We start from the raw sequence: 72,089 nt of genomic DNA, 5'->3' as shown, positions 1-72,089 counted from the left end.
CAGCAAGCGAAAAGCAATCCATCACATACAATGGAAGCTTGATAAGACAATGTGTGGATTTCTCAATAGAAACCATGGAAGCAAGAAGGAAGTGGGCTGATATATTTAAGATACTGAAAGAGAACAACCACCAACCAAGAATCCTATGTCTGGCAAAACTGTCCTTCAAAGATGAGAGCTTAAAATATTCTCTGACAAACAATGACAGAGTTTGTGAACAAGATACCTGCTCTACAGGACACTAAAGGAAGCACTGCAGACAGAAAGGAAAAGACAGGAGTGAGAGGTTTGGAAAAGAATTTTGGGAGATAGTAGCAAAGCAATGCAAGTAAACTGAACAAAGATGACTGTGAGTGTGGTTGAAAGAGGAAGGCTGGGACCATGTGGGACACCAGAACAAAAGACGAACGATAAAGACTGGGACTGTGTAACTCAGGGAAACCTAGCGTGCTCAATGATTGTGATAAAAGGAACAAATATGTTTTTACATGAGGTAGAACAAATGAATGTCAACATTGCAAGGTGTTAAAAAAGGGTGGTATTGGAGGGAAAATACAACCAATGCAAACTAGAGACTATAATTTACGGAAACATTGTATTATGCTTCCTTTAATATAACAAAGGCAATATACCAAAGCTAAAGGCATATGGGGAGTGGGGTGGGGAAAAGGGGAAGGGTATGGGACTCCTGGCATTGATGATGTTGTCTGACTCTTTATTCTGCTTTAGGTTAATGCTAGCTTTCCTTTTGTTGCTTTCTAGCTGTCAAGTTTTGTTTTTTTTTCTCTCTCTCTCTTTTTCTTTTGTCTCTCTGCCTTCTTTGACTCTTCCTCCTTCTTTGTGGAAGAAATAGAGATATCCTAATATAGAAAGTGGCAGTGGTGGTGAATACATAAATACGTGACTATACAGGGAACCAATGGTTGTTTACTTAGAACAGAATGTGTGGTGTGTGAACAAAACCATCTTAAAAGAAATGGGTTGATGAAGAAACATTGAGGGCACTATACTGAGTGAAATAAGACAGACACATAAAGGCAAATATTGTAGGGTCTCATTGATATGAACTAATTATAATATGTAAACTCATAGACATGAAATATAAGTTACCAGGATGTAGAATGAGGCTGAAGAATGGAGAGTGGTTGCTTATTATGAGCAGAATGTTCAACTAGGGTGAACTTAAATGTTTGGAAATGGACAGGGGTGATGGTAGCACATTGTGAGAATAACTAACAGTGCTGAAAGGTATGTGAAGGTGGTGGAAAGGGTAAGCTCAGAGTCACGCATGTCACCAGAAGGAAAGTTGGAGGTTAAAAGATGGGAATGTATGAAATAGTGAATCTTGTGGTGGACAATGTCCGTGATTAACTATACAAATATTAGAAATCTCTCTCACAAACTAGAACAAATGTATGACAATATAACTAGAATTTAATAATAGAGAGGCATATAGGAAAAAAATATATACCTATTGCAAACTATATACTACTACAGTTAGTAGTATTTTAACATTCTTTCATCAACAGTAACAAATGTACTATACCAAACCATGAATTAATAATAGAGGGGGGTGTGGTTAGGGGTATAGAAGGATTTGAGTTTCCTTTTTTTGTCTTTCTTTTCTGGAGTAACGGAAATGTTCTAAAAATGGAAAAAAAATTGTGCTGATGGATGCACAGCTGTATGATGGTACCTTGGGCAATTGATTGTACACTTTGGATCTTTGGATAGTTGTATGGTATGTGAACAACCTCAATAAAATATATTTATAAAAGCAGATAACCAGTTGTTCTTTAGAATATACCTTCTAGTCAAGTCTAACTTTATTTAGACACTGTAGATGGACAAGCTTGATAGTTTGAACCAAAATGGGAACATTAAATAAACATCACAGCCTCACTAAGAACATTGTGACTTAGTTGTGAAGTGTAGAATCCTCCCTTCAAAAAGAAGCTTGTGACCATTCTGTATGGCTTGTCTGGAAACTTCTGTAAATCTTATGTTTTAGTAAAATATTTTTTGTTATTCTAAAAAAAAAAAAAAAAAAAAACAGCAGGTTTGAATGCGACAAAGATGATGGGGAGGTGGAGGGACATTGAGAAAAAGGCACTCTTTCCAGAGCCAGAGATGGGTTTTAATACTTAGCCTTGGGAAGCAAATTGAAAAGCCATGTTGCTGGGGCATTAAAATTAGCAAATGTTCCCTAAAGTGGTCATGATTCCAAGTACTTAGTGGTAACTAACGGAGAAAGGAATGGAGAGTGGAGATGTGAAATCAAGATACCTTCTCCCGAGATTTCAGGCCAAGCAGGGCAACCTAACCGTAGAGAAAATGCTAAATTTCATATGTGAGATGTTTTCTATCTGAACAGTATTTAGAAAATTCCCTAAAAGTAACATCCTTACAATGAAATAGGATGTAGACATTTAAATAATGTTTACAAAAAAGTTTTTTTTTCCAAAAATAAAAATAAAAAAACAAAACTTTTTTAATCTTAAAAAAAAAAAATCAACACTTTGATGATCTAGCAAAAACAAAACAAAACAAAACAAAAGCCTTCAGGTAGCAGATGCAGGATTTGATTTCAACTCTTAATACTTGTTTTCTGTGATGTGTCAATGTGGCCAGGTGATGGTACCCAGGTGTCTGGTCAAGCAAGCACTGGCCTAACAGTTACTATAAGGACATTTCATGGCTGTTTAATAAACCAGAAGGCTGGGTTATTAAATCATCAGTCAATTGATTTAATCTGTGGCTGATTACATCTAAAATCAACTAAGGGAGTATCTTGCAATGAGAGAATCCAATCAGTTGGCTTTAATCCAATCAGTTAAAAACTTTCAAGGGAGAAGAGATAACGTTCATCTCTCCTGCAGCCAGCCAGCCTCTCCTGGGGAGTTCTTCAAAGACCTTCATCGGAATTGCCAGCTCACAGCCTGCCTACAGAATCTGGACTTGTGCATCCTGCCCTACAGAATTTGCACTTGTGCATCCCCACAGTTGCCTGAGCCACTTTCATAAAATCTCCTATTTACAGATATCTCCTTTTGGTTCTGTTTCCCTAGAGAATGCATCTTCAGGCCAGGATGTCATCTCCTCCCAAATCACCATAAATTAATTTTCTAATTTACATAACAATTACCACCAACAGCTTAAAACAGCAACCATGTATTATCTCGCAGCTGCTGTGGGTGAGGAGTCTGGGCACAGTTAGCTGGACCCTCTGCTCCGGGTCTTATCAGGTGGCAATGGAGGTGTCAGCAGCGGTCGGGGTCTCACCTGAGGCTTGGGGTCTTCTTCCAGGCTCGTGGGGTTGTTGGCAGGACTCATTTCCTGCAGCTGTAGAACTCAGAGTGGCTTCCTTCTCTGAGGCCAGCAGGAGAGAGAGTATATATATGTATAGTCTAGACTCCCCTTTAAGGGACTCACCTGAACAGGTCAGGCCCACCCAGGGTGATCCCCTTGGATTAACCCAAATTCAGCAGCTGCAAACTCCCTTCACCTTGCCTTGTAATGGAACCTAATGGCAGGAGTGAGGTCCCGCCCTATTCACAGCCCTGCCCACCCAGAGGGGGCAGAGTCTTGGGTCCTTTTAGCTTCTGCCTAACAAGTATGAGTCCAGCTGCTGACACTACAGGGAGAAGATGGGAAAAGTTCCCTGGCCTCCCAGCACTTCTGTTCTCATTGGGGAGATGGACAGTACAGAAGTAATCATGTAAGTCAATAAGACGCTTCAGAGCTGCTTCCAAGGGAAGAAAAAGCAGCAGGGAGTCACAATAGGCTGGGCCCTTTCATTTTCGTCTTGGTTCAGAGTTTTAATGAGGTGTTGCAGAGTTAAAAATAAAACAGCCACCTTCACTGGGAGTTGCTAGGTGTGGCCCCCTTTCTGAGACATGGCAGGGATTTATTTATAAAGATAAAAAAAAGCTGACTGTTCCAGTTTGCTAATGCTGCCATTATGCAAAATACCAGAAATGGGTTGACATTTATAAAGGGTGGTTATTTGGTTACAAAGTTACAGTCTTAAGGCCATAAAGTGTCCAAGGTAAGGCATCAACAATAGGGTACTTTCGCTGAAGGATGGACAATGGAGTCCGGAAAACCTCTGTTAGCTGGGAACACATGTGGCTGGCATCTGCTGATCCTCGGTTGTGTTCCAGCTCCTATCTCAGCTCCTGTGCATTCTTCCAAATGTTGTTCTTGGGACATTTTGTCCTCTCTTAGCTCCCCTGGAGGAAACTCTGGGCTAGCATAAGTCTGCTTTCAATGGCTGCCTCCAAAATGTCTCTCTCAGCTGCTCTCCAAGATGTCACAGTTGCTCTGAGTTCCTACTGTTTGTCAGCTCTTTTATATGGCTCCAGTGATTTAATTCAGACCCACCCTGAAGGGTGGGGTAATACTTCCAAGGAAATTATCCAATCAAAGCTCTTGTCCACAGTTGATTGAATCACATCCCCATGGAAACACTCAAAGAATTCCAAACTAATCAACACTAATATGTCTGCCCCCACAAGATTGCATCAAAGAACATGGCATTTGGGGGACATAATTCATCCAAACTGGCACACTGACCAAGAACGGGACTTTCTAAGAGGGCAGAGCAGTCTCCCCAAAGTTGCAATTTTTGCAACATTTCATGCTTAGCTGGCCTTGGTCCTATAGGGGAAGCCTTTTAAATTGACAAGTATGCTATCCTAACCAATGTACATCTGCTCCCCACTTTTCAAGATTCCCTCTACCCTGGTGTGCCAGTTTGAATGTATTGTGTCCCCCAAATGCCATTATCTTTGTAGTTTTGTGGGGCAGACCTTTTGGTGATGGTTGGATTTGCTTGGAATGTGCCCCACCCAGCTGTGGGTAATGATTCAGATGAGATGTTCCCATGGAGGCATGGCCCCACCCATTCAGGGTGGGCCTTGATCAGTGGAGCTATATAAATGAGCTGACTCAAAGAGAGGGAACGGAATGCATCTGTGAGTGATGTTTTGAAGAGGAGCAAGCTTGCTGGAGAGGAAAGTCCTGGGAGAAAGCCGTTTTGAGGCCAGAGCTTTGGAGCAGACGCCAGCTGCCTTCCCAGCTAGCAGAGGTTTTCTGGACGCCATTGCCATCCTCCGGTGAAGGTACCTGATTGCTGAGGTGTTACCTTGGACGCTTTGTGGCCTTAAGACTGTAACCGTGTAGTGAAATAAACCCCCGTTTTATAAAAGCCTATCCATCTCTGGTGTTTTGCATTCTGCAGCATTAGCAAACTAGGACACCTGGTAAATTGGAAACTTAAAATCAGCCAATCAGAACATTTCCTCACTTGCTTCTGCATTGGCCCTATATGAGCTTCCCCTTACCACCTCCTTGGTGAAGCTCCTGTCCACGTTCTGGGTGGGATGCTCCCTGATTCATGAATTGCTCAATAAAGCTGTGAGAACCTAATTTTCATGTTAATAAAATTTTTTCTTTTATCAGTATTAAAGAGCAATCCCTCATTTTGGGGACCCCACACCCCTTGGGTGGCTTGGAGTAGGCCCACTGAGACAATGGGGGATGATGAGATCTAGGATGCAAAGCTGAACCAGCACTGGAGAACGGGGTCCAATTTCTGGGGAACAATTGCATAGAACTGTCAAATTTTGAGGAGCCAGCGATATGGCTGGAGTTTGCAGGTTAGCAGCCCTGAGTCTGAAGCCAGGGAAATATGATCAAGGAACTCAGTCCGGGATCAAACAGGTGCTGAGTAAGGGGCAGGCAGGAGAGGTAAAATGGTCTCAATAAAAAGTATTAGGACCTCCTTTTTTAAAAATTGTGGTGAACTTCACATAACATGAAACAAACCATTTTAAAATGTGCATTTCAGAGGGATTTAGTACATTCGCAATGTCGTGTCACCATCATCTCTGTCTAGTTCCAAAACATTCTCGTCACACCCAGAGGAGACCCAGAGGGGCTGATTCCCAGGCTGCCTTAGGGGCTGGGAGGGGTCGTGGTAGCCTGAAATCAGCCCCACGTAAGAGTGAGGATGGGAGGCTCTGGGATGTGAACCCCACCTTGAGCCATGGGTAGAGAGAGCTCCACCATCAGGCCTTTGAAGTAGGATGTTACGTCAGAGATTGGAAATGGCAGTTTCAACCACCTTTTTGGTTTGTTTTGTTTTTAATATCATTAATAAACTTTACTTTTTAGTGAAGTTTTAGGTTTACAGACAAATCGTGCAGAAAGTACAGAGTTCTCATAAGCTCCTTCCAACTCCACCCCCTGCTCACACAGAGTTTCCTCTATTACTAACATCCCGGGTTAGTGTGGTGCATTTGCAACATTGGGGAGACTATGAAAAATAGGGTGGGACGGGGGGGATAGAATGATTTGGGTGTTCTTTTTTACTTTTAATTTTTATTTTTATTTTTATTCTTTTTGGTGTAGGGAAAATGTTCAACAGTTGATTGGGGTGATGAATGCACAACTATATGATGGCGCTGTGAACAGCTGATTGTACACGATGGATGATTTATGGTATGTGAATATATCTCAATAAAACTGAATTTAAAAAAATAAAAAATGAATAAAATAAAACACTACTAATTATCCATTAAAAAAAAAAAACACAACGACATTTGCTGGCCAAGGCCCATGACTTGTATATGGCCCGCCTGTGGGGACCGGGATTGTACTTGACCATATTTATTTGGCCTTAGAAATACAGGTTACGAGGAAAGAAAGCGGGGATGAAAGGAGTAGGGAGCAGGGCTTGTGATGACTCAGTTTATATTCTTTGTCCAGCTTCCTAAATAGTCTTTCACCCCAAAATGGTTTGAAAAAACATCCCTGCCACTCATGAGGATTCAGAAGAGTTGAGCACATGCCTTGGGAAAGCAGAACTTTCCTTCTGGGGGAGGTCTAGTCTGGAGAGCCAGGTGTGCCTGACTGTTTTTGGTTAATCTGAGAAAATCCTCCCCTTACATGAAAGAAAATCCCATTCTCCATTCGCCAGAGGGCTTGGAAGGTGCAGGTGGGCAAATCTGCCAACAGCCAAACAGACCCAGGAGAAGAACTCCCACCAGCTCTGGTGCCTGAAACCAGCTACCCTGCTCCCCTAGCCCCACCTGCCAGAGCACCCTGCTCCCAGTCTCTGACTTTACAATTGAAAGTAACATCCAGGGAATTCCTAGATGAATTCTGTTTAATCCATGGGCAGCCCATTATCCGAGAGCGGAATCTCTTTTCCATCCAATTAGCCGCCCGATATATTGTCCAGCAGTTTGCTGTAAACAGCACTAGAAGGTCTGGGGGTTCTCCCTCCCTGCTTTGTAGACTGTCACTGTCATGTCACCATGCCCTTGCCCTACAACTTTCAGTGGCTCCCTTCTACGTGACATTCTGACCCCAAACACTTTGGTCAGGCTTCCAAGGACCTGGTTGGTTGTATAGTGACTACCTGCTGTCTTCTGGGAGTTACAGGGTCCTCCTGGAGTTGGGGTTGTACCCACTCTCCCACTTTGAAGGACCCTTTGGACCCAGCCACTCAGCTAAGACCTGATGGAGCCGTACCCTGTACCCTGAAGCTGCTCTACCCCTGATTCGATTTGGCAGTGGGGCCCTCACCCAGGGGCTGCAGCTTGCCTCCCACTGCCCATGTTCTGCTTAGCTCTTGTTTGTTCCCCCCACCAGAGGTCACTCCTGGGCTCTGAAAATCCCTAGATGTTGCAGCAGCTTCTGTTTACAGCAGTGATGGAAGACTAAATAGAGGGACAGTGGCTGAGAGGGGCATTGTCATGAAGGGAGGGGGAGATGAAGCAAAATTGCTATGTACCAGAGATAGAATTAGAACGAGCTCTTTCCCCCCACTTAAAATAATAGTAATAACTGTGTTTTAAAACTTCAACTTCCATGTGAGACCAAGGGAAGAGATGTCTATTTGGTGCAGGATCTATATGTTCTAAACAGTATAACTACAGTCGGTTTGTTCAAACACCACAATTACATGGAATTTTGAATAGGAATTGAGATACGGTAGGTTAGTATAGGTTAGAGTGAAATAGTGACACATCCCAAAGTAATTTGGGCAGAGAATAAAAATATATTTACAGCCTCCCCCTCCCCAGCCCCGAGGATCTGGGGGAAGGTGCAGAAGTGTTGGACATCCTCACCTGGACTGGTGTTGATGTTGTCACAAACATTAGGACTGGCGGTTTGATGTGCTGAGCCCTCTATCACGGGACTTGCCCTTATGAAGCTCATTACTGCAAAGGAGAGGCTAAACTTGCATATAATTGTGCCTAAGAGTCTCCCCCTGAGTACCTCTTTGTTGCTCAGATGTGGCCCTCTCCCTCTCTAACTGAGCCACCTCGGCAGGTGAACTCACTGCCCCCCCCCACATGAGACCCGACTCCCGGGGTGTAAATCTCCCTGGCAACGCAGGATATGACTCCTGGGAATGAATCTGGACCCAGAATCATGGGATTGAGAATATCTTCTTGACCAAAAGGGGGATGCAAAATGAGACAAAATAGTTTCAGTGGCTGAGAGATTCCAAATAGAGTCGAGAGGTCACTCTAGTGGACATTCTTATGCACTATATAGATAACACCTCTTAGGTTTTAATGTATTGGAATAGCTAAAAGTAGATACCTGAAACTATCAAACTCCAACCCAGTAGACTGGACTCCTGAAGATGATTGCATAACAATGTAGATTACAAGGGGTAACAGTATGACTGTGAAAACCTTGTGGATCACACTCCCTTTATCTAGTGTATGGATTGGTGAGTAGAAAAATGGGGACAAAAACTAAATGAAAAATAGGGTGGGATGGGGGGGATGATTTGGGTGTTCTTTTTTACTTTTATTTTTTATTCTTATTTTGATTCTTTCTGATGTAAGGAAAATGTTCAGAAATAGATTGTGGTGATGAATGCATAATTATATGATTGTACTATGAACAGTTGATTGTACACCATGGATGACTGTATGGTATGTGAATATATTCCAATAAAACTAAATTTAATTAAAAAAATAGTAATAACAATACATTTAAGAAAAATAAGGAAATAATTAAATAAAAGTAAGAAAAAATGAAATAAAAATAAAAATAAGAGGAAGTATATTTTATAACTGAGAAATAGAATGTAAATACATTTTTTTTTTTACGTTTAAAGGAGTGTGGGGGGGTATCTAATCCATGATAGGTCTTCTTACCATCGTTTGATGTGGGGTCAGGTGGGGTGGCCATGAACTTTCAAGGTTGATAGCCATAGACCTAGAACTGTGTTTCGTGAATAGGGGTGGGGGTCTTTTGCCTCCAGGGAACATTTAGAAACATCTGGAGACATTTTTGTATGTCTGGGGCAGGGGGTTCCTACTGGGCATCTAGTGGGTGGAGACCAGTGATGCCGCTACACACACCCCCAAAGCACAGGGCAGCCCCCCACAACACGGAGTTATCCGGTCCCAAGTGTCAACAGTGCTGAGGGCGAGTCCCCGACCCGGAACCAGGGTTTCCACACATTCCTTATCGATGGATTCACCCAAGGCATTTGGTAAATAAGAAGAGCCCCCACCTGGGCATAAGGAATCCAAATTTCCAGGGAATAGGGCCTGATCAAGAATTTCTAAGCCTCTAGAGATGATGGAGTCCATGTCCGTCCTCCTTTTGCGGGATGGGAGCCTGTGGTCAGGGAGCAGAAGGGCCTCATCCAGGGTTAGCAGTAGACACAGGACCACAGCCCCGGTTCCCTATGTCCCAGTTCCTGTCCTGACCACCCCACAAAGGTCGGGGAGAACGGTCCTGCCCCACCTCCCAGCCACTGTCAGAAAGCCCACCTGCTGCAGGAGGGGTCACCCACCAGCCCGGGGCCACCCCTTGGAGGAGGGGCCTGTCTCTCCTCTGGGTCGGATCCCCTAGAAGTGAGCCTGGGGAAGGGATCTGGGGTGGGGGTGACATTCAATGAGCAAGAGCTTGTAAGAGAAGGGAGGGAGGGAAGCAGAAGGACCAGGAGGAAGGGGCAACACGAGACTGGTTTCCGGAGTCTAGCTTCAGCCTGACTGAGCATGAAGCCCACCTTGCAGCCAAGGGGTGGGGTTCCATGGCCCTCCCTCCCCCATAAGTCACTGGCCCGGGCTGAGGGGAGGTGCAGAGGGGGCAGGGGATGCTGGAGCTGGCTCTCGTTGGCTGCCGAGAGCCAACAGCCGGTCTCTTCCCAGCCCCATGTTCAGTGACGGCACGTAGGGAGGTTGGAACTGACCAGGGTGGGAATATTTGCCCCATAGAAACGGGCAAATCCTACAATTGGATTTTTTCCTTTATCCTGTATCCCAGCACACTACTATGTGTGTGTGTGTGTGTGTACTATACAACATTCAGGAGATGGCTCCAGTTGCTTGAGGGCCAGCACCCAGGAAGGCTACAGGTCAGAGCCGTCGGGCAAAGCACCTTCGGAGCTGTGGAATGGGCACGACCCCACTGGAAAACGCATCCCGGCCGCTCAGGTCTGATGGGTCAGCGCAACATATGCTCAACCCCGCAGCCATTTCATTTAAGAAGAAACTTCTTTTGCCAAGCTCCTTGGCTGCCCTTTTGGAGGGCAAGTGTACCCCTTCCCAGCAGGGATTGTGAATCAGAGCAGCCATTTGCTCCGACTCCTGCAGCTGGGGTTAGACCCAGCAAGAGGCTCTGCTGCCTGGGGAGAGCAGAGGGCCAGGGGAAGGATCCGGCAGTTTTCCTCCCACCAGGACTCCTGCCGGGACCAGCCTGCTCCCTGCCCCAGGCCTTGCCCTTCTGAAAATGATCAAGACGGGACTCCCTATCCAAAGAGAAGCTGTGATAATGACTGGGGATACTGTATCTGGAAGGTTCCTTAGCTGAGCCTCCATTGAGTGTGTTTTATAGGAAAGACCCAGGCTCCTGGCCACACATGTGGGAACCAGGGGGCTCTTGGCTGCTTGCCCTGGTGTGAGGGGCTTCTCCATGGCAACGCAGACAACAGCTGGGGACAGAATCAGAGCCCCTGGGCTTGGTATTCTCACAGTCCCCTGGTGGGATTGGAAAGGAGCCTGGTACCACTCCATGGGCAGAGCCAGAGGTAGAGAAGGGGGCAGTGCCATGAGGGGGCAAGAAGCCATGTGCCACTTCATAGCCACTAGGATGGCCATGGTCAAAAAGACAGATCTACAAGGATTGGTGAGGACGTGGGGATATTGGGACCCTCGGAGGCTGCTGGTAGGAAAGTAGCATGGTGCAGCCATTTGGAAAACAATCTGGTAGTTCCTCAAGAAGTTAAACATAGAATTACTCCATGACCCAGGAAATTCCACTCCTAGTTATATACCCAAGAAAATGAAAACATATGTCCACATGAAAACGTGTACACCAAAGTGCAGGCTGTGATGTTCATGAGAACCAAAAGGAGGAAACAACCCAAATGTCCACCAGTGGATGGATGGATAAACAAAATGTGAACTATCCATACAGTTGGATACTGGTTGTATAAAGGAATGAAGTGCTGATCCATGCTACAACAGGGATGAACCTTGAAAACACCATGCTAAGTGAAAGAAGCAGACACAAAGGAACACCCACTGAATGATTCCAGTCATATGAAATGTTCAGGACAGGAAAATCCATAGAGACAGAAAGTAGCTTGGTGGTCGCCAGGGGCTGGGGGAGGGTGGGGAGAATGGGGAGTGACTGCTTGTCACGGCTGAAGTGGGCCTTTGCTGCCGAGAGGCCAAAGAAGACACGGGGCATGTTCAGAGGCTTGAGCTTTTATTCAGGGCTTACTTACAAGGAAATAGAAGTCAGTCACGTTGCCTGGATTCAGGAGCTGCTCTGAATGGCGGCGGGTTCAGAGCTCAACAAGAAGTTACTCCACAAGAGCAGGGGGTGCCAGGGAGTGGTTTATAAGGGTTAGGACAAAGCCATTCCAATGGATATGAGAGCAAAAGTGCAGGGGCGGGGTCCTGTGACATAGGGAGGGATTGATTGTAGTCAACAGGGAAGAGGGGAGGATTATAGATTATCTTATAGATAACAGTACCTCAGGGAATTTCTCGGAGGAGGTAGTTTCAGGAGGGAGGTAAGTGATAGATTACATTTAGCACCGGAGGGCTAATTTCACAAGGAGAGTAGGCCAAACCTTAACTGACCTAGGTCAGGCAAGCTGCTGTGTGCACAGTCTTCAACGCCCTTGGGGAAGGCCCTGGGCCTGGGGCTCCCACACTGCTAATGGTATAGGGTTTCCTTTTGTGATGATGAAATGTTCTGGAATTAGTGGTGATGGTTGTGGATAAACTAAAAACCACTGACTGTACACCTGAAAAAGGCTACTTCTATGTGACGTATATCTCAATTTTGAAAAATAGGAAAAACAGAAGCCATGTGGCAGCAATGTCCTCTTGGTCCCCACAGAGGGCTTGAAAGCCCCAAATCAGCCCGGCAGGGAGGCGGCAGGGCAGGGCGAGAACCAGCTGGTAGAGCTGATTGGGGTAGGGGAAGGAGGCTGGGTGGTGTGGGAGAAGCTTCAGTTGGTGCAGGAGGCCCTCTGGGGCTCCAGAAATGCTGGGCAGGACCAGGGCTCCCGGGAGAGATGGTCCCTGGGGCAAATGCACAGGATGTGCCTGCAACGGACTGGCCCTGCTTCATCCGAAACGGACCCAAGCCCTCCTCCCTTCTCCAGCCTCAGCCCGGCCACTCTAAGTCTCTTTTGGTTTCCCCCTTATTCTCTGCCCAGAACATTGTCCCCTCACCCAGTTGCCGATACCTGCCCACATAACCTGGCTAACTCCTGCTCAGCTTTCCAGCTTTGGGTTAAAAATCCCTCCCCTGGATGAATGTGGACCCGGCATTGTGGGACTGAGAGTATCTTCTTGACCAAAAGGGGGATGCAAAATGAGACGAAATAGTTTCAGTGGCTGAGAGATTTCAAATGGAGTCGAGAGGTCACTCTGGTGGACATTCTTATGCACTATATAGATAACACCTCTTAGGTTTTAATGTATTGGAATAGCTAGAAGTAAATACCTGAAACTACCAAACTCCAACCCAGCAGTCTGGACTCCTGAAGACGATTATATAATAATGTAGATTACAAGGGGTGACAGTGTGATTGTGAAGACCTTGTGGATCACTCCCCCTTTATCTAGTGTATGGATGAGTAGAAAAATGGGGATAAAAACTAAAGGACAAATGGGGTGGGATGGGGGGATGATTTGGGCGTTCTTTTTTCACTTTTATTTTTTATTCTTGTTCTGGTTCTTTCTGATGTGAGGAAAATGTTCAGAGATAGATTGTGGTGATGAACGCATAACTATGTGATCATACTGTGGACAGTGGATTGTATACCATGGATGATTGTATGGTGTGTGTGAATGTATTTCAATAAAACTGAATTAAAAAAAAAAAAAAAATCCCACCCCTGGGGCCCCTACTGCAGCCCTGCTCTGTGCTTCCACGCGCCCGGCATGTCCTGTTGTAACTCACGTTTGTTGTGACTGCTCGTTTACTTGCCTTCTCTGACAGAAAACAGCTTGTGGTTAGAGGTCATGTCTGTCCGGTTTTCTGCTGCCAGACCAGTGCCTCACACATGAAATCTACCTAATAAATACTGACTTACTGAATGAATGAGTGAGTGAATGAGTGAATGAGTCCCACGGAAGAATTGTCCAGGATAAGGAGGATTAAGGCAGGGCAAATGGAGAGGGTGTGGAATGAGGGAAAAATGCAAACCCAAATAACCTGGAAGCCTATTATACCCTCCCTAGAACCTGGGGAATAGTGGGGGGTGCCCACGTGTGTCAGAGGATGGCTTGAGGGGCCTCGGTTTCAACACCACGGACGGGGCTGGTCCATGCTGGCCTTTTCCTGGACGTGGGAGTCAGAGTGGGGAAACAGGAGCAATGAAAGTGGTTATTCCCACACTGTGCAGATGAGAAGCACCACGCTCTCTCTCTCTCCCTCTTCCTTCCATCACACCATTCCCCCCAACAAGCAATCAGTCTCCTGAGAAGATTCAGGCTTAGGGAAAGAATAAGCTCTGAGTGAACTGACCAAACAGCAGATTGACCTCCATGGCTCAGTAACCCTGAGGGAGCAAATCTTGGGGAAATCAAATAACTGGAGCAAAGCGTGAGTGTCCTCCCTCCACAGAGGGAGGTGGTGGACAAGGACAGATGAAGAGCGTTCCCTTCTCGCCATCTGTAGGTTTCAAGCAAAACCACAAGCAGCCTTTTTTGCAGGGAAAGCCTGTCCAAGTAATTAACTGAAGTAATTAGGGGTCAGATGGTGACGAATGGAAATCACTCCGTTCCCTGCCGCTGAGGCCAAGGCTGGCGGTGCCACGGGGCAGGGAATGGGGGGAGGCGAGGAGGGCAGTGGGGAGCCCAGAGTGGGAGAAGGCAGCTGCCAGTGCCTGTCTGGACGCTGCGATCTGACCGAGGGTCTGATTCTCCCAGGTTCTCAGAGGAAGGGCAAGATGCAAAGACTGGTAAGCAGCAGGCCCTGCCGGGCAGAGCGAAAGGTTTCCGAGCCATGATGAAGATCAGCAACTGCTAAGGAAGGAAAACCTCAAGTTGTTCCTGGTATTGCTATATCCCTGGACTCGGAACCATGCCTGCTGCAAGGTGAAGAGAAATGGTCTGTCAGTGCACTCAGTTTGAGTCTTATAAATCCTTCCCTGGCCATATTCTTTACACATTATGTATGGCTTTCAATTCCTTGGAAAGGGTAAAAAATTTACCACACATTCACACACCCAAACACCCATCCACCCATCCATCCATCCACTCAACCATTCATCCACCCATCCACCTACCTATCCTTCCATCCACCCACCCAGCCGTCTGTCTGTCCGTCCATCAATTTGTCCGCCCACCCACCCACCCATCCAGTTTGCGAATACTTATGCCCCTTTCAAGTGCAAGGCAGGTCTAGGCTGTGGGGATTCAGGACAAACCAGACAAGCACCGACCAGTTAATAATCTAGTGAGGGAGAAACAGATAATGCACAAGCCAACAAAACAAACCCAAGTGTGATGGTTCATGTGTCAACCTGGCCAGGTGATGGGGTCCAGGTGTCTGGTCAAGGAAGTACTGGCCTAACCATTACTGCAACAACATTTGTGGCTGGTGAATAAACCAGAAGGCTGGTTTAGTGAATCATCAATTGACTGCACATGTGACTTATTACTTCAACAAAGGGCATGTCTTCCACAATGAGAGAATTCAATCAGCTGGATTTAATCCAATCGATCTGTTGAAGACTTTTAAGGAAGAGAGAAGACCTTCACTTCTTCTTCAGCTAGATAATGAAGTGTTTCCTGAGGAGTTTATCAAATACCTTCATCAAAGTTACCAGTTCACTGCCTGCCCTATGGAAGTTGGACTTGTGCATCCCCACAGTTGCATGAGATGCTTTTGTAAAATCTTATATTTACAGGTATCTCTTGTTGATTCTATTTCCCTAGATAACCCTAACTAATACACCAAGAAACCCACACCCTGAGTGCTGTGGAGAGAATAAAACAGGGTGATAATGCATCAGGATGCCCTGGGGGAGGGTTCTGCTAGTGGGACAGGCAGGGAAGGGCTCTCTGAGGTGACCTCGTGCTGGGACCTCAATGGCAAGAAGGAGCAGTCCAGGCAGAGGGACGGCCATGGACCAGGGCCCTTGGGCTGGAACCAGCCAGGCTGGGAAGGGAACCAAAGGGGGCATGAGTGGTGGGGAGAGCAAGGGGAGGAGGTTGGCAAAGCTGGGGACACTCACGGAGGCACTGCACAGCCTAAGGGCCGGCCGGGCAAGCAGCAGGCCACGCTTGGCCGTCCTCGAAATACTCTGGTATTCTGCTTGAATATTTTCCTTCTCTGCTATTCTAATACTCCAGTAATACTACTCCTAAATGCTCTGGTGGAACCACTTCAGGGATCTTGGGTTCCTGACGAGCAACTGCAGTAAGTCCCGGCTAGGACTCCAGTGAGCCTCTGCCCTGCGCCCTCACCCCTTGGGCTTTCTTTAAGTGAGGCCTCGCTGTGACTCTTAGACAGGAACCGTGTGTGTTCATCCGCTCACCTGACCACTGAAGGTTCCCGTCTCCCAGGCCTGCTCAGGGGCTGGTATCTACTGACGGGTGACACAGACCAGCCCCGACTTCCTGGAGCTTTCAAGTGAGAGAGGGTCTCTGGGGACAGAGGATTCAGGGGGAGGAGGGAATATTCCCACGATGCCTGCAGAGAGCCCCACGGTGGGGTGCCCGGCCCCTGCATTACTATATATACAGGTAAATTAGTAGTGTGGAGTCCCAGAAGTTAAATGAGGGAAGCCGAGCTTCTGGTGCTCTTTGAAATCCTCCTGTCTTCCCCTCTGTGTCCTGGCTTAGCCTAACTCCTCTGCTATAATGATAAGATTTTCCAAATCCTACTGAAGATTCAATGGGTCCTGCAAAGAATTCAATCTTATTGTTCAGACTTATGAGCCTGGATACGCAAACCTTTGCCAATTAATTTACAGGGTGGCTGATGGAAGTCATGCAGAAATCTGATAGACAAAATATTTGGAAAGGGAAAGAAGAAAGAAAGAAAGAAGGGAAGAAAGAAAGAAAGAAGGAAAGAAAGAAAGAAAGGCAGGAAGGCAAGAAAGAAAGAAAGAACAAGAAAGAAAGAGAGAGAGAGAGAAAGAAAGAAAGAGAAAGAAAAAGAAAGAAAGGAAGGAAGGAAAGGAAGGAAGGAAGAAAGAAAGAAGAAATCCTCTAGAGCTAAAAATGCTCCTAAATAAGCCCCAATAAACCCTCCAAGGAGCAGGTTTCAGGGCACTGGTACTTGTGATTACTGTAAACAACCTGGACATTAGAAAAGAAATTCCCTAAACCTTCCCCACAACAGCAGCACCCCACCCCAATGCTCTTTGCCTTCTGAGAAAACAAAGTGCCTTTCTGAGCATCTTGTAATAGGAATGGAATATAATTTAAAATAAATATTTTAAATGCTTATTAGTTATTCCGTCACAAATAAAAGCAATTCATTTAGGAAAAACCTTCTCTCCAAGCTTTGTATGAATTAGATATATGTATAACTAATCACAAAGGATTTAACAAAACTGTAGAGACAACCTGGATTTCAAAACTCATATGAAATGAAATTGTATACAACGCATTATTTTGTTTTGTTTTGGAGGAGAGTGTAATAGCTATATGTGCCATTAAGCCTTGCTAAAGATTGTATACTACTGTTCCAAAAGTGCATTGATTAAGGTATTTTAAGTATTAGGACAAATCTGCTTGTGCAAAACATGTTTTCATAGTTTCATTTGCATAGTTTCACTATATTATTTAGAAAGAACAGGGAGTATTAGAAAAAACCTTCAAGCCAGGGATAACAACATTAATGTTCTCTGTTGTGTTTCAATGCTAATTCTAATTAGACCTGGTTAGCCACATTAACAGAATCAGTACTGTTAAAGTTCAGTAACTTTTAAGCCAAACACATCTGTTACAAGAAAAGAATGGAAAATGCTCACTGCTTTTGTAAACCTGCAATTAAATCATGGCTTGGTCCTATTATAATGCAGGCCCTTCCTACTTATCTCCAGAAAATTATTCCAGATATGTATACTTGTAAATGTTTCACAATATATTTCACTGAAATACTGATAAAATAGTAAACTGAAGAAAGTAATATTTCTGAAAGTCATCCCCTATGAGCTAAGGACAAGCATACAGTTTTGTTGAAGTATGTGCTTCATAAATTTATGCAGCTTTATTGATCAAATGAGGTAGCAATGCATCTACAAAGTATTTAAAATGAAGAAAAAAATTATGTTTGTATTTAACCAAATTGAGACATTTTTCTGGCAAGTTTGACTTTGACAATAATTGTATGTTGTAAGATGTATGCTTGAAGACAGTTTCCAAAATCATTTTAGTGCCTTAATTATATAAAGAATGCAGGATGTGTTTTTATTAAAGAAAAAGAGTAGTTTTGTCCTAAAATAAAATAACTCACTGTTACAGAAGGAGAAAAAGGAAAATGTAGGACAAGACCTGAATAAATATAGAAAGTTTGAGAAGGTTCATGGAAAAGGCAATGTATTTCTTGTGATCAAAGTTGGGTAAGATTTGACAAGTCTATCCATAAAGTTTTTAAAAGACTTAGTATCAAATAACATACTGATGCAAAACTAAAATTTGGTTTTCTCTCTATTAAAGTGACAAAGTTTTCTTGGATTATTAGTCTGTTTTAGTAGGTTATTATAAAGTTTTTTTTTTCCTGATTAATCAGTGTAAAAGGCAGAAAGTCTACATTTTATCAGAATAACTTCTTGTACTTTATGTTAACTTTACCATGTCCTTGGTTATTTAAGAAAAAAAAAGACTCGATGTCATATCAAAATAAAACTCCATTGATTTAATGTTTATGTTAACCTTATCATCCTTTATTATCTTAAAAACAAATCTTCTCACTTAAAAAAAACTGGAGTCTTTTCATAATTTAACTGAAATGAAGAACCAAATATTGTTTCATAGTGACCCTTTTCCTTGTTAACATAATATTCAACTCAAGGTGAAACCCTGAGGAATGTCTTTTATTTCAAATCATCTGAGATTTTCCAGGGGGTCCCCTGGAGAATCACAGAGGATTTATTCTTTCAGCTTGTAAAAAGAGAAGTGCTAAAAATGATTAAGTTCATTTAATATGCTATGAATTGTATGGGAAATGTCAAATTAAAAAGGATTTTCTAACCTGGTAGTTGAATTTGTATTGATGAAATATTATTCATATAAATATTTAAAGGTTATATAAAATTCCTTATGTTTAACAATGTTCTCACTATCCATGTTACATCTTGATACTGATCTGCATGGTATTACACAAGAGCAGAGCATTGTAAGTCATGGTTTTAGTTATTTTAAAGATATTACATGTCACAGAAACAACTGAATTTCCTTGTCAGTTTCATTGTTTTACTCTGATGCTTCTCTGAAAGTGCTTCAGTCAGCTACAGGTCAGAGCTTCATCTTCAACAAAAAGAGATTTTAAAAAGGAAGCAAGTCAAGTCTATAAATTATGTTCTATCTGTTAATTAACATAAACCTAGTAAAAGTGTAAAGGGGAAACAGGATGAAACTTCTGCTATGGTCTATAGCTAATAACCTCAATTAAGTTAATTGTCAAATATTTTTATTTCTGGAAATTGCTGTATGAAGTTGGTTTTTTTTTTTTTTTTTTTTTTTTTAAGAATTAATGCTGCTACCCCTGCACCTCCAGAACTGAAGAACTTCAACTCTGAGTCTCAGGTGTTGCACAAACCCCCAAAGTTCCAGGGAGCTCCCAGGTTCCACACACAGAGCAAAGCATCTCAGATTTTAGAAATAGCAACTGAAGCCTAGAAACAAATGTGACTGCTGCAAGAGCTTACAATCCAGGTCCCAATTCCTTTATGAATATTTTCTAAATGAAGCAATTTCCACCGATGTAACTGGAAAAAGAATAAATCCTCAGCGATTCTCCAGGGGCCCTGAAGAAGGGATCAGACTTAAATTAAGAATATAAGTAAGACTGATCTGATTAGAACTAACGTGAGGCAGAATGCAAGGTAAAGAGGAACATTAGCTGTGTTTTAAGACTTTAATTTCTATGTGCGACCAAGGAAGAGAGTTTTTTTTTATCCAAAACCTGAATTTTTTATGGCACACTATCTGATTTAACCTGTTAAGTCAGTATTTGAACAATTTAACTCAGCTTTATTTAACATAGAACCTAAAATAAGAAATGAGATCTTAGCATTTTGTACGGGTTGATGTAGTACCTTGTTGCATTTCAAAATATTTGGGGCATAAAATGAAAAACTATTTGTAAAGTCCCTGAGGGGTTTGGGAAAAAAAAGCATGGAATTGTAAACTCCACCCCCCTGAGGAATTCCTGATAGTCTCTGAAGCTTATTGAAACTGTAATTAAAAAAACAAAACAAAACAGGGTGTGTCCCTCCAGCCAGGCACTGAGCTGACACCCACCACCCCCACCCCCGCCACCCCCACCCATGATTTCATGGTGTTCTCATCAGCCCTGCCAAGAAGTCAGAGGACCTGGGGCTTCGGGTGGGTCCTAGCATGGCCACAGTCACTCAGCTACTGAGGGTAGAGTGGACAGGCCATCGCCCTCCACCGCCCGCCAGGGGGCTCTTTTTGGGACCAGTTAACGTGCAATTGCTACGCTGATAATTCGCCATTAGAAGTTCTGATGGCAACAGTGATTCTGTACTGAGTGGCAAACTCTGAAAGAATGATTCTTGGAAAACCAACTCCCAGTCCGGTTCCGAGTTTGCAACTAGTGAGCCCGAACATCGGTATGAAGTTTCACCAAAAGGGCATGATGTGTTTTTCCCAAGGTCAAAATACGATAACTTGCTTACATCCTGGAAAAATATGTTTTTCAAACACGGGTGGTGTTTCCAAACAGCAGAGAACAGTGCTTTTTCTCCCCCCACCCCCTTTAAAGTATCGTTTATGTGGAAAAACAATTTAAAGTTTGCATGTGTGTTTATTAACCTGGGGTCTCAAAGAACAAAGCTACCTTGTTGGTTGCAGGCAAATGAAACCCAAAGGGGTCTGCTTTGGGAGGTTTCACCCAAAAGAGTTTGAAGAGGCCACTTTGCAAATACTAAGCCACCCTCAAGGCCACTGGAAACCATGAAAAGGGGTTTACAGCCCAGGCACAGGCAGAGTGGGCTGGCTCAGCTGGCTGTGGTGGGAGAGCCATGGTCCAGTTAAGTTTAATAGAGGGAAAAACCAGCCGCCCCCCAGGCACTGGTTGCACCTGGAATTTAGCCTGTCACTTTGACCATCTAAGCCTGTGGGGACATTGGGAGGAGTTGAAGGAGGAGGAGGGGGAGGAGGGGGAAGCTTGGGTGTTCAGTGCAAACCCTTCTCCATCACTGGGGAAAGCAATCAGATGTGTGCTTGTCTCTCAACCTTTCTTCTCATCGGAAGCCCCGTGTGGACCAGCTGCGAGGGGTAGAAGCCATATCCCGTCCTGGGGCCACGAGCCAGGGCATCTGGTGCCCTTTGCTCCCTGTTGTGTTACCCAAGCCCACCTCCCATATCTGGGAAGCCAGGTCAAGAGTACAAATGCCCCCTCACACCTCTATCTAAACATTTACAAGTCATCTATGAAGATAAACCATTAAGGAAAATGTTCTATCCAACTGCCTTGATAAAAATACCTTCTCAATAATTTGGACACCAGGTTTAAGTTGTACTTTCTTGAATTCCTGGAAAGCTGAACCAGTATATGGCAGTGTGGGGGGAGCTGAGCCATACATGTCCTGTGCCCCTGCCCCTCCACCCCCTGCGCCTCTCCACCTGGGCCCTCATGCAGACCCAGTCACTGTTCACATCCACCACCAACATCCAGCCCTTGGCCTCTCTGCCCTGGGGGAGGGATGCTGGGAAGAGGCCCAACCAGTCTAAAGTGAGCTAGTGTCATCGTGCAGGGAATTCTCAGGCATGAGTACCAGGGAATGTTCTAGAAGAGGGGCACTGGCTCTGGGTGGGGCATGTGCCCTTGGCCACATGGGCAGAACACAGCTAGAGGCGGGCCAGAGCAGGGCTCTCTAAAGTGCTGGACCCAAGAGAGGGGCCTCTCTCGCACAGACCCAAAAGGGCCATCCTGGTGGTACTTGCTGTCATCTCAGTAAGACGAATTTACTTGTGATGCTGCCAGAATCCTCTCATCAAATCCTCAGGAGAGCAAGACAATGAGACAAGCTATTTTGATAGTTTTGACACTTCCAAAGAGGTCTGAGATGTTGGGCTTGAGACCTGAAATAGATGAATCTTTGTGTCCAAGCTGCTTCTCCCACAGCCCAACAGACAGCCCCAAGAAATGTGCCACTTCACCCCATCCCTGCCAGGCCCACCGCCGCCGGCTGAGGAAGGCAGTGCAGTTAGGGGAGAGGGGCAGTGTCCCACGGCAGTCAAGCCGACCACTTGTGGTCAAATTCCCACCCCCTCCATCACCTGCCGGCTGTGTGTGCTCTGCAAGTGACGCCCAGGTCCAAACCTCAGTGGCAAAGTGGAGATGAAGGAATGAGCCATAAATGGAAGGTGATAATGGTTCTTGCCTGCAAACTGTAAATTTTATGAGTCACCTTGCCTGGATCATGGGCTCAGCTATTGGGTCAAAAGCTAATCTAGAAGTTGCTGCAAAGGTATTTTGTGGGTGTGGTTAACCTCGAAAGTCAGCTGACTTTAAGTACAGAAGATCCTCAGTCAGGTGGGTGGGCCTCACCCCCCAGTTGAAAGCCTTGGGTGAAAACTGAGGTTTCCTGGAGAAGAAAAAATGCTGCCTAGAGACTGCAGCATTATTTCTTACCTGAGTTGCCAGCTTGCTGGCCTGCCCTACAGAACTTGAACTTGTCATTCCCTATAATTGTGTAACACAGTTCCTCAAAATAAATCCTATGTGTGTGTGAAAGCACACACATACACATCCTATTGTTTCCTGGGAGAACCCTGGCACTGCCTTACAGGGCTTGTGTGTTGCTGAATTGAGGGCATCCACGAGAAGGGCTTGGTCCGGTTTGCAGTGCAGATGGCACCTCAGTACACGTGAGCCACCATCCTAGCCAACCACTTGGGCTTTGAGGCCACCAGCCGTGAATCTGCTCCTGCTCTGCTGCTTTCTGGACTCTACCCACCTCCTCTGAGCCTTGGTTCCTCCCCCGTAACATTGGGATAATCGTGTCTCTCTCCCGGAGTTGTAACGATGTGTAAATAGAGCTCATGTTTGTAGAGTACCCAGTATCCATTTATTTGCTCTTTCAACCAATACATATTATGTACCAACGATAAGCCAGACTCTGTTCTAAAAGCTGGGCACACAAACAGCCCAAGTTCCTGCCTCCGGGAAGCTCCGTTCTAGTCCAGGAAGATGGACAATAAACATGTAGACAAATAGGATAATTTCACGTCACAGTATGTGCTGCACAGAAAAACATATGGGGTGGGGTGATGAGAGAGACTCTGGGGAGGTGAGATTTGAACCGACACACAAATATCTCCTGAGGGGATGTGGGAGAGGGACTTTCCTAGCATAAGGAGACCCTCCATTGGAAGGTAGCACTTTCAGTATTGTTGTCAATAATAATAATAACGTGGAACTCTAGGGCAATTGGGGAGCACTAAGTCACTGCCTGCTGGTGGTGCAAGGTCAACCCCAAAAGGCCTTTCCCTGCTTCAGTTGTGGCTCACGGTCCCCCTTCAATGTCAGAGGATTTTCTTGGGTCTTCCTACAGGTGTCTCCAGGGTCCCCATGCTGGCCTGTGTTTTTCCCTTCTCAGGAGGAGGCGAAGGGTCAGCGTCTGAAGGGGCTGCCCATCGGGAGAGCACTGCGCGCTGGTGACATCCTCACGGAGCCCGGGGAGAGCTGCTCACTTCCCCGCCTGCCCAGCGACTCTGTGCCAGCACCCCTGAGCCAGGGTCTCGTCCACTGAGCCAACAACTCTGGGGAGTAGAAGGTGTGACCGAGTCTCCCAAGGGCGAAGGAGGGGAGACTGAGAAAGAGATGGAAGAGCAGGAAAGGAGGGAGGGAGGCGTTAGGCATGGAATTGTGTCCCCCCCAAAGACAAGTTCAAGTCCTACCTCCAGTCGGTGAATGTGACCGATCTGGAAATAGCATCTTTGAAGATGTTGTTGGCTAAGATGAAGCCAAACTGGATTAGGGTGGGCCAAATCCAGTATGACTGGGGTGTTTATAAGGAGAGGACATGTGGACACAGACAGAGAAGGAGGGAGAGAAGGCAGCCATGTGACAGAAGCAGAGATGGAGCTATGCCACCAGCCAGAGGAAGCCATGGATGGTGGCACGGATGGTGGCCTGGATGGCTGGCATGGATGGCTGGCAAGCCACGGCCTGAGCCCTGCAGACCTCAGAGGCAGCACGGCCCTGCTGAGGCTCTCTTTGATTTGGGGCGTCTAGCCTCCAGACTGAGACAATCACTTCCTGTTGTTTTAAACCACCCGGTTCATGGCACTTTTTTCGGCAGCCCCAGGAAACCACGGCAGGAGGTAAAAAGGTGACAGAGGGGGAGGCAGGCATCAGCTCAGAGCGAATCTCCCAACCACACTGTCATGTGACCTCATTTATTCCTTCACAGCCCTTACTGCTGTGATTATGGTATTGCTTACTCGTTCTGTAAGGCCCCGGAGAACAGGGATCCTGTCTTCCTCATTCAGTGCATACCTAGAACAGTGTCTGGCACTTGGGAAGCACTCCGTAAATATTTGTGGAAGCCAAGATGGAAGGGAGCCAAAGAGGATGGAAACTTGAGGGACAGATTATGAGAAACAAGTGGTGCCCAAAACACCCTGGGAGCATCTCAGGAGCCCGTAATTTAAATCTTGCTCCCCAGCATGGTCCAACAGTGCTAACGCAAGTCATCTTGTATGAACTCACCAGGGCGCATGATTTCATTTGTTTCATATCGTTTCTGAACCAGAGCACCGGATTCCGTATCTTGGAAGACACTGCCTGTCATAGCCTATGCTTCAAAGAAATATCTCACTCACCCTAAGGCCCTGTGCCCGGCTTTTAAACACTTGTTGGTCCAGAACAACCTGCTTGTTGGAATCCTGACCTGCAGGGAAGTCTATTGCAAGTTCTGAAGACGTCAACTCTAGTACACTGCAAGAGTAGAGAATGGCTGAGGATGAGGTTAGACTTGGGGATGGGGGTGGGGGCAGGGAGACAACTTCACTGTATTTCAGAGGGAAGAGTGATTCAGAACAAAGAGGCTGTCACAATTGCAGAAGGTGACTATCCTTGCCTCTACAAGTTGCTACCTCTTAGGATAAGGATCAGGGTTTGAATCACGTCAACAAAAGTTTTCCTAACTAACTGGCTTGCGAAAATAGAAGCATAACAAAAACCCTCTGGTCAGTTCTTAGTTTTTTCCTTGGTGCCATTTTTGCCAAATATGGGTTTATTAATTCCCTGAAGAACATTCCAAGGTTGCTGAGGCTTTTACACAAAGGGCAGAATTCTGGCTCCCATGAAGGCGGATCTGAGCTTGAATCCATGTGGCTTGAGTTGCTGTCTCTTGGGAGGAAGGAGTTGCTTTGATCTCCCAGCCCAGGACAGAGACATGAATGGCACAAGATCATCTTTTCATTCAAAAGTTGCAAGTCTGCAGATCTCCTTGGGAGACTCAGTCATCAGCGATGAAGCCTGATTTGGTCATCCTCTTTCCACACAGACTTCAAACTGAGAGGCAGGTCCTCCTCTGGGAATGATTCCCGTGATCCTTCCTGGGCTCCTCTCCTCTGCTGAGTTGTCAACATGAGGCTGGAGGTCCCACCAGGGGCTCCTAGAGTCCAAGACATTTGCACTCCAAGGAGCAGGGCTCCGCTCTGCTCACGGAAGCTGGTCAATTCCTCTGTCTTCAGCATTCCCCTCTCTCCTTTGAGGGGCCCACTGGCTGGGGTACTGGAAAGCGAGGCATGGGAGGGGCTGGCTCAGTCATCGTCATCCTTCTCTTCATCCTCGGTGTCTTTGCTGGGGGCACACCTCTGGAAACACTGCACCACGGTGGCCAGGAAGAAACTGGAGATGATGGCAGCGGTGGACACGGCTACGCCAGAGAAGACGATGATGAACAGATCTGTGAGCGAGAGGCTGAACTTGCACTCCCTGAAGCTGGCCTCCGACAGCTCGTGCAGGGATACCCTTCTGTTCCCCGTGGGCAGGGAGCATTGGATTTCGCCGAGGCCTGTGAAAAAGGCAGGCAGAATGAGACAGAGGTTTAGGCTGTGGCACAGGACTGCCTAAAAGTCAACAAGGAGTGGCAGGGCAGGAGCACCACACCCCACCCCTGAAAAAAGGGTGGGGGGTGATTTGAAATTAATTTAAACCTGATTAAAAGCTTCAGCATACTCACCATGGGAGAAATCAGATCTTGTTGGTCTTCCTTGATCTATTTTAACAGTTAGTGCTGTTTTGATTTAAATTACCCAGCATGGTGATGGAACCCAGCTTCTGGGATGGAAATTGGAGCAGATGCAGTGGGATGGGAGGTGATGCCCACTAATGGAAGCACCTCCAGTTTGTAGCTGCCGTCACTTGAGTGGGATGCAATCGTCCCTGAACTGAAGAATTAGCACAGTATGGTAGCAGCTCCACTGCCTGGAAAGGGTTTCCCTTGACAGGAGAGAGGACGGGAGTCAAGATACATTGGAAGGAGGCCTTCAAGTAGTGCTCCCTGAAACTGGAATGAAGTGGTTTTCTCACTTCCAGGTGCTAAAGAATCACCTGAAGATGAGTGAGATGCAGATTCCCAGGCACTTGATGACTGTGTTGAAATGCCGATTCCTAGGCATCACCCCCTGGAGACCCTGATTCAGTAGGTCTTGGGTGGGTCCCCAAACTCTGCATTTTTAATAAGCATTTTAATAACCAAGCAGGTGATTTAGATGCAGATGGTCCCCAGGGTACACTTTGAGAAGCATCGATTTCTAGTTGTCTGAGAGAGTGTGTGAGGGGCTGGGAGTCTCTTGGGATACTCACCCCTAATGTGACTGAAGACCCCCTTTAATTCTGTTTTAAATATTGAGGTCTCTTTAAGATTTTACTTGAAGAGTGTTTGGCTAATTTTAAAAAAAGTGTCAAGCCTTCTAATCTAAAAAACCACACAACCGAGTGTATGCTCAGTAAATGCTTTATGATAACAACAGAAAACACTACATAGAACTTGCTAGGGATCAGGATCTCTTCTTAGCACTTCCCACATATTAACTCTTTTAATCCTCACTGCAACTCCACGGAGTAGGTCTAATATCATCCCCATTTAACAGATGAGGAAACTGAGGCTCAGAGACCTGAAGTAACTTGCCCAAAGCCACCCGGCTAGAAAGGGGCCAGGCCTGGACTCCAATTCAAGCAATTTGGCACCAGAGACCTGGCCTTTCATCACTGCACCTCCAAAAGGAAGAGAAGGGGCTTGAGAGGCTGGGGAGGAGATCAAGAAGACAGGAGCCTGGGGCAGAGGACACAGAGGCTCAGGAGCTGATGTTTTCTTCCCATGGAGTGAGGCAGTATAATGGGTTTATAACGTTTGCAAGACCTGTGCCCTAATCTGGAAACTATTTCTCTTGGGGTACCCACCTGCCATCAGGTGAAGTAGGGGACAGATACAGGAACTGCATGCACATGAGTTCTACACCTTCCATTTACGTACAGGAAACTAAAGGGAGACTTGCCTGAGGCAAGAGAAACTAAGCAGGGGAACAGAGAGCTCTCCAGACTCTTGTTTATTCATTCAGCTACTATTTAATGAGTACTTAGCCTGTGCCCAGGAAATGGTGGCAAACAAGCCAAATAAGGGCCCTATCCTCAGACACTATAAATTCTAGTAGGAGGAGACATACACTCATTCATTATTCAACAAATGTTTATTGAGTATTTGCTATGTTCTGGGCCTTGGGGACACAGTAGTGAACAAAACAAAGTCTTTGCCCCTAATGCAGCTTACGTTTTGGAAAGTAAATGAGGAGATCAAGAAATATGTAAACCAGTTTAAGATTGTGATTGGTGCAAAGACATGAAATATCAGCATGAAACGATAAAGAGGGACCAGGGATCTTTAGATCCAGTGGTCAGGAAAAGCCCCTGTGAGGAGCTAAGATCTAAAGGATGAGATGGATCCAGTCTTGGGAAGAACTCTCTAGCAAAGAAGTTGGGAAAGAGCTTGGCATTTGGGGAACATGGTATAGCCAGGGACGGCAGGGTGAGAAAAGGGGAATTTACTACGAGCTAGATGGGAAAGATGGGCATGTGTTCAGATGAAGCCCCTGACAGTCAGGGTCCCTGAATCACACAGTGATTATAGCCCTGCTGTCCACCAACCTTCACTGGACATGAACAAAAGATATAAACCCTTGTGTAGTGTTAAGGTGTTAAAGACTGTTTGTTACCAAGCTGATACACAATATGAACTGATACACAATATGAAATATGTACAAACCCAAATTATTGCTATGATTTTACAAACCTCAAAAATAAGGAAGTGCAGGATTTGTTTCTGATTTGGAAGAGAAAAGAAAAACAAAGTAGTAGTAATGAACGCTTGCCAGACACTGTCCTAAGTGCTCACCGGACCTTGTAAGGGTGGGCTCTATTATCTTGCCCATTTAATGGATGAGAGAACTGAAGCACAGAGAGTTCACTTAACTTGCCCTTGGCAACACAGGTAGCGAGTGGTGAAGCTGGGATTTGAACCCAGGCAGTTGGCTCTGGAGGTTTCCTCTCAGTGAGGACCTTCTCTGCAGTGGGAGCAAGCAGAGAGAGGTAAAGACACCATTTTGACATTAAGCTCAACTGCCTTCAATGTCTGTCCACTTTTGGCTTCCTCAGCCCTCAGGAAAACCTGCACTTGCTCTCTCAGTGCTCTCAGGTTTCAAAAAGATGACTCTCCCCCCGAGGAGCTGGGGAAAAGTGTGGAAGAGTTGGACTTCTCACCTAGACTGATGCTGATGTTGTCACAAACATTGAGGACTGGCAGTTTGATGTGCTGAGCCCTCTATCATGGGACTTGCATGGGAGAGGCTAAACTTGCATATAATTTTGTCTAAGAGTCTCTCCCTGAGTACCTTTTTGTTGTTCAGATGTGGCCCTCTCTCTCTCTCTAACTGAGCCACCTTGGCAGGTGAACTCACTGCCCTACCCCCTATGTGGGACCCGAATCCCAGGGGTGTAAATCTCCCTGGCAATGCAAGATATGACTCCCGGGGATGAATCTGGACCTGGCATCATGGGATTGAGAATATCTTCTTGACCAAAAGGGGGATGCAAAATGAAACAAAATAAAGTTTCAGTGGCGGAGAGATTTCAAATGGAGTCTAGAGATCACTCTGGTTGTCATTCTTATGCACTCACTATATAGATAACACCTTTTAGGTTTTAACGTATTGGAATAGCTAGAAGTAAATACCTGAAACTATCAAACTCCAACCCAGTAGACTGGACTCTTGAAGACGATTGTATAACAATGTAGCTTACAAGGGGTGACAGTGTGATTGTGAAAACCCTGTGGATCACACTCCCTTTATCCAGGGTATGTAAGGATGAGTAGAAGAATGGGGACAAAAACTAAATGAAAAATAGGGTGGGATGGGGGGATGATCTGGGTGTTCTTTTTTACTTTCATTTTTTATTCTTTTTCTGATTCTTTCTGATGTAAGGAAAGTGTTCAAAAATAGATTGTGATGAATGCATAACTATACAATGGTACTGTGAACAGTTGATTGTACACCATGGATGACTGTATGGTATGTGAATATATTTCAATGAAACTGAATTTAATTAAAAAAAAAAAAAGATGGCCCTCAATGCATCTCCAGCATTATCTGAGAGGATGATTTCTTCACACTTCTCTAACTAGTGCTCCTGCTAATTGCATGGCAACCACCTTTACAAGGACTTTTATTTGGGTATCTTTCCTTCTCCAGCTCAGCAACAGAAGGTGGAGGAAGCGTGTCTGAGCTTCCTTCTTCCTTCTGCGCTGGCCCACCTTTTATGTAGACTATGGCCGACCCACTGATGCTCTCCTCCCTGAGGATACTGGTTGCCTAGCAACCAGACTCCCCTCCCTTCTCTCCCTGAACCAGTGCCTACTTTACTTACCCACAGAAGTAGGTGGACCAGAGCCCTGCAAGCTTCAGAGTTCATACTTGACTACCGTTTGTGACTGTTTCTCTTTCGGAAACAGGCTAAACTTTTATATATTTCTTCTGAACATTTTAAATGCATTTAAAACAGAGTTATACGGCCCCCTTGCGGACACTGCTCTTCAACAGACAACTGGAAAACTCAACCTTGCTACTTCTTGACAGCCCCCCACCCCCCATCCCCCAGCCAAAGATGTTGTGGAAATAAACAAGATCAATGCCAACAGGTGGCATAAAGTGTGGGCAGTTTCTAAAGCCAAGAGGTTATTTGCAATCTTCAAACCCGTAACAGGTGAGTATCTAGTTAGAGAAACTTTCTAGAAATCCTTTTCTCCAATGAGCAGTGTTAACTGGAAAGCAATGGCAATACAGCAACACAAGCCTACAAAGCTTGCAGTTGAAACCAAACCTTTGTTGGCAACTACTCCTGGAGCCGATCCTGATTTCTACAATGTTCTTTGTGCCTTGAGATTAGGGTTGGCATTTTTACAAAGCAATGTTTCCAGAAAGTGTCATCTCATGTTTCTCTGTGGCTAGGAGAAACAGGTTTGTTTGGAAAACACCCTCACACAAGCCCTCCAGAGGTAGGAGACTTTGGAACAGTGCTCACCAGAGCTATTATGATAAGAAACACTGACTTAAGGGGTTTTCTTAGCTCAAAAAGGGCGGAGAAATGAAAAAAGTTAAAGAGAGTCAGCCAGGCAAATAGGTCACATCAGAAAGGGGACAGACACGAGGCTGGCTGAAGACTTTGGGGTCCCCTCTTCTCTCCTGAAGGATCTTGCTTTAGACCCAGGGTTCCTCAACCTCAGCTGAAAGACATTTGGAGCCAGATAATTCTTTAATGTGAAACTGTCCTGTGCATAGTAGGACGTTTAACAGCATCCCTGGCCCCTATCCAATAGATGCACGTTTTGCCCAGTTGTGACAATCAAAAATGTCTCCAGACATTGCCACATGTCCCTGGGGGCAAAATCACCCCTCCACCCCTCACCCCACTCCCACTCCCACCCTGTAGGGAACCACTGTGTTAGACTGAAATGCTCTGCTAAGTAGGTAACTTTCTAAGCAGGGTCAGGCTTTATGTCAGGTGCCACGACAGATACAAAAATGAGAAAATGACACAGCCCTGGCCTTGAGCAGCTTAGGTCTATTAGGAGGGGCACAGGGCTACGTGCACAAATAACGGTATTTCGGGATAGAAATGAGAAGTCGCATAAGGGAGGAGGTAACACCTACCGAGGAGAGCAGAGGAGACAGGGCAGCTTGGGGTGGGAGGGCCGGAGGGGCCGTGGAAGGGTCGACATTGGGCACGCAAAGGCGAGGAGGAAGGATACCTGCAACGTCCTTACCTGACCTTGGAATTCTCTTTACCTGGCCCCCATTGCCTCAGCTGTCTAAGTTAAAATTAGCCAATGAAAGCGGATACGTACACAGCACTTAGTGGGTGCCAGGTGCTGCTCTATGGGCTGTACTTGTTAGTCTATTTAATCCTCATGCTGACCCAATGAGGAGGCCACTGTAATTATCCCCACTTTACAGATGATGAAATGGAGGCACAGAGAGGTCAAGTGACTTGCCAAAGGCCACACAGCAAGGAAACAGAAGAGCTAGGACTGACCCCAAGAGGTTGGCTCCAGAGCCCGACTCTTGACCCCTGCACCGTTCTACCTGTTCTCCCAGGCCAGGGAGACCCAAGGTGCAGAAGCCTCGCCCGGGGCCTCAGGAAAAGCTTCCTGCAGGCAGGGTGCTTCCTAAAGGAATGTCCTAGAACCCTCCAGCAACCCTCCTCATGCCCAGGCTGGACAGACGGGGTCGGTCAAGTTGCCGGCATGGCCTCTGGAACCCCCTGTCCAAAGAAGTCTACATGGGTGGCTCTGAAATGCAGACGTGTAGAGACGCTGCCCACGGACCTTAGAAGAGACCCCCCGGCTGGAGACCCCCACTCCACCACCTGAGGGCTGTGTGACAGAGGGCCAGAGACAGGCCTCCCCGAGCGCCACCTTGGGATGACACAGAGATACGCGAAAAGCTGTCACATGGCACTGCCACTGCACATGCTGGAAAAAGTCGTGGCCATTACTGCTATTCCAATGTTCAGGGTTTTGCTTTGTGCATGGCCCTAACTCTCCAGCGGTCTGAGGGTGCCACGGAGCTGCTTTGCATGACATCAGGCTGATGCGGAAATTAAAATGAAATTGTCTTCCTCCCTCTGCTTGCTCGGGACCTCTGAGAGGGGGAGGTGAAAAGAGAAAAAGCCAAAGCTCATCAGGGATTTACGAGTCCAAAGTGGATAATCTGCACGCCAAGAATCATCATCTCCTATAAATTCGCTTACGACATTTCATCAGGCATTAGCAGCAGGGTGGAGAGCAGAGCCAGGGGCCCGGGAGGACATGAGGACTCTTGAGGCAGATTTCTGGAAAGAGAGTCTATGCATATCTCTCAATTCGGTATCATTCATCTCCTACTTCCTGAGCCCTAACCCATGCCCTAAACAGTGAAGAGTGTGTGTATGTATATTGGAGGTGGGCTTTAATTGAGCACCTACTCTATTCTAGGGCTGCAGCCCTTATTGCATGTTTATGACCCGGAGCTCAGAAATCTTTGGCAATTCATATACCATCAAGGGGTGAAGCCAGAATCCAAACCTCCCTCTCAGTTTGTTTTACTCTACAGCCTGTGTTTTTCCCACCACCTAAGCTGTCTGTGATACGGAAGAAAGTCAAGTCCCTGGCCTCAGGAAGCTTATAATCCAACAGGGGAGCCAAAACTAAGACACATCAAGCAATTAGGAAGGAAAATAATATGTGATTGAGAATCAAGGGCAGGACTTTACAAATGTGGAGAAGGAAGAGGCAGGGCTCTAGTAAGTACTCAATAATTATTTATAGAATAATCAAACATTTTGAGTCTGAGGGATGATGGGGGGACAGTGAGGAAGGCATTTGGAATAACTCAAATCTGAACGTGTGGGTGAGAGACGTTAGCTGCATCCTCCTGGGCTAGGAGAACTCCTTGGTAGGAAAACTTCCCGTCATTCCTGCCAGCCCATGGCCTAGTGGGTGGGTGTGGAGCCGCTGGAGAATCTGAGCTAGGAGCTGAGAAAGAAAGCAAGGTTAAAAGAAAGTTTAAAAAACAGCAGCCATAAGCCACCTCAGGCTGCAGCCATGTTTTTATTTGTCAGCACAATGCATGTTTGTTTGCTTGTTTGTTTAATAATTAAAAGCAATTATATCTGGAGATTGGGCAACATTGGGGTCACATGGAGACAGGACCCGTGCCTCAGGGCTGCTCATTCATTCCTGTCCCCTGCCTGGCCCCTGCGAAAGCTTTTGTGTTTACAACCCCCTGGGGCAGGGGGTTTCTGCCAGTCCCTGTCCCTGTCTCAGAGGCAGCCGGGGGAAAGGCACAGATAGAAGTTGAGGAAAAGACCACCCACCCAAGACTAACATCTCTCAGGAGCCTGGAGGGCAGAGCTGTGCTCCTCCAGCTTTTGAATTTTGCCAACTCGCAAAAAATAAGGAATGGGGAAGACTGACATGGGACTGCAACTTTATGCCCAGTAAGGACAATTAATACACATACACACCCCACCATTTTATAAGAGAGAACATTTGTACATCAATAATATTAAGAAGGGCAGGATATCATTAAATACCTGTACATTTACTTGGCCTTAAGAAAAACTCACCACATTGTCCTCATTGTTCTCATTTTGCTAAGGACCTGTGAATGCCCACAAAATGATCTGGGATCCAGAGCCTTGTCTCTTTTACATGCTCTCCTCTCCATCATAAATAAGGACTTGGAGATTGCTTTATTATTCAAGACAGGATAGACAAATGGCAGCCTGTGGGCCAAATAAACACCCCACCCCAATTCACGCCCCTGTCTAATTTTGTGAATAAGGTTTTACTGACACACAGCCAGGCCCGTTGGCTTAGGCATTACCTGCGGCTCTTCTGCATTACCATGGCAGAATTGAGTAGCTGCAGTTGAATAATTGGCAATAGACACTTATGACCTGTAAGGCCTAAATGTTTACTGTCTGGCTGTTTATGGAAAAAGTCTTCCAACCCCTGTTCAAGACCAGGTCCAGGAATCACCTCCTCCGGGAAGCCTGCCCTGAATGCTTCCTGCGTTCCCTCCTCCCCTGCCTCAGTCTTCCCCTTCCCAGTCCTGCACCAACGACAACAAGGTCAACGCCTCCCCAGAGGCCTGGGCCTCCCATCTCCACATTCACAGCTCCCTGCACAGGGCCTGGCACACTAAACAGTTAAAAGAAATACGACAAAATAGAGTTACTGTGGCTAAGAGATTAAAACTGGAGTCGGGAGGTCATTCTGGAGGTTACTTTTATGCAGGTCTCAGCCAGACATCACACACTGCCAAGTATGCAAAGCCTCAAGCAACAATGTTCCTCAAAACCAAGGACAATCAGGCCATAAAATAAACCACAAGATATGGAGAACTCAGTTAGCTATGTAACCTGAAGGACAATTAGAGTACCCCAAATATCCGCCAACCACAAACGCTTGCTTGGAAATGTCAAGACAAGGCACGATTGGGGTTACTACCTGAGTCTGTGCTCCTCAAATTGCAATTCTAAGACCCCAAATAAATGCCTTTGTTGCCTTGCAGCTTAGTTTGTTATTTCTTGGTCGACAAAAAAGTAAAAATAAAAATAAAATAAAATAAAAACATCTTCTTTCATTCAAGTTGAGGAAACCCAGAACTCTGGGTGAAGAGGACCCCGGAGTGTGGCTCCGTCCTGCATCCTGAAGGTGGGCTGGGAGTCTGTAAGTGAGGTCCAATCCATCAAAAAGCCGATCAGAAACCACTCACTGGTCTGCGATCAGGCCACACGGCCCATCACTCAGAATGTAATTTGTTTGGTGGACAAAATCTTTCAAACCTGAGAGCCGGAAACACTCATACAATAGATTCTTAGTGGCAAAAATGTTAGTAGCTACCCGTTTTTCTTATTCCTTCACCTTCTTCAAGAAAGCACATTCCAGATAGAGGAACTCTTCCTATATATTACAGATCATTTCTGAAATAATAATGGTAATAGCTGGTGGGTTCAATAGGTAATACAGTTCTCTCCCTGAGTTTAGAACTGAATGAAAGAGATGGTGAGATTTGGAAGGAGGACCCTGAAATGCCAGCCTTGTTACTGATAAAATTGCAGTAGCCTCATAACTGTCTTCTTACTTCCACCTTACAGGCTGCCCCCAAAAACCCCCTAGCAAGACAGAATGAGTCTTTTAAAGAGGAAGCTATGCCCCATCGTTCCTTTTCTCAGACCCTCCTCCAAGTCTCCCCATCTTGCTCAAAGTGAAATGCACAATGACTCTTCACACTGTCCCCAAACTCTCCAACCTGCCCTGTTTGCTGGTCCTCAAACATCTCGAGCACAGGCCTACCTCAGGGCCTTTGCACGTTCCCTCAGCCTGGCGTGCTCCTCCCCCAGCCTGGTGTGCCCCTCCCCCGCATTTCTGTGTGTCTCCTCCTTCCCTTTCTTCAGGCCTCAGTCACCTAATCAGAAAGGCCTGCCCTCGCCCCCACTCCCATCTGGTGATCTAAAGCAGCAGCTCCTCTGCCCCCCACTCCCCAACATTCTCCATCTCCCTACCCAGGTTCATTTATCTGTAGCATTCAGCACCACCTGGCATATTATGCATGAATTTATTTACTTATTTTCTGCTTTCCTGTCCTTCCCTATTCGTATATCAGCTCCATGAGGTCAGACTCTTGTTTTCCTCCCTGCTGTATTCCCAGCGCCTAGAACTTTACATTTTTGAATGCATGTACGAATAAAGACAGGGTCAGAGAATGTGGCTTGGATGTGTGGCCACAAAAGGTCTCCTACCCATCTCCCCTAAGTCAGACAGACCTGCCCACCCAGTGGGCAGCAATGCTGGACAGCCACAGCCACTGCCCATCAACATAAACCATCTGCCCAGCTGTCTTCCCTTGCAGGTCAGGGCCCCTGTCCCCAAATCTATCAGCCAATAACCCACAACTCCTTGAGAGGAAACAGAAGCGTGTTCATTTTCTCTCATGCATTTCCCTCTTGGGAAGCAGAACTTCTCATTGCTCATTGGAAATAGGCAGAGAGGGGTCAAACCTTCCCTAACACCATCTAACCCCAGCTCAGCCTTGCCATCTGCAAGGTAATCTAAGCCTGCTGCATTGCTTAGAGTCCTTCAATCCACAAACCAAATTCTGTGGCTGGTCCTATGATGAGCCTGGTTTGCAGGTAAGGAAACCGAAGCTCAGAACAGTTCTGTTACCTGTTTAAAGTTATCCAGCTAAAAATGATGGAGCCGGGATTCGGAATCAGGTAGTCTGACTCCTACTGCCCAAAAAATGCTTGCACAAGGTGTGGAATAGTGTATATATAGTATGATTTTCTCTTCTCTTTTTAAAAGCTAAATATCTTCTCTAAGTCTGAATGAACCTGAATCATTTTCCTACCAGTGGTTGTCACGGAAGAGAGGTGGGGATTGCAGAAGGGCTTCCTGCCCTAATTCACATATTTCTGTAGTGTTTGCTTTTTTTGTTTTTTTACAACAAATATGTATTACTTTTGGGAAAAAATTAAAATATAAATAAAAATGGTGTTTTTAAAATAATAATAAAAATGCTTGGACAAGATATTTTATTACTGGGAATACTAAGACCCAGTGGGTCATATAATCTGCCAAAGCTGGACGGCAAAGTGATAAAACCGGTTTGGAATTTATGCTAATTATAGCGGTCAACAAAGCCTGGAGCACTCAGGAAAAGAGTATAAAAGATCATTCTAAAGGATTTGAGTGTCTTAAATGTAACATCACTGGTGCCCTTTGGCTTCCACTCCCTCCCTCCTCTTTTGGAGGCTGCTCCCAGGTTCTTTTGGAGCAATCACCTCTCGCCCTTTGGGTATGTCTTGATGCGGCTTCCTTAAAATGCCCTGGCCAAAGGGGTCAGCACACCTTCCACACTGGGCCGGAATCTTTGACCCAGGGCACTGAATCTTGAATGGACTGACCAAGAGGGTGGTTGCAGCCCATTCGGCCTGGCAGCCCTGCCCAGGAGAAATTGCCAATTGGTTTCTCCTCCCTAGACCCCCACAGCTGCCACGCTTTTCTGAGTGTCGCCTCCAGCCTTGTCTTGAATTCTTTTAATTACCTGATATGCTTGCAACACATTCCTTTCCTGCTTAAATTAGCCAGAGTTGGTTTCTGTTGTTCATACTCGAGATGCCCCACTGGTGGACTATAGGAAAGTAGAGCTCAGGGCTGAACTGGACCCCTGTCCTCACTGGTCAGCCTCTGCCCCATCACCACAAACCGTCTAACTCTGTCCAGCTGTCCTACAAAATCACGTGCTTGGGGCATAAGGGTCCTGGGAGGCGACAGGAAAGATTCAGGGCAACTTGTCCCCCTTCCTATGAAGATAACTCGACTGGTGGGGGTGAGGCCATGTCTACCTTTGTCTTGTTAGGGTCTTCCTCTTTAAACCCATCTCTTTTTTCCACCAAAACCAAAGAAGGCTCCATCTCATTCTGGCCTCGGCAGATCTGGGGTGCACCGCTCCCTCCCTGTACACCCACCTCGTGCTCTTCCACGAGGGCACACTCACAAGAGATGAGACCACCTCCCTTGGGCAGGGTGGCCTGGGGCTCAGGCCACCCCCTGCAGGCTTTCTCCCCTTGACTGATGACTTCCCCCAGCAGCTGACACCTGAGCTGGAGAGGCTGAAGAGCTGCCATTCTCCCAAAATAGATGGTGACACAGAGGATGGCAAATTGAGATTAATCCCCGGCCCCAACTGGCCCCGACTGGCCCCTTGCCAGCAAAACGGCCTGCAGGTGAGGAGCTGTGGCTGCCAGCCCGGAGGTTCTCTGGGCCTTTTCCATGATCTGGCTTCCTGGGAGCTGCCTAACCCAGATCGGTGACAGGCTCTGGGGGTGCTTTCTGTCATTAAAAATAGCACTTTGTTTTCTCATTCCACTTACCATGCAAAGCCAGTGAACACACTCAGACAACAGAAATAAACAAAAAGAAGGGGGATAAAAGAACCCATAAATACACAGTGGTTAACATATTGGCTGATACTTTTCTAGATTTTTCTGCATCTATGCTACATAAATCCTCCAAGTGAAATTGCACTGGGCAACTCTACTGAATAACCATACAAGGAACTTCTTTCCTTTCAACAAATATAATTATAAAACATCACTTTTAATGGCTACAGTGTATTTCCTTGGGTAGACAGGCCATGATTTACTTACCCAATCCCAGGGTGCCGCCAGTTTTTTTCCTTACTCAAAGCAAGGCTGTTCTGAACATTCTCTCACACATTCTTAATTATTTCCCTAAGATACGTTCCGACGAGTTGAAGGCTGTGAGAATCCCTGGACTCTGCCCATCATGCATTCAGCCCCCTTTTCCTCTTTGCCAATCTGATAAGCCTTAAAGAAGTGTATTGTTGATGTAATTTGCATTTCTCTTATTATCAGTAGAACTGAAAGTTGTACTGTGTGTTCACTGGCCATGTGGAGTTGTCCTTTTGTGACCTACCTGGCCAAGACCCTTTTATTAAAGAAAAAATTATTTTATTTTTTATGTAAGCACTTCCAAAATTTATACTCTATACCCAACAAGCAATGACTCCCCCTCCCCCCACTCCACCCCTGGTAAACTGTAATCTACTTTCTGTCTTTACAAATTTGCTATTTCTAGATATTTCATATAAGTGAAATCATACAGAATTTGTCCTTATTCCAAGACTCATCCATGTTGCCGCATGTCTTAGAACTTCATTTCTTTGTATGGCCAAATCATATCCATTGTGTGTATGGACCACACTTTGCCTAAGACCCATGGCAAGAGCTATGCAAGTCTTACCAAGCGTGAGAAATTGTTAGTGACAAGGAGGGCTTGGGAGTGAGTGTAGGTGCTGCAGCTCAGCCCACCCAACTCCCAGGGAAAGTGGGCTGCTCCCTCCCGACCCTGGAGAAAGGATAGACATGGAAAGTTTTCCAATGACCACTGCCATCAGTCTTGGCAAAAGGCCACCACTCTTGTCAGTCGCCTCTTCTGCTTTCCCTCCCTGGGGTAAGAGGACACAATCTGTGCCCTCCCTGCCAGCCTCTTGCAACTCCAAACCCAAAGAATCGGAAAGAGCAGCAGCATTTTGTCCTTTTGCACCCCAGCCAACCCATCCTTCTACCACCTCCTAGGTGAGATCTGAAGGCACCTCTGATGTCTGTTAATCTCCCTCCCATCCTGCTTCTCCCCCTCATTTTCAGATGAGACGCCCGGGGAAATTGGACAGTTTGCAAAGGTCACATGGAGGCAAGCCTGGAACCCAGCTCTCCTGATTCCGTTTGGGGTTCTTTCCAGGCAACGGGCTGTTAAGCCACTGTGAACATCTGAAGAGGTTGCATGTGCTATGAGAGCAGCTGGGCAGCCACTCCACAGCTAGTATAAAAAAGATCTGGGAGAGGCGGGGCAAGATGGTGGATTGGTGAGGTGTATGTTTTAATTACTCCTCCAGTAAGTAGGTAGAAAGCCAGGAACTGCGTGGACTGGACACCGCAGAGCAATCTGACTTTGGGCATACTTCATACAACACTCATGAAAACGTGGAACTGCTGAGATCAGCGAAATCTAAGCCCAATACAGAAAGCCTCAAAGACTTGCAATTTGGGCAGGTCAAGACAAGAGCAGAACTGAGAGCTCTGAGACAAAAGGCAATAATCCAGTGGCTGAGAAAATTCACTAAACACCACAACTTCACAAGAAAAGGGGGGCGTCCTCTCACAGCCATCATCCTGGTGGACAGGAAACACTCCTGCCTGTCACCGGCCCCATAGCCCAGAGCTGCCCCAGAAAACCGAATGTGACTGAAGTGCTTACAATAACACGCATACACCACAAAATTGGGTGTGGACATTAGCCTTCCCTGCACCCTCAGCTGGTTGTCCCAGACTTGGGAAGGTGGAGGAGTGGGAATTAACAAGCCCCATTCAGACATCATTTCAGCAGACTGGGAGCCTCCCTACACAGCCCAGCAGCCCAGAACCACCCTGGGGGGACGGCACTCACCTGTGACATAACACAGTCATCCCTCAACAGAGGACCAGGGGGTGCAAGGCTTGGAAGAGGGACCCACTCACAAGTCTCAGGGGCCACACACCAATACCAAGGACTTGTGGGTCAGTGGCAGAGACAAACTGTGCCAGGACTGAACTGAAGGATTAGACTATTGCAGCAGCTTTAAAACTCCAGGAACACCAGGGAGATTTGATTGTTAGAGCCGCCCCCCTCCCTGACCGCCCAGACACACGCCCCTTATACAGGGTGGGCAACACCAGCTACACACGCAAGCTTGGTACACCAACTGGACCCCACAAGACTTACTCCCCCACTGACCACAGAGGCAAAGTGGGGGAGAACTGGCTTGAGGGGAACAGGTGGCTCGTGGACGCCACCTGCTGGTTAGTCACAGAAAGTGTACTCCACAAAGCTGTAGACCTGACAAATTAGAGATAAGGATTTCAATTGGTCTACAAATCCTAAAAGAACCCTACCAAGTTAAGCAAATGCCAAGAGGCCAAAAACAACAGAAAATTTTAAAGCACATGAAAAAACCAGATGATATGGATAACCCAATCCCAAGCACCCAAATCAAAAGATCAGAAGAAATACAGTACTTAGAGCAACTAATTAAAGAACTAAAGATGAATGATGAGACCATGGCACGGGATATAAAGGACATCAAGAAGAGCATGGAACAGGATATAAAGGACATCAAGAAGACCCTAGAAGGGCATAAAGAAGACACTGCAAGACTAAATAAAAAAATAGATGATCTTATGGAAATTAAAGAAACTGCTGACCAAATTAAAAAGATTCTGGATACTCATAGTACAAGATTAAAGGAAGTTGAACAACAAATCAGTGACCTGGAAGATGACAGAATGGAAAATGAAAGCACAAAAGAAAGAATGGGGAAAAAATCAAAAAAATCAAAATGGACCTCAGGGATATGATAGATAATATAAAACGTCCAAATATAAGACTCATTGGTGTTCCAGAAGGAGAAGAAAAGGGTAAAGGTCTAGGAAGAGTATTCAAAGAAATTCTTGGGGAAAACTTCCTAAATCTTCTAAACACCATAAATACACAAATCATAAATGCCCAGCAAACTCCAAACAGAATAAATCCAAATAAACCCACTCCGAGATATATTCTGATCACACTGTCAAATATGGAAGAGAAGGGGCAAGTTCTGAAAGCGGCAAGAGAAAAGCAATTCACCACATACAAAGGAAACAGCATAAGACTAAGTAGTGACTACTCAGCAGCCACCATGGAGGCGAGAAGGCAGTGGCACGACATATTTAAAATTCTGAGTGAGAAAAATTTCCAACCAAGAATACTTTATCCAGCAAAGCTCTCCTTCAAATCTGAGGGATAGCTTAAATTTTTCACAGACAAATGGATGCTGAGAGAATTTGCTAACAAGAGACCTGCCCTACTGGAGATACTAAAAGGAGCCCTACTGACAGAGAAACAAAGAAAGGAGAGAGAGACTTGGAGAAACGTTCAGTACTAAAGAGATTTGGTATGGGTACATTAAAGGATATTAATAGAGGGAAAAATATATACGACAAACATAAACCAAAGGATAAGATGGCTGATTCAAGAAATGCCTTCACAGTTATAATGTTGAATGTAAATGGATTAAACTCACCAATTAAAAGGCACAGATTTGCAGAATGGATCAAAAAAAATGAACCATCAATATGCTGCATACAAGAGACTCATCTTAGACACAGGGACACAAAGAAACTGAAAGTGAAAGGATGGAAAAAAATACTTCATGCAAGCTACAGCCAAAAGAAAGCAGGTGTAGCAATATTAATCTCAGATAAAATAAACTTTAAATGCAGGGATGTTTGAGAGACAAAGAAGGTCACTACATACTAATAAAAGGGGCAATTCAACAAGAAGAAATAACAATCATAAATGTTTACGCACCCAATCAAGGGGCCACAAAATACATGAGAGAAACACTGGCAAAACTAAAGGAAGCGCTTTTTTTCGCAATGGGTTTGCCGCCAGAACACAGGTGTTGTGAAAACCATCCCTGATTCTTAAGCCAAAATGGGAAAGGAAAAGACTCATATCAACATTGTCGTTATTGGACACGTAGATTCGGGCAAATCCACCACTACTGGCCACCTGATCTACAAATGTGGTGGAATCGACAAAAGAACCATCGAAAAACTTGAGAAGGAGGCTGCTGAGATGGGAAAGGGGTCCTTCAAATATGCCTGGGTCTTGGATAAACTGAAAGCTGAACGTGAGCGTGGTATTACCATTGATATCTCCCTGTGAAAATTTGAGACCAGCAAGTACTATGTGACCATCATTGATGCCCCAGGGCACAGAGACTTTATTAAAAACATGATTACAGGCACATCTCAGGCTGACTGTGCTGTCCTGAGTGTTGCTGCTGATGTTGGTGAATTTGAAGCTGGTATCTCCAAGAATGGGCAGACCCGTGAGCATGCTCTTCTGGCTTACACACTGGGTGTGAAACAACTAATTGTTGGTGTTAACAAAATGGATTCTACTGAGCCACCCTACAGCCAGAAGAGATACGAGGAAATCGTTAAGGAAGTCAGAACCTACATTAAGAAAATTGGCTACAACCCCGACACAGTAGCATTTGTGCCAATTTCTGGTTGGAATGGTGACAACATGCTGGAGCCAAGTGCTAACATGCCTTGGTTCAAGGGATGGAAAGTCACCCGTAAGGATGGCAATGCCAGTGGAACCACACTGCTTGAAGCTCTGGATTGCATCCTGCCACCCACTCGTCCAACTGACAAACCCTTGCGTCTGCCTCTTCAGGATGTCTACAAAATTGGTGGTATTGGTACTGTCCCTGTGGGCCGAGTGGAGACTGGTGTTCTCAAACTGGGCATGGTGGTCACCTTTGCTCCAGTCAACGTTACAACTGAAGTCAAGTCTGTTGAGATGCACCATGAAGCTTTGAGTGAAGCTCTTCCCGGGGACAACGTGGGCTTCAATGTCAAGAATGTGTCTGTAAAAGATGTTTGTCGTGGCAATGTGGCTGGTGACAGCAAAAACGATCCACCGATGGAAGCAGCTGGTTTTACTGCTCAGGTGATTATTCTGAACCATCCAGGCCAAATCAGTGCTGGCTATGCACCTGTGCTGGATTGTCACACAGCTCACATTGCTTGCAAGTTTGCTGAGCTGAAGGAGAAGATTGATCGTCGTTCTGGTAAGAAGCTGGAAGATGGCCCCAAATTTCTGAAATCTGGTGATGCTGCCATCGTTGATATGGTTCCTGGCAAGCCCATGTGTGTTGAGAGCTTCTCTGATTATCCTCCTCTGGGTCGTTTTGCTGTTCAGGATATGAGACAGACAGTTGCTGTGGGTGTCATCAAGGCTGTGGACAAGAAGGCTGCTGGAGCTGGCAAGGTCACCAAGTCTGCCCAGAAAGCTCAGAAGGCTAAATGAATATTACCTATAACACCTGCCACCCCAGTTTTAATCAGTGGTGGAAGAACAGTCTCAGAACTGTTTGTCTAATTGGCCATTTAAGTTTAATAGTAAAAGACTGGTTAATGATAACAATGCATCGTAAAACTTTCAGAAGGAAAGGAATGTTTTGTGGACCATTTGTTTTTGTGTGGCAGTTTTAAGTTATTAGTTTTTAAAATCAGTACTTTTTAAATGGAAACAATGACCAAAAATCTGTCACAGAATTTTGAGACCCATTAAAACAAAGTTTAATGAGGAAAAAAAAAAAAAAACTAAAGGAAGCAATTGATGTTTCCACAATAATTGTGGGAGACTTCAACACATCACTCTCTCCTATAGATAGATCAACCAGACAGAAGACCAATAAGGAAACTGAAAACCTAAACAATCTGATAAATGAATTGGATTTAACAGACATATATAGAACATTACATCCCAAATCACCAGGATACACATACTTCTCTAGTGCTCACAGGACTTTCTCCAGAATAGATCATATGCTGGGACATAAAACTAGGCTAATAAATTTAAAAAGATTGAAATTATTCAAAGCACATTCTCTGACCACAATGGAATACAATTAGAAGTCAATAACCATCAGAGACTTAAAAAATTCACAAATACCTGGAGGTTAAACAACACACTCCTAAACAATCAGTGGGTTAAAGAAGAAATAGCAAGAGAAATTGCTAAATATATAGAGATGAATGAAAATGAGAACACAACATACCAAAACCTATGGGATGCAGCAAAAGCAGTACTGAGGGGGAAATTTATAGCACTAAACACATATATTAAAAAGGAAGAAAGAGCCAAAATCAAAGAACTAATGGATCAACTGAAAAAGCTAGAAAATGAACAGCAAACCAATCCTAAACCAAGTAGAAGAAAAGAAATAACAAGGATTAAAGCCGAAATAAATGACATAGAGAACAAATAAACAATAGAGAGGATAAATAACACCCAAAGTTGGTTCTTTGAGAAGATCAACAAGATTGACAAGCCCCTAGCTAGACTGACAAAATCAAAAAGAGAGAAGACCCATATAAACAAAATAATGAATGAGAAAGGTGACATTACTGCAGATTCCGAGGAAATTAAAAAAATTATAAGAGGGTACTATGAACAACCATATCCAGTATGGCAACAAACTGGATAATGTAGAGGAAATGGACAAATTCCTGGAAAGTTATGAACAACCTAGACTGACCAGAGAAGAAACAGAAGACCTCAACCAACCAATCACAATCAAAGAGGTCCAATCAGTCATCAAAAAGCTTCCCACAAATAAATTCCCAGGGCCAGATGGCTTCACAGGAGAATTCTACCAAACTTTCCAAAAAAAAATTGACACCAATCTCACTTAAACTCTTTCAGAACATTGAAGAAAATGGAATACTACCTAACTCATTTTATGAAGCTAACATCAATCTAATACCAAAACCAGGCAAAGATGCTACAAAAAAGGAAAACTACCGGCCAATCTCCCTAATGAATATAGATGCAAAAATCCTCAACAAAATACTTGCAAATCGAATCCAAAGACACATTAAAAAAATCATACACCATGACCAAGTGGGGTTCATTCCAGGCATGCAAGGATGGTTCAACATAAGAAAATCAATCAATGTGTTACAACACATTAACAAATCAAAAGGGAAAAATCAAATGATCATCTCAATAGATGCTGAAAAAGCATTTGACAAAATCCAACATCCGTTTTTGATAAAAACACTTCAAAAGGTAGGAATTGAAGGAACTTCCTCAATATGATAAAGAGCATATATGAAAATCCCACAGCCAGCATAGTACTCAATGGTGAGAGACTGAAAGCCTTCCCTCTAAGATCAGGAACAAGACAAGGATGCCCGCTGTCACCACTGTTATTCAACATTGTGCTATAAGTGCTAGCCAGGACAATCCAGCAAGACAAAGACATAAAAGGCATCCAAATTGGAAAGGAAGAAGTGAAACTGTCATTGTTTGCAGATGATATGATCTTATATCTGGAAAACCCTGAGAAATCGATGATACAGCTACTAGAGCTAATAAACAAATTTAGCAAAGTAGCGGGATACAAGATTAATGCACATAAGTCAGTAATGTTTCTATATGCTAGAAATGAACAAACTGAAGAGACACTCAAGAAAAAGATACCATTTTCAATAGCAACTAAAAAAAATCAAGTACCTAGGAATAAGCTTAACCAAAGATGTGAAAGGCCTATACAAAAAAAAACTACATAACTCTACTAAAAGAAATAGAAGGGGACCTTAAAAGATGGAAAAATATTCCATGTTCATGGATAGGAAGGCTAAATGTCATTAAGATGTCAAATCTACCCAAACTTGTCTACAGATTCAATGCAATCCCAATCAAAATTCCAACAACCTACTTTGCAGACTTGGAAAAGCTAGTTATCAAATTTATTTGGAAAGGGAAGATGCCTCAAATTGCTGAAGACACTCTAAAAAAGAAAAACCAAGTGGGAGGACTTACACTCCCTGACTTTGAAGCTTATTATAAAGCCACTGTTGTCAAAACAACATGGTACTGGCACAAAGATAGACATAGATCAATGGAATCAAATTGAGAATTCAGAGATAGACCCCCAGATCTATGGCCGACTGATCTTTGATAAGGCCCCCAAAGTCACTGAACTGGGTCATAAAGGTCTTTTCAACAAATGGGGCTGGGAGAGTTGGATATCCATATCCAAAAGAATGAAAGAGGACCCCTATCTCACACCCTACACAAAAATTAACTCAAAATGGACCAAAGATCTCAATATAAAAGAAAGCACCATAAAACTCCTAGAAGATAATGTAGGAAGACATCTTCAAGAACTTGTATTAGGTGGCCACTTCCTAGACTTTACACCCAAAGCACAAGCAACAAAAGAAAAAATAGATAAATGGGAACTTCTCAAGCTTAGAAGTTTCTGCACCTCAAAGGAATTTCTCAAAAAGGTAAAGAGGCAGCCAACTCAATGTGAAGAAATTTTTGGAAACCACATATCTGACAAAAGACTGATATCTTGCATATATAAAGAAATCCTACAACTTAATGATGATAGTACAGACAGGTCAATTATAAAATGGGCAAAAGATATGAAAAGACAGTTCTCTGAAGAGGAAATACAAATGGCCAAGAAACACATGAAAAAATGTTCAGCTTCACTAGCTATTAGAGAGATGCAAATTAAGACCACAATGAGATACCATCTCACACTGATTAGAATGGCTGCCATTAAACAAACAGGAAACTACAAATGCTGGAGGGGATGTGGAGAAATTGGAACTCTTATTCATTGTTGGTGGGACTGTATAATGGTTCAGCCACTCTGGAAGACAATCTGGCAGTTCCTTGGAAAACTAGATATAGAGATACCCTTCAATCCAGCGATTGCACTTCTCGGTATATACCCGGAAGATCGGAGAGCAGTGACAGGCACAGATATCTGCACGCCAATGTTCATAGCAGCATTATTCACAATTGCCAAGAGATGGAAACAACCCAAATGTCCTTCAACAGATGAGTGGATAAATAAAATGTGGTATATACACACAATGGAATACTACGCGGCAGTAAGAAGGAACGATCTCGTGAAACATATGACAACATGGATGAACCTTGAAGACATAATGGTGAGCGAAATAAGCCAGGCACAAAAAGAGAAATATTATATGCTACCACTAATGTGAACTTTGAAAAATGTAAAACAAATGGTCTATAATGTAGAATGTAGGGGAACTAGCAATAGAGAGCAATTAAGGAAAGGGGAACAATAATCCAAGAAGAACAGATAAGCTATCATGGGTAAATTTAATGTTCTGGTCTGTTAATTTCTGATGGGTATAGTAGGACCAAGTTCACAGAAATGTTGCTATATTAGGTTACTTTCTTGGGATAGAGTAAGAACACGTTGGAAGTAAAGTAGTTACCTTAGGTTAGTTGTCTTTTTCTTACTCCCTTGTTATGGTCTCTTTGAAATGTTCTTTTAGTGTATGTTTTTTTTTCATTTTTTTTTTCATTTTTTAAATTTTTCATACAGTTGATTTAGAAAAAAAAAAGTTAAAAAAAAAAACAAGGAAAAAAATATGCAGAGCCCCCTTGAGGAGCTGGTGGAGAATGCAGGGGTATTGGCCTACCCCACCTCGATGGTTGCTGATGTGCTCACAGACATAGGGGACTGGTGGTTTGATGGGTTGAGCCCTCTACCACAGGTTTTACCCTTGGGAAGACGGTTGCTGCAAAGGAGAGGCTAGGCCTCCCTATAATTGTGCCTAAGAGTCTCCTCCTGAATGCCTCTTTGTTGCTCAGATGTGGCCCTCTCTCTCTAGCTAAGCCAACTTGAAAGATGAAATCACTGCCCTCCTCCCTACGTGGGATCAGACACCCAGGGGAGTGAATCTCCCTGGCAACGTGGAATATGACTCCTGGGGAGGAATGTAGACCCGGCATCGTGGGACGGAGAACATCTTCTTGACCAAAAGGGGGATGTGAAAGGAAACGAAATAAGCTTCAGTGGCAGAGAGATTCCAAAAGGAGCCGAGAGGTCACTCTGGTGGGCACTCTTACGCACAATATAGACAACCCTTTTTAGGTTCTAAAGAATTGGGGTAGCTGGTGGTGGATACCTGAAACTATCAAACTACAACCCAGAACCCATGAATCTTGAAGACAATTGTATAAAAATGTGGCTTATGAGGGGGGCAGTGGGATTGGGGGGGCCATAGGGATCACACTCCCGTTTGTCTAGTTTGTGGATGGATGAGTAGAAAGGTGGGGGAAAGAAACAAACAAACAAACAGACAAAGGCACCCAGTGTTCTTTTTTACTTTAGTTGCTCTTTTTCACTTTAATTATTATTCTCGTTATTTTTGTGTGTGTGGTAATGAGGGTGTCGGGGATTGATTTTGGTAATGAATGTACAACTATGTAATGGTACTGTGAACAATCAAATGTATGATTTGTTTTGTATGACTGCGTGGTATGTGAATATATATCAATAAAATGAATTAAAAAAAAAAAAAAAAGATCTGGGATTTCAACCCCGATGGATCCAAATCCAAATTCTGTGCTCTCAGCCACTTGGCTATTGATCCCCCATTAGTGATTACTGTGCAAAAGAAGGTAAATAGTGCCAGATTGGGGATGCGGGGGCTGGGCTTTTCTTGGCTCTTTCACTGGTTTGCTGTGTGACCTTGGGAAAGAAACTTGATCTCTCTGAGCCATGATTTCCTATCTGATAAATGAAGAGGGGTAGACCAGATAATCCCATTGTCTAAGCTTTTCTGGGCCCTCCGGGATGTTTGCTCCAAGAGGGCAAAGCCTTTGATGGATTCTCTGCTGTGTCATTAGCTCCTGGACAGCCTGGAGCAGAAGCACGAATGAAGGAACAAGTCTGGTGGCTCACAGAGTGGGGCCACCCACATGTACCTGGAAGCCCAAGTTGCACAGGGTCATGGGGAGAGGTCAGTGTCATGGCTCAAGGGGACTTGGACGTGAACTGGACATACATGATACATATTTAGAAACTGATTCTGGTTGATCTGGTTTCTGGCAGAGGACTCAGCATAAGCGGAGTGTGGCCTGAGACGTGCAAGAGTCGCAGAGCTTTTGATTCCTTTCTCAGCTGCATGGTGTAAGAGCCTTGTCTATTTAGAAAGAAGCCTGGCAGAGTGTGGGGAAGGCACCGGAGATGGAGCAATTGCTCCAGCCATCAGGACTGCTGCAGAGCCAGGCCTGTGACCCATTCCGTGGCAGCAGAACCAGGACAAGGTGAAAACAACCCTGAGAAGTCAGAGTCAGAGGGTTGAAGGGTCCCAGGCAGAAATCTCAGCCAATCCCTAAGGGCCCCTTCAATGCCACAGGAACATGGTCAAATTGGCCTCTGCGTGAACATCTCCATTTCAAAGCCCCAACTGCTAGATGTTCCTCTTTGTGTTGTCCCTAAATCAGCCTCCCTGTAGCGCCGTCCATGGGCCGTAATCTTCTGAGGCCAAAGCAAATCTTGCATCTTCAGTAACTGCCTCTCAGACATCTAGAGCAGGAACCATGTTCTTCTGACTCTCTGCTTTTGACATCCATTTTCCTATGTCAACATGGGCCTTACTTTCCAAGTATGAAGAGGATCTGGCAGTTTCTAATAGTCAGGAAGCCTGGAGAACTGCTAAAAAGCTGTGATTCAAAGGGGGCCCAGGAGCCCCTGCCTTCTCCCCCAAATTCCCCCAACCAAGTGCCACCATGTCTGAAATTCTAGGGAGATTCAGGTCTCGGTGATAAGCAGAGCTCCCTGCCTTCCACCTGTCTCTACTGCATTTTTATTTGGTCGACCCAAGTCACCAATCCTTAGACAAGAATTTGCTCACCAAATTGGTTGCCCCAAGCAAGGGGGATGGTTCTGGAGACCACTTCCACTTCGCTCTTCTACCTTTACCTTGGCTAGGCATCCATCCATTAAGTCATTCACTCATTCCACAAATTGGTCTGGAGCACCTGTCGTGTGACAGCACAGTTCTATGCATGGGGGTTAAAACAAATCAGACAAGTCCCTGCCTTTGTGGCTACCATTTAGTGAGGGGAGACAGACAGACTGGGAGTAAATCAGCAAAACGTGTGATTTGGTGGATGGGGATAGGTGCTCGGGAGGAAAGAGAGGTGGGGGGAGGGGGAGGAGAGCTGGTTGAATGGGGCTGTCAGGGAAGGTTCAGTGGGAAGGTGGCATTTTAGCAAGAGGCTGCAAGGGTCGGGGCAAGGCGTGCAAACCTCTGGGGGGGGGGCAGGCAGGGGGTCCAGGGAGCAGCAAGTACAAAGGCCCTAGGGCAGGAATGTGCCTGGTGTGTGAAAAATTACAAGGAGTCCAGGGTGCCTGGCCAGAAAAAGGGGTAGGAAATTCCTTCAGAGGGCTCACACTCAATCATGAGGGGTCTTGTAAGCCCCTGGGAGTACTTTGGCTTCTACTCTTACCGACATGGGAGTCACTGCAGGATAAGAGCAGGACAGGGACATGACCTGACATGTACTTGGCCAGCGGAGAGGGGGCGGTCATTGTCCCAGATTGAGCCTTGTCTTGCTCTCAAGAGCAGAAGATAGGAGTTGAATTTGTCTTCTACTCTTGTTTCTGCTAACATGTTCAAGCCGTTTTTGGTTTACACCCCTCCAAGGCCAGGTTCTGAATTGTAAAAGAGTCACGGACTAAGTCTGATTCTCAGCCTTAGGCAGGAGCCCAGGACACGAGACATAGGCTTATGGCTGAAGCACCCTTGTTTCCCATGTGAGGTTTGAGAGGCCACACGACGCTTAGTGACAAAGATGCTGGAGCCCGTCCCTCTGGGTCCTGCCTCAGCTCTGCCTCTTTACTAGTGACCTTGGACAAGTGGCTTTCACCTGCTTCCTCACCTGTGAAGCAGGTGATCCTGGCAGGGGCCTCTGGGACACGTCCTAATGCACTGTGTGTTGAGCAGGTGCAATGTGGCCAGTCCCAAGTGAGATGTGCTGTGAGTGGAAAACACCCCACGTTTTGAATACTTAGTATAAAAAAGAGTGGAAAAGCATCTCATTCAAAACTTTTATATTGATGACAAGTTGAAATGATAGCATTTTGGATATTCTGGATTAAATAAAATATTAACATTTTAATGTGGCTACTAGAAAATTTTAAATTACATGTGACTTGCATTTTATTTCTACTGAATGGCAAAGACCTAGTGTAGAGCTTAGTGCCTGGAACACAGAAGATAATAAATGGAGCCTGGAGGGCAGCCTGCTCTGGGCAGGAAGCACAGACAACACTCACCAGATAAACAGGAGCCTTCTTTGTAACCTTAGCGCTTGTTTCAACACAGGCAGGCAAAGTGAAGCAATTTGTTTAACACCATGAAATCTGAGGGCTGGGTACCATCTTGGAGGCTGTCTGTCCATCCCTCGCCTTCATTTTGGAAGCCATCTGTCCACCCCTACCTTCTGGTAGAGTGAGTTGTCATTATTCCCCTGAAGTGTTTCCCTGCTTAAGAATCTGCAGTCGCTGCTGTAGTTAGGATCCCAGCAGGAAACCGTGGGCCACTCTAATAGGGTGATTTGAAATGAGTCTAATAAAGGGGCTATTTACAAAGAAGTGGGCTGGATTTAGGACATCAACAAGGGATAGGGCAGGACCCCAGGGCTCAGAACAGTGGGGAGGGCAGACTTCCCAGCCCAGGCCTGGAAGGATAAGGGGAGCGAGCAGTTTCCCGGACCTGGGAAGGCACCTCTGCAAAGGGCAGCAGGGCAGGGGCTGGGGCTTCACAGCCAGCCCTCATCACCCAGCAGGGAGGGGGCTCCTCAGCGTAGGCACGCTCATCTACATGTGCGTTATACGTCAATAAAAAGTGAGTTAAGCATAAGAGCTCAAAGATAAAATTCTTAGAAAAAAACGGGAAAATCTTCATGGCCTTGGATTTGGTTGATTGCTTAGATATGATTCCTTAGCACAAGCAACAAAAGAAAAACATAGGTAAAACGGATGTCATCAAAATTAAAAACTTGTACATCAAAAGACATTATCTAGGAAGTGAAAAGACAACTGACAGTGTGGGGGGAAATAGTTGCAAATGACATATCTGATAAGGATTTAATATCCAAAATGTATAAGGAATTTCTACAACTCAACAACAAAAAGATAAGCAATGCAATTAAAAGATGGGCAAAGGATTTGAATAGACATTTCTCCAAAGGACAAACAGATGGCCAATAAGTACACGAAAAGAGGCCCAACATCATTAATCACAAGGAAAAGCAAATCAAAACCACAATGATACAATTTTACACCCATTACTATTATTTAAAAAGTGGAAAATAGGTGTTGGTGAGGATGCAGAGAAATAGGAACCCTTGTACATTGTTGGTGAGGATGTAAAATGGTGCAGCCACTGTGGAAAAGTGTTCAGCGGGTCCTCAGATCGTTAGTTGAACATGGAATTACCCTACAATCCCCCTTCTAGCTATATATCCTCAAAGAACTGAAAAAAAGGGACTCGAGCAGGTATTTGTACACCAATGTTCACAGCAGCTTTATTCACAATAGCCAAAAGGTAGAAGCAACCCAAGTGTCCATCAACAAATGGATGGATAAACAAAATGTGGTATGAACAAAATGAAATGTTACTCAGTCATAAAAAGGAATGAAGTTCTGATACACGTGACAATGTGGATGAACCCTGACACCCCCCCCCACACTTCCACCCTAGCAAATGGTTTCCCCATCGCCTGCAGTGTCCTCGCTCTCTCCTGTCCCATCAAGTTGGTCAAGACACTGCTGCCGCCCTGTCCCTAATCTGTGGCTCCTGCTGTGGGATGTCGAGGGTGGTTTACAAACCCTTCCTGTCACATGGCCTGGTTACCGAGGGTGCACGGCACTCCCCGCGTTTCCCTGCAGCTCTTTCACGTCACTACGTCCCTGTTCCTCCCAGCAGGATGGCAATGAGGGAACCAAAGGTCAGAGAAGGGGGTGACTGGACCGAGGCAAAGCGGGTGGCAGCAGAGGGTGGGATTCCCGACTCTCGCCCCCAGCTCTTTGCCCCCTTGGCATGACTGGGTGCGACTTCCCTCTGACGCAGGTAATCACTGATGGCGGTTACTTTTAAAAACAGACCTGTCCCATGGGTTTCTTAGGAGAAAGCAATGCTGTTCTTTATCATAATTCTGGGGGTGGAAGTGATCTTCTCTTCACATGGAGAGAGAGAAGAAGGGAAATTGTTCTTGTGCCCCATGATTTGAAACAGAGCCCCTTACAGGGTGGTGAGCCTGTGCTGGGGACCCCTGCAGGGAGCTGGGGGTAAGGGGCCTCTGGACATAGCCCCCCAAAAGTTTTGGGGAGTTTGGCCAGCTCAGTGCTCTAAATAATTTTTAATGTGAATGTTACTCACCTGCCTGTCCCCAGGACACTTGGGATCACCACTCCTGACCCAGAGCAACCCCGTCTGAGAAATGAGAAGACTGAGTCCGAGAAAGGGGGGCTGACCCTCAGGCTTCACTGCTGGTTAATGATGGAGCAGGGTCTGGGACCAGGATTCTGGGACCAGGATTCCTGGCTCTTTGGTTTGGGTTCGACTCTGAGAGGCCACCCTTCAACCCGAGCACCCTTAGCTCCGTTAAGGCCCTGACCCCTGTCCTCGGCATTTACCAAATGGCAGATGGAAGGATGGAGAAGATTCCCTGACTGAGGCTCCGAAGGGGAGGAGCCCAGCTCCTGGGCTGCCAGGAGGACGTGTCGTGAACACAGACAGTGTCAGTCCACAAAAATGGGCAGACATTTGGGACAGGACAGGCAGTTCCTAAAGGCAAAGGCATTTGGGAGTCTCTGTGCATATCTGCTCTGTTTGTCTGCATTTCTATGGTTTGGATAAAGAAGAAAAAATAACAGCTTCTGCTTAGCGGAGGAAATTGCACTTTGAGCTTCCTCACATGGCATTGCTAGAGGTCAAAAGAACGGGGGCTATCACACCGGGGCTTGATCTGCTCTCAGCTCACCAGAAGCACAGCCGTGGTCATGGAGGCCTGGGGGGGCCTGCCAAGCCCCCTTCTCTCTGCCCCACCCTAAACTCCACCTCCCACCCACGGTAACGGGGCAAGCTCCTGTCAGCCACCTCGTGCAATGCTGCCCCATCCTCCTCCCCACCTGGGAGGACTGAGGGAGGGACGCCTCCCAAACAGAGTCAGACAGAGCCTCCCCCCGGGATCCTGGAATTGAGACCAAGAGAACAGAGCCTCCCCTGTCTTAGGTGGTCTATTGAAAGGAGCAGCTGGGGGAGGCCATATATATATATGCCACGTGGATGGGAAAGTAGGGAAAGTCCATCAGCGGGTGAAGAGAAGAATGAAAAAGACAGAGGGAGGAGCCAGAGAGAGAACTTCCAGGTTCCCTGCGGCCTCTCCATCCTTGCTCCCGGAACTTCCTGGGGCTGACAGTCTTCAGGACCTATGGTGGTTTCCTGTAACATCTGGGGATCCTTTCAAGAAACCCTCCAATTTGCTTATGATGGCTCAAGTTGGTTTCTCTATCTGTGAATTTACCAGCTACGGTTCAGCCAGAGTTAAAACAGATCCGTGGCCCACGTACCCAGAGCGCTCTCCACCGACAGCTCCACATAGCTTTGAAGAAAAGAAAGTAATAACATCCAGCTCTGCTCTAGCGGAAGGGGCAGGAGCAGCTGGCTTCCCCACCTTCACAGAGGGGATGCTGGGGTTCAAGGAAGTACTGAGATTGGACCAGGATGGCCCAGACCTGGGAAAGAAACCCAGGACTCTGCACTCCGGGCCCCTCCTTTGCTGTGGGATATCTCGTTTTCCTTTCCAGACAGGTTGGGGAGTGGGTATTTGGTGAGGGCAAAAGCAGAGCCAATGACCTTGGTCTGTCCTCTGCCGGCCCTGGTGATGGAGGCCTCAGGAGTGCGAGTGGCCAGTTGCTTTATGGAGCCCCTCTCTGGGGCAGGCAGGCGTTGCTGCTGTGTGCTGAGGACATAGTAGTGAGTGGGCACATCCCTTGGAGTGAGATTAATGAACAAGGCAATGGCAGACCTTGGTGAGGGCTCATAGGTAAATATAAGGAAAAACAATCAAGGGTGGTGGAGGGAGGCGCAGGGAGGGGACCATTCAGAGGGATGATCAGGACGGTGACATGAGAAAGAAAGAGCCATTTAAAGATCCAGGAAAAAATCTTAACAAGCAGAGGGAGCAACAAGCTAGCAGCCCTGACTGTATGTTGGCGCTTGACTGTGTTCAAGGGACAGAGGAAGGCTTGTGTGGCCCGGGAGAGGGAGGCAGGGGGGCAGGAAGGGAGGGAGGTGGTCAGAGAGGCAGGGTCTTGTGGGCTGCCAAAGGGAGCTGGGTTTATTTTAAGTGGAATGGAAGCCATTGGGATGTTTCCAAATACATCGTCTACTGTACAGGCTGCCAGGGATTCAAGGATGAACAAGACAAATTTTGTGTCCCCAGAGTCAGACACGTGAACTGGCAACCTCAAGCAGGCTCCCACAAGATCACACAGGATGGGCTCCTAATCTCAGGCAGGATCCCACGAGATCACAAAGGATAGGCTCCCAGCCCAGCCCTGGGGGCCAGGGAGGCGGACGTTAGAAGGCTAAGAGAAGCCAGAAAGAGAAGGTAGGGGATGGGAAGGAAGGGAGGAAGGGAAGGGTCCCAGGAATGGGTAACAGCATGGGCAAAGATGATGAAAGTGTCCATGATGTTTCCCAGGACCGAAAGCAGTGAACTCTGACTGCGAGCTGGTGTTGACCATATTCCGGGATACAATTTGACTCATGCAACCATGAACACACCTGATACAGGTGCTCACAATGACCCATACCTGGGGGAGGTCCTACTGTGCCCGGATAACACTGCCAGCTCTAAAGCTGATAAGACCTGCCTAAGTCCTGGAAGCCACAGAATTCTGGGACAACAGGATTTGGACACCCCTTGGTTGAAAGGTTGGACCCTTGACCCTGAGTTATAGGGTAACTGGTCAACTGTCCCCTCCAAACCAGATCCCCATCTACACGATCATGTGGGGCATCCAAAATGGGCAAGAAGGAAGGCTGTCCACTGTCCCTGTGTTGTCCAGCCATGAGTTCCCTGATGGAGTGACTTGATGAAGGTGACATTTTCAGAAAGGGGCCGGGGTAGCAGGATTCCATGGGGCAGTCCAGGGAGCAGAGCAAGACAGGGCAAGGTTGTCATAGGTTCTGTCCACCCACTGCCTCTCCACTGGAACTACAGCCTGCTGAGCTAGTAAAAGCTGACCCCCAGTTCCTGGACATCCTCAACGCGAGAAAGATGATCCCTGATGAATCAGCTCTAATTAAGAGATCAGTTAAAAACGCATTAGCCAGTGGCACACAGGACATGTGGAGACCGAAAAGGCGGGGGACAGATCACAGGCAATAGAGGCTGGGATCACAGGCAATAGAGGCTGGGATGCCCATAAACCTCTGCTCAGAAACAAGAGTCTCTAAGGTATAGGAACACACACACTTTCATGCACATTGGCGATGAAATAACGTAAATTAAAGCAACGGTGAAATGCTGTCTTTTTTGCCTAATTGAAATTAAAAAAAAAAAAAATAAAACATAAAGCTGGCCAAGTTGTGATGAGACAGGTAGCCTCTATTTGCTAATGGAACCAGCTGTCTAGGGTGCAATTAGACAAAAATGTACCCAGAGGTTTAAAGAAACACATAGATTTTGACCCAGCATTTCAACTTCAAAGAATCCACCCCAAAGAAATAACCAGAGGTTTGCACAAATCCTACTTGAATAAGGAGGGAAGCTCAGCCTTATTTATATACAAAAAATAAAAGGAAACAACCTACATTTCGAACAGTGGGAGACAGGTTCAATTACTTTATCTATAAAATGATCTATTACATGGCCATTAAAAGTTAAATATTCAAAGAACTATTATAACAGGAAACTCTCATGACTCAATAAGGAAAAAAAGCAGCAATAAAAACATACGGTATACTATTCATTCGTTTGGGGGAAAAATATGTGCATGGGAGTAAAATTGGAATAAAATATACCAAAACTGTAGTGGTGATGGGATTCTGAATAGTTTTTATTTTCCTCATTAAACTTACCTACATTTCCCAATTCTACAGTGAGCATGTTATTTTTATAATCAGTAAGAAAAGAATGGCTTTTATTTTCAAACAGAAGAAAAAGAAATAGAATCTTCTGGGGGAAAGGACCTGTTTGATCTTCAAGCCATCTGCTTTTGTCCCCTTTGGGTGAAATACCATTTATTTTATCAGCATGGCGAAAAGTCCCCACTCATCTGATTGAACCCAGTCCCCCATAGGGTATGATGTCAGAAAAAGAACGGAGAGTTACTGAGAAATGGGGGTGGGGGGGCCCCTAGAGAGCAAAGGTTAGTAATGTAATTTGGTGAGCACTGTGCTGTGATGCCCCTTCCTAGGAAGGACCCCACAGGGGCTCCAGTCCCCAAGTGCTCAGATGCTCCAGGAACTATTTAGTAGGCCTTCTCCACGAGGCAGGGACCAGGGTCAGCAAACTCAAGGCGTGGCGTGTGGCCCCGTTCAGTTTTGCCTGGTCCACCCGTCCTCCCAGCCCTTCCCTCACAGCACTCCAGGTGTCAAGGTCGCCGGGAGCAAGAGTCCAAGCACTTCTCTTCCCCGTCACTGTGAGCCCCGACTTGCTGTGGCTAGAGAAGTATGAATTCAACCTCCTACCCCCCAGCCCACACGTTCCTTTCCTGTAATTCACTCCCTGGGTGCGGTGTGGATTGCATTAATTGGGAAGGCGGGCTCGCTGCATGCACCTCCAAAACACAGCCCAGAGCCAGCCCTGGGCCAGACCAGCTTCATTTTCTCAAACCCAGCGGCCTTTCCTCCCTGGGGCTCCAGGAGCTGAGTCCTGGGTTGCTGGCTGCTCTCTGTCCCCTTTCCTACTGCACAGAGACTAAGGCTCCGGATTTCCAACAGGGTGACCTTTGGAAGGCAGCTGGCTTCCCTTCCCACTCTGAAAACGCATATCAGAAAGAGTTTGGTTGTGGCGACTGCTATGTGATCTTGTAAATCACTTCACTTCTCTGCACCTCTTTTGTTTCTTGTTCAGTAAATTGTGGAGAAAGGAACCTGCTGGGCCCAGCTGTATTAAAAGAGACAGCACCTGTAAACTACAAAGTGACTTACATCCATAAGATAAAATAAGGGATGCCCAATTAACTCTGGAGTTCCGATCAACAACGAATGATATTTTAGTACAAGTATGTCCCAAACATTGAATGGTGATACTAAAATATTATTTGTGCTTGTTTTGTTTTTTGGTCCGTTTGCTTTCTGGACATCCCGGCATCTCCTCTCCCTCCTCCCTCGGATCCCGCCCCAGCAGCCCAGTTCCTTCTGGGTCCTCAGGCCCAGAACCCTCAGATCCTAAAGGAATCCGAACAAAGGAAACCAGCTGGCCTTGCTGGAGTCTTCTTTCCCTGGACCCCTGTTTGCTCTGTGGCTGAGCAACCCCCACCAGCCCGTGGCCGCCAGGGAAGGCTCCCCTGGCAGACAAGCACATTTTTATAACTGTCAGAGCCCGTCAAGGTCAGAGGGAGACAACCTGCTCTGTTGTCTTCCTGGGGGAGAGGGGACAGGGGAGGAGAGGGGAGGCGAGGGAAGGGCAGTGAGGACGAGATCTTTTTGCTCCTTCCTTTGAATTCCCTCCTCTGGCAGCGGCCGAGGGTCTGCCTAGAAAGCCCTGGAGTCTGGGATGGATGAACTCTGATTTTCTTTGGCAGGAAGTGGGTAGTCAGTGTGGCAGGGGCTGGGATGCCCACCAGCTCTGTCCTTAACCCTCGGGGTGACTTTGGGCAAGTCACATCAGCCCTCTGGGCCTCCAAGGACAATAATAGTTATAGCAGCTGACACTTATATGGTACTTACCGTGTGTTCTCAGAACTTTACAAATATTACCCTTTTAATCCTCCCAACAACCTGATGAGGTGGGTACCGTTACCATCCCCATTTTACACATAGGAAATTGGGGTACAGAAAGGTCACAGAGTTAGTAAGACCTGAGAGCAGGATCTGAAGCCAAGCAGCTTGGGGCCAGGGTCCGGGCCCTCAGCCTCCTAGCCTGCCGGCTCCGTGGAACGTAGCAGCAGCCCAGGTGCAGGAGGAGGGAAGGGGGAGACAGCAGCTGTTGAGCAGCTGTGCTAAGTACACTGCCGAGCCCTTTCTGGTGACGATCTCATTTAAACCTCACAGCAAACCCAAGAAGGGATACTGTTAGTGTGTCCTGAATTTAGGGGCAGGGGAGCAGGTCCAGAGAGGCCAAGGGATTTGCCCAGGATCATAAATCTGAGTCCAGGTCTGAAGTTGGGTCTCCCCTTCTCAGGCCTGTGCCAGTTCCTCACCTCCCCGCCCCCCCACTGACACCGGCCCTGGTTGGCAATTTGGCGGACACTGCTCGGGCCCCAGGACATGGGTGCTGAGGCCACTGCTCCAGCCCTGGGATGGGGGCAGCCAGCAGGGAAGCGGGAGCTGCCCGTGACTGCCCCCTGGCTGCCTCCATCCCCTCCGTAGGGAATGGCCAGCCCTCCACCAGCTCCCACCCAGCCCCAGGGCCCTGGACACGGCTCCCTTCCCTAAAGCTGTCCATCCTTTTCCCCAGCCACACACCCATCTGGGGGTGACTTTTCTCCCCTGGATGACAGATGGGGGAGGAACAACCCTTCCAGCTGTACTGCTCTTTATTTTCACCCGCATTTCCTCATTTTCACCCTGACAACCACCCAATCAGATAGACTACGCAGTATCACTGGGGTCCCAACTTCACAGACGAGGAAAATGCAGCTCAGAAAATGTGACCTGCCGTACCCAGTTTTTAAGCCAGGACTCAAACCCATGTCTTCAGACTCCAATCCCAGGGCTCTGTGGAGATATCAAGGGTCAACTAAAGTGCTTTAGAGATGAGGAAACTGAGGCCCAAACAGGGGAAGCAGCTTGCTCGAGGTCACAACCGACTGAACCCAAAGCTGCTGACTACCAAGCCCCTATCCTCAAGGGATGACAATGGGAGTCGATTATTCCAACGTAACTAACAATGCGGGCGAATACCCCTAGCTCCATCCAAAGCAAAGGCAAGACTACCCCATTCCACCTGGAGGGCTTAGTCCAGACAGTGCCATCCCCAGGTCAGGACTTTCTGGTGAGAGAGTCTGAGGAGCCTGGCAAAGGAGTGAAGGTGAAGTTTGGAGTCAGGGGACCCTGAACCTTGTAGATCCGATCTTCATGGGAACGGCCCAGGTGACAGAGGCAGCCTGCGCTGAAAGTGCCAGCTCAGTGGCCCGGGTCCACTGAGGAGCGAGTGCCCTGGTGCATGTGCTCGGTAATAGAATAAAATGAATAAATGAACCCAGATTCAGGACACAGATTTCTCAGTAAATGGAAAAAAATGATCAACCAAAGCTGAACCCTAATTTACATCACCTTTTAACACTGTGAGTCTAACAGCTCAAGTTCCTACGATGCCAAAGTCTTCGGGGCGAGGTTGGGTTGGGAGAAAGGAGGCTGGGTCTTTAGGTCGCTGCTGGGACCGAGGATCACAAGTGGAAGGCGGGAATCCACCAGGGACGAGGACATTCCGCCTGCCCTCAGACCTGGTGCTCATCCCTGTGGATGCTGGGGACTCCCCTCCCGCACCCCTTCTCAGCTGTCTTTGCTTCCTTCCTGTGGGTTTTCACAGGGCCCCCCAACTTCCTGGCCCTGCATTCCTGTCTGCCTAGGGGGTATGTATGTCCATGTCGCCCTTCTAACCCCTCCCTGCTGAATGGGGGGAGGCAAAAGGTGCACCAACCTTTTTGTTCAGCTTTTTCTCCCTGGGCTGAAAAGCCCCAGAACTATGCCTCTTTTCTGCACCACTGGCTCTTAGTGGGCTGTCATTATTCCTTACCAGAAATATTCCTCAATCCTCCCAGAAAGAAGAGGTAACTGGAGCTTGGAAGCTAAGTGACCTGCTCCAGGTCTGGAGGCAGCTGAAGGGCAGGTATAACTAACTGGTGGCTCTCTCTAAGCTCAGTGCACTGAGAACCCTGCTGAGCTGTTTCCCACACAGTGGGGGGCACCCACCAGTCCTAGGACCCAAAGATCAGTGAGAAGATCTAACATCAATGGGGTCTGACGGCCAGCAGGTCTCTAACTTTGGAAAGTGATTAAAGAAGCAAGACACCAGGGCCCAGAAACTCCAGAGAATTCGAGATGTGTCCTGTCTCTTCCCCTTCTCCTTCTTAGCAGAGACCCAAGGAAAGTTGAGGCTGGGGATCTGGGAGAGCTAAGCCCGGAGCGACTGCCATCCAGGACAGCTGCGCAGGGCTCAAGCCCCCGGTGTGAAGCCTCAGTTTGAGGCCCGTGCCCAGGAGCTGGTCGCGGCTTCTCACACACAGAGACTCCGGCCCCGGTGGCCTCTCCCCTCTCCCTCCCTCGTCCCCGCGCCCTGGCCAGGCCCTGGCTCACCTTTGGGCAGCTTGGAGGCGTTCTCCTGGATCCAGGAAAAGAGGTGGGCGAAGTCGCAGTCGCAGAGCCAGGGGTTCCCGTCCAGGCGCAGGGTGCGGAGCGCGGGCAGCGCGGCCAGGGCGGCCACGTTGAGGCTGCGCAGGTTGTTGTCGTTGAGCTCCAGCACCTGCAGCGACTCCAGGGTCTCGAAGGCGGCCTCGTGCACGCCCGCCAGGTTGTTGTTGGCCAGGCTCAGCTTGACCAGCCTCCCCGCCGAGCGGAAGGCGCCGGCGCCTAGCTGGGTCAGGTTGTTGTAGCTGAGGTCCAGGAAGGCGAGCTTGGCGGAGCCGCTGAACGTGCCCTCCTCCAGCGAGCGCAGCGAGTTGTTCCTGAAGTCCAGGTAGACCAGGTCGCCGTAGAAGATGAAGAAGTCCTCGGGGATCTGCTGGATGCGGTTGCCGGCCACCAGCAGCTTGCGCACGTCCAGCGGGAAGGGATCGGGCACGCTGGGCAGCCCGCGGTCGCGGCAGTCCACGGTGTGCGGGTCGGAGCAGGCGCAGCCCGCGGGGCACCCGTGCCCGGGCGCGAGCAGCAGCAGGAGGCTGCAGAGCACGAGCGCCGCGGCGGCGGCGGCAGCGCGGGGGGCGGCGCGGGGGCGCATGGCCGAGGGGCCCGGGCGAGCCGCGGCAACACTGAAGCGGCTCTCGGCGCCAAGGGGCACCAGCAACCCCGCACCGGGAGCACGAAGGGCGTGCGCCCCGGCGCGCGGGGGCGACCGAGCGCGGCGCGGACGGACTGGGGGAGCCCGGGGCGGCAAGGATGGAAGCTGGGGGTGGAGGTGGAGGGGAGCTGGGCACGGAGAGGCGAGGGAATTGGGCAGGGATTTACCCCGGAAATTAGCCCGCTGGAAAATCCCGGGGGAGAGGCGGGAGCGGTAGTGGTGGCCGAGTGGCTGTCGCCAAACGCAGCCCTACCGGGCAGCTTATTTCCAAGACAGGGAAATAAGACCTGTCGCGCGGACTCGGCCAGCGACGCTCGACAACGAAGTTCGGTTATCGAGCCCCCGAGCGGTTTCCGTAGGACACTTCGGTGGCGTGCGCCCGGCACCTCGGCGCTGGTCTAGTGCCAAAGCGCGCTCCCCGCACCGGACATTCGTCACTCTGGGTCTGAGTGCGGGGCAATCCCGAAAAGGGATACCTGGGGCCGCGCCAGGGGCTGTTGATCCGTGATCGGCGGGGCTCCAGGGCATGAGCCCCGCTATTCCCTCCCTTCACCTGCGCTTGACCTGTCTTGGTGAGGCTGGAGGGGTGAGCGGCTGCCAGGGCCCCCGCTGTGGCCGGAAGGAAGGCCAGGACCAGTCAGCACTTTCCATGCTGGCCCCGAGCTTCTGGGCAGAACTGGCATCAACCCGACACAGAACAGAGAGGATGGCAGCCTGGGGCGCCGGAGGCCTGGGTTGCACCTAGCAGACCCCTTCTCCAGAGGGGGCCTCTCTGGACCTCCTTAGCTGCATCTGTTAAATGGAAAAAGGGTAATGTTTCTCTCTCCAGCTTTGGAGGAGGATCACAGAGTCAAGAACCAAAGTTCCAGAAGTATCTACTTCTCTCTTAACTCCCCTCCCCTCCCCCCAGCAAATCCCCAGCTTTAGCCCCAAAATTAGGTGGTGAGGGGTGTGCCCAGGCTGAAAGGGCAGCAAGGAGTTGAGGAGTTCAGCCTCAGAAGCTGTAGATTTCCTCTTCACCACCTCCAAGGCAACCTCCTTTTCCTTGGTTCTCCACACTCCTAGAAACTTCACTTTAGGGGAGTCCCAACAAGACACCAATAGATTGTCCCCTGCTGTTGGCTATTTTGGTCCAGATACCCTAGAATTAACAAGCTCCTACTGGACCAAAATACCCAGGGAACAGTTGTTGGGCAATAGGCCTCTAGAGACCCTGCCCCACCCGGGTCCCTGTTGGGGACTGGCAGAGCCTCAGATTCTGAAGCCGTAAGCTAAGTCCCAGGCCTTTTTCCAAAGGCACACACAGCCGTGATGCCTTCCAATGCCTCTGAGCCACAGGATACTAAATCTCAGCCTCAGAGACCGAGCCAGGGACTCTGCTAGGATGCTTGTTTGCAGGGACCCTTTGGGGTAGGACAGAGACCCAGGGTGAAGCCTCAAGGCCACCACATCAGACCTCCCAAGTCCCCTGTCTATGTCCCCACTGTCCCAGGGTCCCCAGAGGCATCAACCCCAGCTTCCAGGGTTCAGCCCTGCTCTGATCTCATCCTGTTGAAGAGGCAGGTACTGGAGGGAAACGTCTGAAGCTCCCAGAGTGGGTGCAAGTGCCCCCAGCCTGTATAAATGGCACATTATCAAAGAGTCGGACAATACACAGACAGGCAGTGAAATAACTGGTCTCCCTACTTTGCAACTCTCCAGATGCACCTTGAAATCATTGGTTGCATCCTCCAGTTTTCCAAACACAGCCTCAGACTTTGTTTTGGCTGCTCATTCCAGTACTGGAGGTAACCTGTTACTGGCTTGAGCCCTTGGCATCACTGTTTAATGACACCCCACGGTTGGCTGGGCTGCCATCTTGCATGTGGATGTCTGTGTGTGTATCTGAAAATTGGTCACCCAAGGCGAAGGCTGGAATTCTTGGCAATTCTCAGTGGTACCACTGGTTCTTTTGTGCCGAGCAGAAACTTCAGCTGGCACTCAGCTGTGACTTTGATTAACGAAAACAGAGGTGAGCCTTTAGTTTAATAACTGCAGTGTGTTTGACTGACAAGAGATTACAAAAGCAGGGGGGGGGTGGTGTTGCAAGTATGAAAATAATAAAAGGGGCTCTCAGTAACGAAAATGTTCAGAAATACCACTCCTGACCTTGATTTCTTCTTCTTGCAACTAGGGAAAAAATGCCTTCTCTCTCCTTCCAAAGATGATATGAGGGCCACATGGGGAAACGTATGTGAACGTGATTTGAAAAGTGTTCAGGGAAGCACTGCCTGTACAAGTGGCCAAAAGTCCTGCTGTGGAACCACCTGTCTCTTGAGTTGAGTGTCCCCTAAACCTTGGATCCGAATCTGAGCATTTTTTTTTCATTAATATCAGCAGGACCACATGGTTCAGGTTTGTGAGGGAACAGGGAGGCCCCCCACATTCCAGGACTCCTGACCCTTGGGCAGATGCAAGCTTTGTCACCTCCGATTTTCCCCCATCAAGGAAACATAGCCTTGACCTCAGCAAGGTCACACCATGAGTCAGTGATAGGAGCTGGAAATAGAACACAGGCATTCTGACTCCCCAGCTGCTTCACTCAGCCCCAGGAAGGGAGTCTCTTCTGACGTGGGAAACACGGCAGGTGATGCAGAGAGGCCTTCAGAGACTCCAGTTGTCACCTCTGTTCCTGTATTTATCCTCCAAGTCAACATACTTGGTGATTCCTCTTTGAGAGGCCCAAATCAGGGTCATGGAAAATACCCAAGGTATTCCAATGTTTTAAAAAGCTGGTGTCAGGCCTCCCCTAACACGCTAAGCAGAATCCATCACCCTCTTCTGTGCTCCCTGACGGACACTGCCCTTGTCTTGTGTTACAAGTGGCCACTGTCTGACTCCCCGTGAGGTTGGCCTTGGGGACGGTGTGCATGCCCATCCCCAGGAGATCCCCTCTGTGGCAAAGCAGGCCCGTAATGAGGCTTTCCCCTTTTGGTTTCCAGAATGACCTCTAAATTAGCCAAAGACCTAGACCCTAAACTGAAAACAAGATGATACCAATATGTTGTGTGCAGGAGGTTGAATTTAGGTGCAAATGCCAGGTTTGAATTTATGAGTGTTTGGTGATGTCATTTGGGTTACTGGTGTGTGGCACCTCTGATGAGGGCCCGGCTGACCTGGGTGGGAGACACGAGGCCACCCAGCCAGCCCGGGGGAAGATGTGCTCTAGCCTTCTGCCCGGGGCAGCCTGAGGGGTCTGGCTCTCTGCTCCACAGACACTGCAGCGCCTCCTTCCTTCCCTGTTTGGCCAACCCAAAGCTCCTCCGTGTTCCCACCCACTGCCCCTCCTCGCCGCCGCCACCAGGGGGCGCCATCAGCAGCCTGCACTGATCAGCTGAAACTTCCAGGCAAAGCAGCTTCGTCTTCAGCAAAACCCGCTGCTGTTTGCGCTCCTCTCCCGCGAGTCTCGGTCCACTTTTTTTAGAAGAAAAGCTCCTGCTCCTAGGTTCACCTCTGGAACCCGGAAATGACTCTCCAACCAGCCTGAATGGTAGTGGTTAGGAGCTGGGTTTGGAGTCAGGCAAACGTGGATCAAATCCTGGCTCTCCTGTTCACTGGCTGTGTCACCTTGGGCAAGTTACTTAACTGTGCTAAGCCTCAGTTTTCCCGTCTCTGAAATGGGCTACTAATGTCTACTTCCCTGGGTTGCTATGAGGATTCAGTTATCTGTCAAGTGCATGCAAGTGATACTGACACATAGAAGGGACACAAGAAATGGCAACCACAAAACTATTTCTCTATCCTTTCACCTATAGTAGGTAAAGATTTCATGGAGGTGGGTAAAGAATTTACCCACAGTCTAGGGTCAATTTTAGTAACTCTCTCTGCCCTAAACATTCCCCGCACCTTCCTGGAGCCCACCCCAGACACACACACACACACCCACACACACACCCCTTGCCCTCTCCAGCTCTGGCTGACTTTGAGAGCACAGTCACGGTGAGTGGCTTCTCTCCCTTTGGCTCGCTGGCTTGGTTGGTCTGAATGTGGGTGGACTAACGAGACAGAGGACATGGTCGGCCCCTCAGCCCGGCACAAGGAGACATCTGCTCCCTGCTCACAGCCAGTGCTCCCGCTGCTGGCCAGTCACCCGGCAAATACATGACCTTGGGTGAGTCGGGCAGGGAGTGGGGCTAGTGCCTCCTGGTCTGTCCCCAGGAGGAGGAGAGCCCAGGGCACATGTTCTGAAGCTGTCATTGTAGACAGGAGGCATATGTCTCAGCAAGCTCAGGAGCCAGCCTGCACTCGTCTTCCATTTGTTCCCACTTCCTGTCCACTGGCGAAGCACGCTGGCTCTACCTCTCTGCCTCTGCACTGCTACCTTAGTGCAAACCAACAGCATTTTTCAGTGGCCCTCCAGCTGCCTTCCTGCTAACACTCGCCCAACCCCCGCTCGTACTCCCAATACTCAAGGAAGCCAAAGTGATCTTTTGAAAGTGCATATCAGATCCCGTCATCTCCCTCCTTAGACACCTCCAATGGCTTCCTGGGTGTGGTGGGGAGACTTCAAAGATGACCCCCACTGATCCCCACCTCCACCTCCTGGTTTTCCTTGAGTGTGGGTGGGACCTGTGACTTGCATCTAACATGTAGAATACGGTGAAAGTGATGGATATCGTTTCCGTGATCAGTTTACAAGGATGTGATTCCATCTTGCTAGTGGACTGTCTCCATTGCCTCCTCGGCTTGCACACAAGGACAAAGCAAGCTGTCACACTGGAGTGGCCACACCTCATGGGATGGCGTGCCATGGGCTTTGGACCAACTGCCCACGAGGAACTGAGTGCTACCAGCGTCTGCATGAGCTTGAAGCAAAGCCTTCCCCAGGCGAACCTGGAGTCAGCCAGAGCCCCACCAACACTGTGTGAGGCCCTACAGAGAGCCCCACAGAGAAACTGAGAGGAAAACATGCATCGTTGTAAGTCATTACGTTTTAGGGTAATTTGTTACACAGTAATAACTAACTAATACACCACGGCTCCTGGAATAAAGTCCTACCAGACGCTGCCTGCTCTGGCCCCACCTGCCTCTCCCACCCCATTTTGGACCACTGTCCCCTGGACCCACCACCCTCCAGGCTTCTTCTTCATCGACTTCATCACGTTCACTCCCATGTCGGGACTTTCGCCCTTGCTGTGCCCTCTGTCTGGAATGCTTTCTCCCCAAACTTTTGGCATGGTTGGCTCAATTTGGTCATTTAAATTTTCGCAGCTCAAATGGCACCTCCTCGGAGTGGGCTTCGCTAACCCCTCCGTGTCCCCTGGTCACTCCCTATGCTTCCAGCTTGTTCTGTTCTCTTCAGAGCACTCATTACCTCCTGACATTATCCAACTTACTTGTTGGTTTACTCATTTACTCTACCTTCCCCCTCTAAGATGGAACCTGTCTGAGGGTTCCTGGAATTGACCCCAGAACAGACATTCGAGAAAGGTTTAATTGGTTAATTAATTAATAACTACCACCTACAATGATGCTTCTAAAAGGCTACCTGTTTCTCAGCAGCTTCGAGTGGTATCCCACCTGGAGCTGCCCATCACCTCTTCTGGTGGGCGACGACTTCCTCCCTCCAAAGGTGGACTTGGCCTTGTTCTGTGGCAGGAAATGGATGCAGTAGAGGGCTCCTTTATCCACATTTCCAGTTCCTCTCCATTCCATCAAAATTGGGCAGCACTCCCACAAATGACCTTATTATATCTACCCTCAAGCTTCCACACACACACCCTTTCTGGCTTACCTCTCACCATGTTCCAAATTTGGCTCGAGGAAATCTGGCCTCCTCCAGGGGAGTCCTTCTGGATTAACCCTTGACTATTTCCCAGGTTCCCTTTATTCTCCATACAGGGAGAATAAGTGCTTTGCTAGCATGGGGGGCAGGTACAAAGATGGATCAGGCACGGCCCCATCCTCAAGGGGCCCATGGTTTAGGAGGCTCCTTATGAAGAAATATCCACAACTGGTGAAAGCTCGGGACTTACCTGCTCAGTCAGTCAAACTCAGATTCACCCTGTTCTATGAAGTGAACTGAAATAGGAGCAGTAACTTCGTGCAGAGCCAGAGTTAAAAGCACCAGCCTTGGGCTCCTTCGTCGCTTCTAGCTGCATCCCTTCTGCAAATGACATAGCCTTTCCAAGCCTCAGTTGCTTCATCTATAAAATGGGAACTCATTTTTTTTTTACCTCATAGGGTCATTGTGAGGATTAAATGAGATAATATGCAAATTAGCATTTGACACAACATCTGAGAGTCTTAATACATAGTAGCTGTAAATAAAAACAACTACGATTGCTAATATCACCATTGTATAACCTCAATCAGCGGCATCGTGTGCGGTGATTAGGCTGCCATCCATTTCGAGACGTCTGGCGACAAAGCGTCTGTCACCTGTTTAATATTCGAAAGAAAGGCCTTGAGCTGGGTCCTGGGAGATAAAGATGGAGAAGATAGCCTGGGCTTTCAGGTGATTCACAGTCTCCGTGAAGAGAGGGGTGCAGAGCAGCAGCCAGCAAACAATTCAAAGACTGACTATACACGATAACTGCCAAACAAGCACCCCAGGAAATAAATGCCATAGACACTTGGAGGAGCCAGGGATGCCTGGGCTGGGGAGATTGGGGAGATCGGTAAAGGGACATCTTGACACCAGAGGCCACATTTTCCAAATGAGATCTTGGAGCACATGCCCAGGTGACTCCACTCTTCCCTGCCCCGGCACTCCGCGCTCCCTCTGCCTGCCCGCCTGGCAGGCTCCTCCTGCTCACCCTTCAAGACACCTCGACTTTCCCAGGTGCCGCCAAATCCTCCCTCCTTTGTATCTCTCCCTGTCTGGGTTTCTATTATTGTCTCTTGCACATGGCATTGCCCATTTATCTGATTTCATGTTTGTCCCCCTTACTCAAGGGTCAGTGAGCTCCCAGGTGAGAAGGGGATGCTGTGAACAGGACAGCAGGTAAAGGTGTTTGTGAGCAGAAGTCGTGTCTTCTCCACCTTTGCATCTAGGAACTCCTGCACAGAGCAGGTGTTCAGTGTATCTTTGATGAGTGAATAAATGAATGAATGAGTTTGCCATATGAAACAATAACTGGACAAGGTATTTGAAGTCTGAATTGCTTTGGAAAGTTCGAGAGATATGGGTCTCTGTAATTATGCTACTTTGTTCAATCCCATAAATACTGCACATTACACTGTGGCCTCATGGCTCCTTCTCCTTGCTTGAAATAATGCTGGCAATCGCGAGCACTTTCACCAGGATTGGGAAACCTCTTCCCACCCGCCTTCCCAGTTGAGCCTCAGAGCAATTGCCAGGTAGGCAGGACATGTGTCCTTGTGTCCATTTTGCAGAAATTCAGCTGCAGGTGGCTCAGTGATCACTCAGCGTTACCCAGTGGATGAGCATCAAGAGTACCTGCTGTTTCAAACCTAGGAACAAGCTTCCTGTGCTCCTTTTGCAGCTCTTAGGGCCTAGTGTGTGGTGTTGGTCACTTATGAGAAGTTATTAGGTAGCTATCGATTAGCTGGACTGACTGCGTGTAGGGCCTCAGAGCCTGGAATTTTAATAGTTATTTTGGGTCCGCCACAATTCTGATTGGGGAGCAGCACTCAGGCCTGTGGTCACTGGCTCCTGGGCCCTCCCCACCCACCTCCACAGCTGCATGTGCACACACCACGTGCAGACACACAACTCCTCTGCCTGCACACACCACATGCAGACACACAACGCCTCTACTTCCAGGTGAGAGTCTTTCTGAGAGGGCTGATGGGAACCTGCCATAACCTGAAGGTGGAATAGTTTAAAGCCAGCAGAATTCTTTCTAGTAAATGTGGAGGCACAAATGATGCTATTTTTATGCGAATTTATATGTGATTTGCATAAATTTGCATGTATTTCCCAAAGCCATCACGCTGAGTTCACAAAACAAAGATTTGACAGGTGAAGCCACTTCATCCAGGCCCCAGTGGCAGGAGAAGACACACTACCCAAGCAGACCTGGCTTCCTCTTCCCCTAAGGATCTTCTAATTTATCATGAAATCACTTCCAGTATTACTGAAGCCCTATAAGGCTGCAGAAAATAGGACACTTGTGATAGTAAGAATAAAAGCCGGCCATCTCTAATGTCAAGAGGGGCTGGACAGTCGGATCTGGCCAAGGGCCGTAGAAGAAGGGAGAATGGGTTTGTGTGCGCAACCTTCACAACTGAATGACGTTCACTAAGCAAATAAATGTATCAGGGAGGATAAGTGCAACAGAGAAAGATAAAGCAGGGTAAGGACGTCCAAGTGGCACTGGGTCAATATATTCAGATGAATGAATGGAAATCGCAGCTCTGTGATCAGAGCTTTTAAAGTGCTTGTGCAACACCCAGGGATCAGCCCTCTAAACCCTGGGACAGGACATAAGAAGGTCCAAAACTAGTGTGGACTAGGAATCAGGAGGCCTGGATTATTTTCTGGCCTTGATTTTAAAGTCTGATGAGCCTTTCTCAAATGCCCATAGCCAAATTCATGAAGCATTTTCATATTGTCAAACCTCTATACCTTTAATTTGCTGCTTCCTCTCTGGAACGTATTTCCCTCCCTGGAACACGTTCCCCGTCTGCTTGGACAACTCCTTTTCATCCTTCAAAACCCTGGTCAGCCATCCCCTCTTCTGATGCCTTCTCCGATCCCTCCCACCAAGGTAGAATTATTATTCTCTTCCTCCTCTGTACTACTGTATTTTGCACCTACTTCTCTGAAGGTATGTTTTGCAAATTATTTGCTTTTATGTCTGCATATGGCACTAAGCTGGCTGCCAAGGTATCTGAGGGAAACACATACAATTTGCCTTTTTATCCCAGTTCCTAGCATAGTTCTTGTTGCATGGGATTTTAATGAAGTTTATTTTTTTTATTCAAATGGTCATGTTTGAGCCTCAAGTTCTCTTCTTGTCAAATGAGGATGCCAATACCTTCCCAAGTTACCTCAAAGGATATTTTTGTGAGAATAAAATGATAAACAGAAAATACATTGAAAGAAGGGATGAGGGACTGCGTGAAGCTCAAGTACAGTGAGTGCTCGCCTGGCCAGAGCACCTGGATCCTCAGCCGGCAACTGACCTTCTTTTCAGGAGGTGCTTGGGGCTCTCTCAGCCTTCGTCACCTTCACAGTGAGCCTGGGTGTGACTGGGGTCAGTAAAGGAGAGTGGCAAGGAGCTTCTCTGATGACCTTGTCTAAAAGGATGATCCCTTTACTTTCCAGCTCCTTACCCTGCTTTATCTTTCTCTGTTGCACTTATCCTCCCTGGATAAGTGAATCCCTTCACAGTGATTCCAGAGACTGGTGATGTCTCCCAGAGCTCCTAGGAGTCTACCAAGAGAAAAGAAAGCCTACATCCACATGAGACATACATGCTTATGTTCCCAGCAGCATTATTCACAGTAGCCCAAACACAGAAACAACCTAAGTGTCCATCAGCTGGGGAATGCATAAACAAAATGCGACACATCCATACAGTGGCATACTATTCAACAGTGGAAAAGAACAAAGTACCAACACACGCTACAACCCGGATGAGCCTCAAAAACACGATACAAAAGGCCACATGTTGTAAGACTCCATTTATATGAAATGTCCATGGAAGGCAAATGTTCAGAGACAGAAAGCAGATCTGCCCGGCCTGGGGCTGGGAGTGGGGTTCACTGCAAACAGCCCTGAAGGATTTTTGAGGTTGTTGGAAATGTTCTAAAATTGGATGGTGCTGATGGTTATACAACTATAAATTTATTAAAAATCATTAAATTATATATTTTCAAGGTGTGACTTTTATGGTATGTAAATTATGCCTGGATAACCTAGTTTAAAAATCAGTAAGGGATGAATAGGTCAATAGGGGATTTTTAGGGCAGTGAAACTCTTCTGTGTGATACTGTGATGGCAGACACATGACGTTGTGCCTTTGTCAAAACCCATAAAACTATACACCCAGAGGGATCCCTAATGTCAACTCAGGACATTAGAGTCTCAGAAAACATCATTAATGGTTCCTCAGTTGTAACAAATGTACCACACTCATGCAAAGTGTTAATAAGAGGGGAAACT

At 47.0% G+C, this 72,089-nt stretch overlaps 1 protein-coding gene and 1 pseudogene across 1 annotated transcript; one reads left to right on the top strand and one right to left on the bottom strand.

Annotated features, from left to right (window-relative positions):
- Positions 1-22,648: 22,648 nt before the first annotated feature.
- Positions 22,649-61,973, bottom strand: LRRC38 (leucine rich repeat containing 38). Its single transcript, XM_037828491.1, has 2 exons — positions 61,276-61,973; positions 22,649-25,738 (listed from the first exon to the last, which is right to left on the bottom strand). Exons 1-2 carry the CDS (start codon positions 61,913-61,915, stop codon positions 25,485-25,487), a joined length of 894 nt encoding a protein of 297 aa, XP_037684419.1. The 5' UTR covers positions 61,916-61,973; the 3' UTR covers positions 22,649-25,484.
- LOC119527933 lies at positions 41,807-43,309 on the top strand (annotated as a pseudogene).
- Positions 61,974-72,089: the final 10,116 nt, after the last annotated feature.

This window comes from Choloepus didactylus, chromosome 2 (assembly GCF_015220235.1).
Source record: "Choloepus didactylus isolate mChoDid1 chromosome 2, mChoDid1.pri, whole genome shotgun sequence".
NCBI lineage: Eukaryota > Metazoa > Chordata > Mammalia > Pilosa > Megalonychidae > Choloepus > Choloepus didactylus.
The sequence above is the reverse complement of the archived record's forward strand: the minus strand, read 5'-3'. Positions and strand labels throughout refer to the sequence as shown.

What these genes read in the sequence shown, in the direction of transcription:
- LRRC38 (XM_037828491.1), bottom strand. Translation starts at nt 61,915, where the DNA reads ATGCGCCCCCGCGCCGCCCCCCGCGCTGCCGCCGCCGCCGCGGCGCTC. An exon ending in CGCCTCCAAGCTGCCCAAAG is followed by an intron (nt 25,739 to 61,275) that starts GTGAGCCAGGGC and finishes CCTTTTTCACAG; the next exon opens with GCCTCGGCGAAATCCAATGC.